This window comes from Glycine max, chromosome 8 (genome assembly GCF_000004515.6).
Source record: "Glycine max cultivar Williams 82 chromosome 8, Glycine_max_v4.0, whole genome shotgun sequence".
NCBI classification, from domain to species: domain Eukaryota; kingdom Viridiplantae; phylum Streptophyta; class Magnoliopsida; order Fabales; family Fabaceae; genus Glycine; species Glycine max.
This window is the reverse complement of record NC_038244.2, coordinates 43,917,771-43,978,718: the sequence shown is the minus strand read 5'-3', so window position 1 is coordinate 43,978,718 and position 60,948 is coordinate 43,917,771. Positions and strand designations below refer to the sequence as shown.

Below are 60,948 nucleotides of genomic sequence, written 5' to 3'. Positions count from 1 at the left end.
AAAATCTGTGAATTGTAAATCTAGGGGACTTAATAATTTATGAGTTGTCAACATTTAATCCTTAATCATATATATAACCACTTAAAAAATATCATGTACATTTATATTTTAATTTTAATCGTTAAAATATAACTTAACAGCAGTTTATATATATAATTTAAGTCAATGATTTTTATTTTTCAAGAAAATGGTATTTTAGTTGAATATCGAAGTGGAGATCGAACACATGATCAAGTTCCCCTTCATCCCCTGATCTAGAATCCATGAGCTAGTGTAGCAGCTACCAATCAAATGCTTTATGAGAATTGTCAAAAATACTTAAATGAGACATGTGGATTTAGATAATTATCTCATATTTTTTCTTATTTAAGATTTTATTTATGTTTTTTTTATGTAAATTGTTAATATGTAGTTTGTTTTTTTTAACTTATTATTTTGCTAGATTGTATATGCTTATTGATGGACTATTTGATAGTATATTGAATTGGATTGAATTACATTGCATTTTTTAGAACAAGGTTTAATGAAAGCTTGAAGTGAAAATTTCAACTCAAATGTGCTTAAGTTGGGATTGAAGGGTCCAAATAGAAGTTCTTTTTTTTGGAGAAGATGAAAAACTAAGTTGTAACGGAGAGGAAAATTAGCTTCAACAAAACAAATTTTGACTTAAGTTGAATTTGGATAGAGGTGCAGAACTACATAGCTGCAGTATTTGTTTAAGTTCAAAGTTTTTGGCTTGAGTAGACACTCACTTAAGTGTAGATTTTTTGGGTCTGTATAAATAGATTCTCTGGTTTATTTTAGGAGGCACGCTTCCTCATTGTGTAAAAATACCTTGTTTACTAAAGTTCTTATACTTCAACTCCCTCCTTCCATTGTTCTTGCTTTTGAATGTTATTCATGGAGATGGGTAGCTAAGTCCTTCGTTGTTGGAGTTAGATTAAATCTGAGTTTTATGCTCTCATGTATTTCTTTTGAAATAGAGTTATATATTCATCTTGTTCTTTAATGTTAGCTTTTTACTTCTATGCTTCATGTTTGTTATGGATTGGCCACACATAGCTTGATTCTTAGATGAGATTGTTATTGGAAAATATTTTATTTATCTTGAACTATGGTAACACTTTGCAATTTAATTCCCAATGTATACTATTTTAGACTTTATGCTTTGATTCACACTCCTTTACAAATGAACGTGGCTCTTTTTTTTTAATTTAAAATATTATAAAATATAAATATTATATTATATAATTTTTTTAATTGGATTTAAAATTACTTATTTATTAAATTAAATTTTATAATTTTATTTTTTATTTTTTAAAATCCATAGGATTTAGGGTTTACTTATTTTATAAAAAATTACTTTTAAACTACTTTAGTCATTTTAAAAAGAGAATTAAAATTTTGCTTTTCAGACTTAAATTTAAAAATAAAATTTTGTAGATATGTTGAAGAGTTAAAATGGCCGTAAACCCTAAATCCTATGGATTTTAAATCAATTTTAAAACAACTTTAAACCATTTTTTAAAGCAAATAAAAAAAATCTTAATCCTAGTTTTATTAAATATTTAATACAAAACAATATTGTTATGCTTTTGTATTTTCAATTTAATATATGTTCTATTTCTCAATGGAATTTTATTCTTTTAATAACTTAAAATCAATTTAACACTTAGTCTGAATGAAAAAGAAACAAAGAAAACTAAATAAATAAAAGAAAATAAGGAAGAAAAAAGTAAGGGAAAAATACAATACAAATATATTATTTTAATCAATAGAAAAAAAAATAAAAAAATCTATTTTTATTTGAATAAGTAGAAGAAATAGTGTATATTGATAACGTGTATAAATACAATATTTTTTTAATTATAATATGCTAAAATAAAAAGTAAAGGGGAGTGAGAGATGTATTTAAAATACCATATTTCTTTCCCTCATGGCTTCCGGCCGAGTCAGTAAAGGCTCAAAAGAAGTGATTTATTTTGGCAAGTTGTCTTTCTATTAAAAAATGATTTTGGTAAGTTATGTGTTTTTGTATTCACCCTAATTATAGTAAACTTTGCTATTTTTCTTTTAAATCATTCTTTCTTATCTTGTTACTTACTTTAATTTTTTCTATTGGATGTAACTTACTTTAATAATTCACCCAAATTTATTCCTTGTAATATTTAATTTGTACTAATACGTCTGATATATTTATTGTTATAGGTCGTGGGAACGATGATAATGATGATTAATTTATTAAAAAAATCAAGACAATGACAAAGAAATTAATTATGAATTGGAATATAATTGACTCATTTTAAATCTTGTTCAATCTGATAAAATATTGATTCTAATATTAAAAAGATTGATCACAAAAAAAAATCCTAACATAGATTTTTGGTACTTTCCCAATAAAAATCCAAACAGGCCGTTTTTTTTAAGGCAAACAGGATGTTAATTAATCTTTTTTTATCCGTAAACAGGCTGTTAATCTCTCAAATTATTCTCTGTTTCTATATATTTTTATTTTTATTAAATTTCCCATCGATTAATTATTTCCATATGCCCTTCCACTTACAATCCGTATTTAACGCTAAAGATTGAAACGAAAAGAGCCGTGACAAATCTTGTTTTTTTGCAGTACGGGTCAAATTTTGCAGTACACGCGCTTTTTCCTCCAGTTCAGTTGGAACTAGCAACATCTTCCAGCACGAAAAATTATTGTTAAAGGTTAAGTTGCATGTATATATTTAATGAGAAATAATAAAAAGAATAATTAATGCTACTAACACTTTTTTTAATATATTTTTTATTGATTAAAATTTATTAAAAAAAATTAGTGTAAAATGTGTTGAAAATAACAAAATTTTAATTTATAGGTGTCACATTATTTAATAATTATCTTTTAATTTTATAATTTTAATAAATTTTAACAAATTAAATAAATGAGAGTACATTGGAATAACTGTGCAAATAATATGTTTATACTAATTTTCATAAAAAAATTATATTACCCTCCAATTATTAATTAAGAAACTTAAATATATGATTTTTATAATTAATTATCTTAAAATAGTTGATTGAATCAAATACATGAAATTTTTAAAATATTTAATACACTTTCTTCTATTCTTAGGAATTAAAAATAATAATTTATTATTATTAATATATATATATATATATATATATATATATATTATTTAATCTAATGAATTTCGTTTTCAAAAAGGAAAATTCCAATAATTTTAAAATATATTGCTTGGCACTAGTTTTAAAAGAATTTAAAAAAGAAAGAAAGTAGAATTGAGATGGAAGATAGATGTGAATGTGATATGATCATATGATGATGATGATTACTCCAATAGCAATAGTCCAACGTAGTACAAAGCCTGTCTCTCTCACGTGTGTGTAGTACAAAACAAACTTCCAAACCTTAACTTATCTGGCTTAGTACCAAACACAACAACGGTCCCCTCCCAAACCCTCTCCCCCAAAAGAGTCAAAGACAATACATATTCGCTCTTCCTTCTTAGTTCTCACATTACCATTCGCCATTCCAATGTCACCTTCTTTTTGCACATCCCTCTTCCTCTTCACACTCTCCCTTCTCTTCTTCCTATTCTTCTCCCTCTCCGTCTCCGCCCACAGCGGCCACCACGACGACGGTGACGCCGACTCCGACGCCACCCCCGACCTCCGTGCTCGGCCCTTGATTCTCGCGAAGGTGTGGTGCCTGATCGTGATCTTCATCGCCACCTTCGTCTCGGGCGTTTCCCCCTACATTCTGAAATGGAACGAGGGGTTCTTGGTTCTGGGGACCCAGTTTGCTGGGGGAGTGTTTCTGGGAACTGCCATGATGCATTTTCTCAGCGACGCTAATGAGACCTTCGGGGACTTGACTCAAAAGGAGTACCCTTTCGCCTTCATGCTGGCGTGTGCAGGCTACTTGATGACCCTCCTCGCTGATGCCGTCATTTCCTCGCTTTTCAACAATATGGGGCGTCATGCCCAGGATGTCCAAGGTCAAGGTTGGTTCTTGTATCTTTTTTCACTCATTGCTTGCAATGCATTTCAGTTAGTACTTAGTGCCTTTTCTTTTCTTTTTTTTTTAACAAATCAGTGGCTTGTATATTGGTTAAAGAATTAAAAGAATAAATATTTTTATTGAGATGTGTAAAATTATGCTGTTGATTTTTTTTTTTTTATGTTTTATTATGATTTAAATATTATTTTTTTAATTCCTTAACCTATATATATAAGAACACCGGTAAACAAGCTTTTTTTTTTTTTTTTACGGTGTGAATCATGACTTTTTCAAAGAGTAATGATAAAGCCTTCTAATACTTTATGAAAAAAAAAAAGAAAAGTAAATGCATCTTCGATGGAGAATCCATTCGTGGATTCTTAATTTACTTTTAGCTGATCCTATGTAGGATTCAAGAATTTCAACTAGTTTTTACTCCAAGACTAGAATCCTTAACTAGTTAAAATGAGTCTCTAATTATTTTATGGTTAGTACTAGCAAGCAAAATAGTTTTTTAATGTTAAGAACTCGGTTCTTATACATAAGAACTACCATTGGGGATGAGTTTAAGTAGAAGGATTAGTGCTTTAGTAGGAAGATTTTACGAGAGGATTTGGAATTTTCTTTTTTTTAAGACAAAACTTAGATGCAGTTTGGTGCTTTTGGTGGTAATTTGCGTAATAAAATTTTGTGTTAACGATCAGTATCTATGACCTGGCTGAAATTTCGATCATGATAAAAGAACGAAGTAATAAGGGCCAAAGGGCTTGCATTCAAGTTTTGTCCTAAATTTTCGTCCCCTGTTTTTTGAGCTGTGTTTTTGCATTACAATTTTGGTGGTGAATGAATTATGATTCAGCTGACGGACTTGGAGTTTTATTTAAGACTGTATTTAAATGGTGATTTTTATAGGTTGATTAGTTGCTGGGAGCATTGCCATGTCTTCTGATGATGCAATTCAATTTGATTCTGAAAATCTCTCTCCTTGTCTAGTCCTTTGAACTGTGTTGTTTCGTTTGGCATAAGATAACATGATTTAAATTTTGGTGGTGCATGATTACCATTGCATTACATAGTATTTTCTAGGGAGTGTATCTGAATTTATATCATCATATTAAGTACTTAAGCTAAAAATATTTGATTAACTTTATGGAAGTAGCCTAGGATCCTCCTAGACTCTTTTTAAGTTATTTATCAACCTTTTGCTATGTAAAAGGGTTCTCATTGAGATGGTTGAATACCATGAAGAAATTAAAATTAAAAATTAAGTGTGATTACAGTATTGCAGGCTCACCCCATCTTAAAGAACCATTTTCTATCCTTCCTTTTGGTTTACAGGGGCTGATGTGAACAAATTAAGTAGCAACGGCGTTACTTCTCAATCACAACACCGGGTTAGATATCCATGGTTTTATATCAGTTCAATGGATTCTTAAAAAAGTTTTTTTTTTTGGATAATTTCATTTTAGGCATGCTATTACTTATTTGGTACTAATTCCATGTTATTCTGTGCTAACAGAGCCATGACGCTAATCACCATTTAGCAAGTCCTGCACTTGGATATGTCCATTCAGTTGGAGACACCGTTTTATTGATTGTTGCCCTTTGTGCACATTCTGTGTTTGAGGGCTTAGCAATTGGAGTTGCAGAGACCAAAGCAGATGCATGGAAAGCCTTGTGGACAATATGTCTGCACAAGATATTTGCAGCCATTGCCATGGGAATTGCTCTCCTAAGAATGATTCCTGACCGTCCCCTTGTGTCGTGTGCTGTCTATGCTTTCGCGTTTGCCATCTCCAGTCCAATTGGTGTGGCCATTGGAATCATATTGGATGCCACAACACAGGGTCACGTGGCGGATTGGATCTTTGCTATATCAATGGGTCTGGCTTGTGGAGTGTTTATCTATGTATCAGTAAACCATCTGTTGGCAAAAGGGTACATGCCCCACAGACCGACAAAGGTTGACTCGGCCTATTTCAAGTTTCTTGCTGTGTTCTTGGGTGTGGGAGTGATAGCGGTGGTAATGATTTGGGACACCTAAGTAGTTCCAAAAGTTGGAGGCATAGTGATAGCTTAGTTCCAAGATAACTTCTCTTTGCAGCATATGCAGAATCTTTTTTTACTTTTTTCTTTATCTTTGTGGTAATTCCTGTGGTAGAAAAGATGGCAGAAATTTGCCTCAAATGATAGAAAAGATGGGCATGTATTGAAAACTAAGAGGACGTATAGAAGTCTTGGTAAGAAGGTTACTTCACACAGAGGGTAGCCAAAATCATTAGAGGCAAAGGGGAACGGAGAAGGAATATATACAAAGCTATATAGAAAGGATTTTATAGATCAATAATTTGTTTATAGACATGACTTATAATAGAAGTTATGCTGTTGTTTAATTCATATAGCCTATTGTGGGGAAAAAGGTAGGTTGTTGTTGGTGGTGTATACTTTATTGATTTAATAATTGTTATGAGTTTTCTAAGACAGACAAATGGATTTGTTTATAAAAAAGAAAACAGGACAAAAAAAATAAAAGTGGATATTGTCAACAGAAAAAGAAAACAGGACAAAAATAATAAAAAAACTACAAAGTGTGCTCCATATTGCTGCTTTGTCTCTTCTCAATTTGAGCGATAACCAATTACCTGAATTTGGAAATAGAAATGAAGAGGTAGATGCAGAAGACAAGTTTTAATAATGCTTTTGCTTCTACATTATCATAATCTATGAATAGCAACAAGCTTTTCTATTAAGTTTGGAAGTCCTTGCTCCACATTGTGTGCCATGTATGTTTTCTTCTATGTAACTGCATGATTTGGACTCTCGAAAAGTACATGACTAGCGGTTGGAAGTTTAAACTTGGAAAAGTGGAATTATTGTGAACGGCAGAATCACTATGGTAGCTGTCTCTGTAATTAACAGATTTACACCCTTGAAGTACAGCTATTTTTCTTAGCATTTAAGGAATTTATACCTTTTGTATTATTACGAATGCAACTCATGCATAATGCATTCTTAAAAGTCAATTCGTAGTGTTTGCTCTTATCATGAGCTTGCCACAGCTGTCTGAGCATGTGAATGATCTTAACATGCCCCGAAGGACTTGAAACTTTGTTCTCAAGCAATATACCTAATACAAGCAAGAAAATACCCTTATCTAATAAAGTTAAATGGACTGCTATGTTTTTTTATGAATCTTTTTTCTTTAGTTGTTTGTTTGGCAATCCTGTGTCTATATGTTTTCTATACTAGTTTAGTTTGTTTTGTGGGGGCATCAATATGCTAGACAGGTTGCCATAGCCATCATAACTCCAAAACAGAGCGCACTTCCCTAAACATCAAAATGCATACTTAGATAGTTTTTCTTAAAATTGCGTATTTTTAACTTTTTTGTTTGTTTACATTATATGTAAACATTTATGTGTAGACTTGCTTGTCACAAACTTTTCCATCACTACATGTGAATCCAACAATGTGTAGAAAACATGCTCTATTCGTAATAGGTTGAGTCCTTGAGAAATTTCTTCAATTCATATACGTTGAACTTTTAATTATTGAGGACACTATTAATTAGTTTCATTAAAAAAATTAAAGGAGTGAATTCTTAGGATTTCAAATGATTTTTAAATATTTTTTTATAAAAAAACTTGAGATATTCAATTAAGATTTTTAAATGATAAAAATAAGTTTTGTAATATTTAATCAAGACTATTAGGATTTTTTAACAAATTTAATAAAATTTATTCATATTTAATTAATATTTTTTACAACTATATTTTTGATGAATTCTTTTTTAGGATAAACTTTAATGGATTTTGAGACTTTTTAGAGAAAAAGATTTTTCTTTTTTAGGATAAACTTTAATGAATTCTTTTTGGTTATGGCTTCTCGCATGCTCTCATCATCTGTGCTCCGACCATTCCTCCGACGATCTCCACCGGAATTTCATGCTCTGACCCCTACCCGGCCATTCTCTGTCCCAAACTTTTCCACTCGCGTTTCTCCGATCGTCGAAAGCATTCATTCGCTTCATTCATTTCCTTACACTTTTTGGCACTCGATTTTGGTCTTGTGTTGCTGCTAAATCATGTAACAAATAGAATCGCTGTGCTTATTTTTTCTCTCTTTGATATTTTAGAGGAATTGTAGATTAAGATAGGCTTGGTTAGGGTGAAGATGATGGGAATGTATCTTCACCTTGTTGTGTTTGAATGACAGAGTCTTATCGTTATTGTTTTATAATGACTATATGATGCAGCATGATGTTATAGTATGCCAATTGATATTATATAATCCTGAATTGTGATCGGAAGTTTGTTAATTTCTGTTTTCTTGATGGAGTCTTCGACAAGGGAAAATTGCTATGATGGAGTTTGATTACATATTTGAGACGCGATGGTGGTGACAGCAAATATAAGGATCTGAAGCGTGACAAATCCTGGGTGTTGGTGATGAATTTATATGATTTAAAGTGTATAATTATAGAGAACAGGTAAAGAGGGGGGAGAGGGCAGAAGAATATATGTGTATATAGGGCATTTCTTACCATTGATATCTTAGGCCATCTTTTAATTTAGGCAAAATTGTAAAATTGGTCCCCCAGTTTATCTTCAATTTCGAATTTGGTCTCCCTATAATTTAATTTACAAATTTGGTCCCTCAATTTTATAAATTTTGGAAACCCGATTTAAACGTTGACCGTTAATCTTAGACGTTGACTGTCACGTGTCAATGTCTGAGTGATTTTTGTATCTCTTTTAAGCTTCTGAAACACTTAATCCTGTATGTAGAGTAGAATTATATTCAAGAAAAGACTATCTGGAATGCAAGAATTTATATTCCAAAAAGTCTTTGCCAAATATGATTTTACATTTTGAAACAGGTGAAGGAAGAAAATCTGGAGATGCAGGAACAATTTCCCCTATTTGAATACACTAGGCAAGGAGAAGTGGGCTGGAAGGCTTTCCTTTACTAGGCTGCATGTTTGCACTGAAGGGACCATTGCTTACTGCTTCTCTTAAATTACTACCTGCACCCCATATCATTTTAAAACAATTAAATTTCCAAAAGTACCCCGACGTGTCCTTCTACCTGCACCCATTCCCTGTCCCACGGATGCTGCTTGCCAAGACACTTGACAACAAATGCCAGTAGCATCCCAGCACATAGCAAATAGCACAAGGGATATTGCAAAACACAAAGTAAATACAAAAACAGTAAAAGACGGTAAATACTGCCTGTTCGTTATTTGGAATGATTGTTAAGTTTTTACCTATGAATGAGGCACAATAAATCTTTTGTTTTATAGGTGAATATTGAATCCAACCTTGTCAATTTGGTTTCATACTGTTGCAATTAAATGATATTTGGAATACAAAATGCTTTTTTCTTCATACAGAAAATCCAATCCGTAATAATAAAAAATCAAATATGAAATTCAAATTCCAGAAAAGATAAAACTGTCACCCAAATTTATTGAACAACAAATCTAAAAGTATGAAAATGTAATTCTGAAATAACTTTTGGGAAATGATGTTTTCGTACTTCTGGAATTGTTGTTCCATAATTCTGCAAATACAATTTCAGATTAAGTTTTATGGAAAGCAACATGAATTCTGGAAAACTTAATCCAGAATTATGTTTTCATATTTCTAGAACAGCAAATCTGGATGACCACAAAATTTTTGTTAATTACGAATTGTTCAGTCTTGAAGTCTAGGTAGAGCAAAAAATAAACCAAAAAATAAAAACCAGATATGAAGGTGCAACACATTGAAGGAGTAACTTGACTCGGAAAAAGAAGCCAGATATGGAGTGCAGGTATAAATGTGTAGAATACAGTAAGCAACGGCCCACTACCCACTCATCGACTGAAGAAATGTAATAAAACAAACGAGGTAAGAAGAAAAACAACAAAATCATTGAAGTAGATGAACAATATCTATTACAGGAAAAAAATTAAATGTAATAAATAAAATTTTTTAACCTTTCACTGAAATAAAACATACATTTTCGATAAAAAGAAATATTTGGATGAATTATATAGTTTCAAAAAATTAATAATTTTTCAAAAAAAAGGAATTAATAATTTAGGAATAAACCAAATAGCAATAATTGTATACAAATTTTCACAACAAACATACAACAAATATATAATATATACATAAATATACATGTGTTAATAACACAAACATACATGATCTAAATTCAGGTTGGGATCTAATTTTATACCGTGGTTTTTTTTCAAAAAAATTTGGAAAACCAAGTTAAGAATTCCTGTCCTTCCAACCCGAATTTTTAATTGTTTTTTTAAAAAGATAATAAAATAATTTAAGGAAATGGAATTAATTCAAAATAATAAAATCAGAGAATATAAATAATGACAAATTAATTCTAAGTAGTATTTTAACATGTGTATTTGCACATAATAATAAATAAATGTTTTATTTTTCTTTTATGCCATTTTAAAGATTTTTTATTAAAATGTATAATATAAAAAAAATTATAATTTAATATAAATTAATATTTATATTTGTTTAAGTTATCATACAATTCTTTGATTGTCAAAATGGCACTTAAATGACTTATAAAATTAATGCAAACTTTTATTTGTCCACACTTCCCGTCTCTCTCTCTCTCTCTCTGTTTTTTGTTTTTATTTTTTGTATAACTCAACACCTGCGGCTGCATTGGATGCACAATTCCTCAGCTCTGCAACTTCTTTCTCTCTCTTTCCATGTACATGGCAATTTCAAGGTACCTTTCTTCTTCTTCTACCGTTTCATCATCTCTGACCTCTCTCTCTTCTCTCCCACTTCGTTTCTTCCTCCGCAGTGTTCCCACCGACCCAACCTTTGCCCCAGTTCCTCTTTCTTGAATCACCCAGGATCAACATCAGCGTTTCTACTCATAATATGCTGTAAAGTTTCAATCTTTCTGTTGGAAACATCCTTTTCTTATCTCAACTGGGATACCATTTGACCTTTCGGCAGATTTTCACCTCTGGAGTAGTTAAAAGCCCAGTTTTTCTCTGCCTGTTGGATTTTCCAGCCTCTGGATCAGTTTTCCTGGAGAGTTTCTCTCTGATCTGTTTGGAGGCACAGATATTAGTTTGAGGTTTTTGTGGCTGTGGTCAACTTTGGAGGTTTTTCAGTTTCAGGAGATGATCATGCCTCTTTGGAGGCTTATGAGATTGAGAAAAAAGGGTCAATTTAGTGATCCTTAGATGATGTTTTTCCTCTGATTTCAAAGCCGTTCTTAATTTTGAAGGGATTTTGTCTGTTTTTGTTTGATGTAATTTTGAAGGGCATGGATGTTTAATTAGGGTTTCTGACTTTTTCCCCACATGAAAAAGTACTTGGCTTTTGAGGATTCTGGTTAGTTTTATGCAGTAGACATTTTTGTGTTAACCTGAGTAGGGTTCTTCTCAGGAGTGAGGAAACTGAGGTTGTTCAAAAGGGTTTTTGTTTGTTAGGATGATGATATGCTAGAAGGTTCTTGCTTTTATGACTATGGATTTGTCTGATTGTTCTTTTGGACTAGTGAATCCAAAGGGTCTGCACCCGTTGCCATTGCTTTGAAATCAAGTGCATATCTGCCGGTGTTCTGTTAACTCCTGTTGGTATTCTCTTTATGGCTGTAAACAATTGCTGTTTCGTGGAATGGAAAGAGCAGTTTGTTTCTCAGGAGCGCGGTAATCGTGTGGTTCACTATTACCTGAAGGATTCTGCTGGGGAATCCGTCCTTGCAGTTGTTGGCACTGAGAGGAGTGTTAGGCACATGTGCTATGTTGTTGCTGAGGAGTTTCTTGAAATTTGTGGGATGGAGGGTTCCATTCCAACCGGTTTCAAATGGAGATCTAGAAGAGAGGTGGTGGATTGGCTGACATCGACGCTATCAAAGCAGAACCTGCAGGGAGATAGAAGTGGTAAGTTGATACTTCTTCGTTCTAACTTGTTGTGCGGTCATTTATAATGTCTATGATTGTTTGTATGTTGAACAATAATGTGCAAAATAACTGTTATGAGGAAGGCAACTCAGCCACAAGACCACGACACCTGATGGATTTTGTGCAAATCCATTCTGTTACAAGAATGCTGAGCTGGCAGGGAGGGATTGGCTCATGAAGAATATTCCCCATCATGCAGGACCATGTGCAACACTGCATTGCACATTTCTTTCTTGTTTTATTTCATATCATTTTCTGTTATTATTGCATTCTAGCACCTTCTATTCTGTATTAGCATGGCTGGTCATGGCCCAATATAAAGGGATGCTTAGTTTGTAATAGAGAGCAGAGAAAAATATTAGAGTTTCCTTCTTCTCTTTCTTTCTTCTTGGGAGGGTCCTAGACCTCGAATGCTAGGAAACATTGAGCTGATTTTCAGTTCATAACAATAACATAGGAAGCTATGGCTTTGTGAGCAACAAAGTGATGTAGAGTAATGAACAATGGTATGTGTGTTTGTGTAAGGCAATCATATGGATGTAGTTCAATCAATATTTTGTGCCATTATCTGTTACAGGAGTGCATGATACATACGTATATGTAAATGGTTCTTTTCGAAAACTTTTATTTTCCTTAATATCTGCAATTCTGTCCTATCATGATTCATAATGAGTCTTTATGCTATATGCATTTAGGGTTGGAGACTACTGCCTCCAGTCTCAAATATAAGGAAAAAAACGATTCATGCTAACTACGAAAGTTAGTTAACCACATTTAATTTCACCCATCTCAATTAAAAAATAAAATTTTCCCCAACTTACCCTTCGTTGGAACTTGGTATAAGGAATAAAAATGAGTCATTGGAACTAAAATCTCAATTAAATGAAGGGTATTTTAGAGATAGTAGCATTAAATGAGGTGAAGTTAGTTGAAATTTTCTTATATTTGAGACAAAAAAAGTGTTTTTTTCTTCTTATATTTAAGACCGGAGTAGTATTATACACTGACAATTTTCTTTAATGTTGTCTTATTCTTTCTTATTTTTGTTCTATAGAAATAATTTTTCTACCTCTCTTCTTGTATTTTCTGTTCTTTCTAATAAAATTCCTTCTTTTATCCTACCAATAGAATAACAGCAGATGTTTCCGAATAAAAAAAATAATGGATTCATTAAAATTTGATTATCATAAGTAATGATAGAAGTTTGGTGAAGATTTGGTGCTTTGAGATTCAGCACCTAGGTCCTGTTTTGGCTGAAAACAAGGATTTGTCAGGATGCCAAGCACCTAGTTGCTAACTGGTGGGAGAGCCTTTTCAAACATGCAAATTTTCACGCTGAAACCAGTTCCAATCACATTCAAAACACACAATACCATGGATCAACGACAAAAAAGACCAAATCACCATTTTTCAATTTTCGCTTACAAGCAAGCTAAGAATCAAACTTTTCCATGAATGAGTGTGAGAACCTAAAAACACTATTCATCATCCCTATCATTAACATGTTCATTTTCCTTACTAGTGTCTTTCAAGAACTGCCAATCTAGAGTAGTATAAACTCATTTTGATGATGAATATCTCCCAAACACATCAAACCATGCAATCCCTATATGCGATTTTTCAACTAGAAAAAGAAATAGATCAACAAAGCAAAAAGGATGGGTTTTAGATGCTTCATTTACTTAAAAATCCAAATATTTGAAGGTTTCTTTTCCCTTCTTCTCCCTCCCACCCTCCCTTTCATATCTTTTCTTCAGCTGAAAATACACTTTCTAAGACATAGACTAGCCTTTAATGTAGGGATAAGGATTAGGATTATATTAATTAATATTGTAGTAAAATAAATAAAACATGCACCGACAGACTGTGTAAAGATATTTTACACTATCATTTAATCACAAATCTTCTTGTATGGTAAGTTTGTGTTCTTTTATAGAAATGATACTTTTTTATTGGTTGACTGTGTAAAATCTTTTACACTGACATTGCATGCCTATTAAACTTTGTAACTTGTTACTTAATTCTTCATACTTTGAACTACACTTTTCTATTAATATGTATGATTAATGTAGATTAAATAAACTTTAAGTTCTGCCCCTGGTTCCATGCAAAGCAGTGCTAACAGTGGAATTAAGGATAAAGAAAGTGTAAGTTTATGATTACAGGAAAGTTGAAGGACTAACCTGCAATTAGTCAGCATTTTATCTCTAATGCAGCATATTCTTGGAAAACAACTTTAAGCTCCTCTTATCACCCTTTATCCATTTCTGCATTCCAAATAATATTGAAAATATTTAGCTTAGAAAATTAGGGGTATTACAGGAAGGAAGTCCGTCTATGATCTGGTTAATCTTTTTATCCCTTGTATTATTTATTTATTTATTTGTATTTTAAATCACAGTATCAGCTGGTCATAACTTGGTACCATCTCATGAGGCCACAAATGACAGTGTCAATGAAATTATTGGTCTGTCTGCTCAAATAACAGATGACAAGGTATATCCCTTTTTGTCCCCTGCCCTCCCTTCCAGTTTCTCTATTTTCCTTTATATTGTTTCTAGTTAATGTTTTTGACATCCACATGCTCCTCTTTCTCAGGACTTTCCAACGAGTAACTCCAAATTGTCCAATTCAGACATTGTTTGGTCAGGAGTTGCGTGGAGATGTGGCAAACAACTTAAGCATTATCCTGCTTTTTTCAGGAATGGCATCAAAATAGCGGTAAGAAGCCCTTGAACTAAATTTCTCTATCATCTTACTTCAAATTTACTTGTTGACTCCTCAGGTTAGGGCATCAACTTCTAATTAACTTCCTAACTTCCCATCATTAGTAATTAACTTCTAATTAATCGCTTTCAGTATTGACAAGTAAATTCCTTAATGATGTCTATATTTAGGTGTGCATTGCAGGCAAATTCCTTAATGATGAAATGCATATTTAGTTTTGTACATTACATTTTTTGTATTTGCTTAGTGCCATGCATTGTGACATGCATGAATATTCCCCCCCTTCCCCCTAAATTCAATTAGTTGAAAAGTCTGTTTTGTTTTTCATGAATATAATATCTAGATGATTTTACATCTAACATTTACATTCTTTCTGATTTCCAGATTCAATCCTTTGTTTTTGTTATGGGCAAGGGAGAGAACCATTATATTGCTTATGTAGAGGATATGTATGAAGACAGGAGGGGACAGAAAAAGATCAAAGTGAGGTGGTTTCACCATAATCAGGAAGTCAAGGGTGTAGTTCCTGTACGAAATCCTCACCCTCGGGAAGTTTTTATCACACCTTATTCCCAAGTCATTAGTTCAGAGTGCGTAGATGGTTCTGCCACAGTCTTAACTCGTGAAGACTTTGAAAAATGCATGCCTTTTTTTTCCCCCACTTCAAGGGACAGAATACATTTGTGCTTTAGGCAGTTTAGAAGCAACAAAATCAAGCCCTTTGACTTGAGTAAATTGCGTGGTTACTATGCTCAACCAATTCTTTCTTGCTTACACCTTGATTCAATCCAGCACCCTGAGTTCCTAGCAAGAGAAGATGAAGAGTTGAGTGCAGGTGATGATGTGAAAGTAGGAGTCAAGAGGAGGAGGGGTGATAAGGGGTCTCCTCAGTCTTGGATAAGTCGCCAGGGGGTTAGGAAGTTAAGTAGAAATAAGCAAATGATGGTATACAAAACCTTCCAGGTTGCAAATTATGCAAGATCAGAAAGGATATTGCTTTCTCGGAAGCAGGTTGGGAGTCAACCTTGGTCTAACCACAAATACAAGGTTGATGACAAGATAGAGTTGCTTTGTCAAGATAGTGGCATCAGAGGCTGCTGGTTCAGGTGTACAGTTGTTCAGGTAGCCCGGAAGCAGTTGAAAGTCCAATATGATGATGTCCAGGATGAAGATGGAAGTGGAAATCTTGAGGTATAATCAAGCTTAAGATATTCTTAATTCAATTTTCTGGTTAGTACTTAGTACTATTGTAAAATATGTGGATAAATAAAGGGGTTTCCTATATAAGGTTATGTAGTTTTAGGCTTTTAGCAACTAGTAAAATGAATAATGTTCTTTAATCCTTGCAGTTGAAGTTTAAGCAAAATCTTACCAAGTAATGAAATAATGGGTTTCTGTATAGAATTAGAAATCATTCTAGCTTAAGTTTAAAGTGAATTAATTAGTTATACTTATACTGAATTAATCAAGGATCCGGTATTCTACTGGAATAAACTATTCCCTGTTTCTAATAATCTGCTAAATTATAAGGATCTACTGTGTAAAAAAATTTCATTTAAAATTGAATCCCATGGGAATAACTAATTGTGCTTGAGATATTCTTTAACAATTTGTTTGATATCTCTGCTAAGTAATGGCTTTGTAAGAATGGCAGGAGATTATTTAGGCAGGTTTTATACATGGATGAGTTTTCTAGCGGAGTACTAGAAATTCATTTTTCTTGTTATATATTTAAAAATGTAGAGGGTAATGGGATGGCTAACAATGACTGGATTGGAATGACAGTCAAATATGATACAATTTGAGACTTCTGATGAGTTATCTACATAAATAAAGTTATAACACCAAATGGAAAGCAGAATGTTCCAAAGAAAAGATTTGTTGATTCACTTATCGCATACTTTTTCACCACTCACTTCTTGGTTCATAACTTTTATCTCAATATTTTCCATATTGTAGGAATGGATCCCTTCTTTCAAGTTAGCCAGGCCTGATAAACTTGGGATGAGGCATTCTGGCCGCCCCACCATCAGGCCAGCTCCAACTTATGAGGAACAAGAACTAGCTGTTGAGGTTGGAAGTGCAGTTGATGCATGGTGGAGTGATGGCTGGTGGGAGGGGGTTGTAACTAGAATTGACAACTGTGGGGATGATAGTGTTGAAGTCCACTTTCCTGGTATGCTGTGTTTTTTTTTCCCCCAAGTCCTTTCTGTAAATCATTTCATCCTTCATTTTTTAATGGAACTGATTTTGGTGGTGTTAGGTGAATGCTTGCTGATGAATGTGTGCAAGAAGGATTTAAGAATATCTAGAGATTGGTTAGGGGACAGTTGGATTAACATTAAGGCAAAACCTGAAATAACTAAATCTATATTCACAGCTAATAATAGCTTTAACACAAAGCTTTCTGTGTCCCCATCTATTGCTAAAGATGTGGACTCTGTTGGTTTTGCTAATTCATGTCATGGTGATCCTGTTAGTAAGAAGTCAAATGAACCAGTTGTTATCAAAGAAGAGAATTTTGTGTCTTGTGATGGCTCTGATAAAGAAGAGAATTTTGTGTCATGTGATGGCTCTGCTGAAGATGGGGACTGTGTCCAGGATAATAAACCCTCTTCAGAAAAAAGTACTCAAGCTGATAATATTGATACACATATCAATTGTGATAATGAAGAGAATTGTGGTGATAATGATAATGATAACAATAGCAATGATGGTGGTGGTAACAAGAATGATGATGATAATGGCAATAAAGATATGGGGGTATTTGGAACTTCTGGACCGGACCAAGAAACTGTAGAGCTCATGGAAGTGGCTGTATAAATAATTTTTTAGAACTCATGCATAAAGTTATGGTAGTTCTGATTGTAGAGCTTTGCCATCATCTCTTATTGTGTTGTAATCTTTGTCCTATGTTAGTCTGAGAATGTAAATAGTAGTTGCACGGTTATGTGAGAATCTAATTGATTGTTAACTTAGTTGTCTTTATAGATGTACAGTGTTGAGTGTAATGTGCTAGCATGTGTTGTCTTCCTTTCCATTGGTTGTATTAGAGAGTAGGTTTCTTTCATACTGAGACAAATATTGTTGAGTAATTTCTATTGTTATCTGATTAGTTTCATTTATTTGGGCCAGTAGTGTATTTTAAGATCTTGTCTACAGAATCTTTTTCCATGTCTTTGTTCCTTCATACTAGCTAAATGGTACTATGATAAATTTTAAGTTTCTTTTCTAAGTGTTGTGTCATGAACTGGTACAAGACTACTGTCAAGGAACTGAGAGTATTATAAAATGGGTTAGTGACTTTGATTGGTAAACCGTTGAGCAATTTGGGCACCCTAACCTAGTGATTCATGGGGGGTGATTCATTTTGCAAGGTAGTAGTAGTGATTTAACCTAGTCTCTTTATTGGCAAATGAGGGCAACCAAAATTTTCTTTTGATGTGTCCGATATGTAGATGTACAATAAAGAATCATGTATCATTTATCTAAAAAAGAAAAAGAATGATGTATTATTTGGTTCGGTTTAATGCTTATAGAGATGACCATAGGGTTAATACGTAACAGATGAGCACAAAAAATATTTTCAAAAAGGTAGGATTTTATTTATCAAAGTTTTAGACTTAGGTAATTAACTACTATAAGTAGGTATGAGTAGGAGTCTAACATTATTGTACCAAACCTTTACATATATAATCGTGTATTATTTTGTAGGCATGAGTACATTGCAGTTTTAATAATAGTTGAATAAATGAAAAGGTAGACCTGAGATGTGATGAATAAATGATCTGATTATGAAGGCCACATTCTAACATTATAATAACTAATTTTTAAAATTTTCGTTTACTAAAAAACTTAATTGTTGTTGCGTGTGAATTACAAACTAAAATAAGTTTGATTTCCAAATATGGCAATAGTACCTATAGGAATCAACGGTACTAGTTCTAAATACTTATCCCTTCCAAACAGTTAAACAAAAAAAACAACTGTAAACAGAATTTAAACAAGCAAAGCGAGGGGTAAGAAATCAGAATCGTGAACACACGAAGTTCAAATATGCGGAACCTAACATTTTGGCTTTACTTCTATTCTATTAAGAGATTCTTAATTTTTCTATAATTACAAAATATCAATAATTAGAGATAAAGTAAATAACATTGGCAATATCTGATGTTTATGAGATTGCACAATTTTTTTTTAAAACTTTTCAAGCAATCTTCCTTGTAGAAAAAGAAGGTACAATATTTTTCAAATAATTAAGAGGGTTAATGTAATGTATAAAAATATTTATTTAATGATTTTCAAATAATTAAGGAGGTTAATGAAAAGATAGTGAAAATAGAGAAGATTTCGTGCAATCTTACAAATCTTCAATTGAATTTCAATGTAAAAAGATATATTATATATCTAATACACAACACAATTTTATCACAATATAATTATTTAATTCCACTTAAAATTTTGATGAGTTATTTGAAATTTGAAATGTATGTGATAAAATCCTATATTTCGGGATTCCCTAATCAAATTTATTTTAACAGTTAGATTTAGATTTATATATGATAAAAACTCATTAAGATAAGTTAAAATTCATCCAACGGTTAGATTTAGATAAGAGATATTTATCAAGAAAAGATTTAGATAAGAGATAAAATTCACCCTATAAAAGTATGCAAGGCCGTTCAGTATCGGCATAAGATTTCTTATGAAATTTTAAATATGTTCCTAAGTTTTTTTTTTTTAATTAAGCCCCTGATTTCTTTTAATTAAGTTCCTAGAATTTCCAATACCGTCACAAATTGTCATTTTTGTGAAGATTTTTTAAGCTGTCAAAAAGTAATATAAAGATGTACTTTTTTGTTTAGAGACCAATTAAAAAGAAAAATAATTTAGGAATCTATTTAAAAATTCGAAATAAATAAATTCGATGACCTATTGAGGAATGCAACCTAATGATATGTATATATTAATTTATCAAATTGATAAGTAAGAAATTAATATTGGATAAAAGTCAATATAAAAGATACAATCACTAAAATTCACTTAATCTTTTCCGATACACATAAAGGATGAGGGTTTGTTATATATTATCAGTATTGATATAGTATCTATTTATTTTTATTTTTATTTTTTAATATTTGGTAAAACAAATATTAAAAAAATGATATTGTCATTTAAAACAGTGAACCACATATATTTAGGTAGCAATAGAATAGATCGAAAGAAAATATCAAATTTTGTATAAAAAAATTCATAACTTTCTATAAATGATCAGTTTATCATGTCAAGCCATGTCATATAATTTGGAGACTAATAGATAATATAGGTCGCACAATTTGAACACAGATTGATAATAATATCATATTGTTCGAAAATATTAACGATCAACATAGTATAATTTGATAGCGCTAATAGATAAGATATGGTTTCCTAATTTTTAGACCATTCATAGATACAAAAGATAAATTTACTTTCTTAAATCAACGGTGAGATACTAATAAATCGATCGTTAATTTCCACAATAATCTTTAAGAAATTTTTGGGAATTTATACTTCATGTCTCTTTTGTATAAATACACTACTCCTTTTTATTAGGGAATGAAACCTAAGTTTCTTTTTCTTTCTCTTTCTCTCATTTTAATTTCAAATACACGCCTTCCATCATGAGAAACTTTGACAATGAAGATGATGGAAGAATGAGAACTCGTGTGATGAGAGAGAGTGAAGAAGAAGGCAATCATTGGGGCTACTCAACAAAGTTGATGCTTTATGATGACCCATGGAAGATCAAGAAATTGCTCACAAAGAGTGACCTTGGCAACTTGAGTAGACTCTTGCTCCCCAAGGAATTGATAGAGGACTTGGTGCTGCCTGTGTTGAGTGTTGAATCCCAAAGAGAAGCTAAGACTCAAAAGGGAACCAAAATTACTATTTGGGATGTGGACACCCAATCCATGCATTATCTTGTCTTCAAGTTTTGGGCTTCTTCAAGAAGTTATGTTTTCATTGACAACTGGAACAAAGATTTTGTTAATAGAAGGAACTTGCATATTAAAGATGAAATTGGACTTCACTGGGATCTGTACAAAAATCGGTTTAATTTTTCCGTTCTTGTCCGTGCCCCTCTAAATTAAAATCAAAACCCCACCACTTGCTTTAGAGATTTGAGTTTAATGTCATTAGGATCAACCACTTCAAATAGATTCTTGATCAACTTGTAATTCGTTTCATTTAAATAAAATCCTCCTTTTTCCACTTACATGTGTTTATTTCTCGTTTAAACTTTTAACACGCTTTAATACGTTTTATTATCCACACGCATAACACGAAGGTTTGTTGAAATCATTTAAAATGTGACTCGCAAATTCTCAAATTTGTATTGCTGTATGTGTGAGGCCTACACGTCATTGCTGAATTAGTATATTCTAGATCCTAAATGTTAAATTTTAAACCCTAAAAAAACTATGGTTTTTGTGCGTTGAATTCATATAACAAATTCGGACAATGAAGCATTTCCCGGTAGAATATGGTCATGCAACGCATTCGTGTACCGTTAACAAAATTTAGCACTTAAATTCAAAAGAAATAATAAGGCATTCATATAAGTTTCAAATTATAGCATAGTTTGTTCAAATTTATCTTTTAAATAAAATAAATAATTTTTTTATCTCTTAATGCGTGTTGAAATTACTTTTAATTAAAATAAATATTTTTTAAGAAAGAAATCTTATTTAAAAAAATATTTATATAATTTTTTAAAAGTTTATTATAAGATGTTATGTATTATTTTTCAATTTTTCTTTCTGTCACAATGGTGATGTCAAAGTTGTCTTGAATAGTTGTAACTTTGAACTTTCTTTTTCTTTTAATAATGAAGACACGTCTTTTGACTTAGATAGTTATAACTTTGAACTTTGAATTATCATCTTCTTCATTTGTCTTTTTTCTTAAATGAGTTTGTGAGATTTCATAAACTTCTTCATCATATTATAAAAATGTACTTTTTGACTTGTTGGAAGAGACAAAGTTGTGTTATTACATTTGGACCTATTATTATTAGAATTTATGAAATTAAGGAGATGAAATGAAATTTCATGAAGCAACATATATAATAAGCATGCATATACATTAACAAATATAAAGATAAATAAATTAACAAAAATATATAACGATTTTATTTATTAAAATTAGCGTATTTTAAGTTTTTAAATGACACCGAATCGAGACTATTATCCTCTAACAGAAATATGAAATTATAGGTTTATTATTACATTAGCTAAGATTTCGTGCAATCTTACAAATCTTCAATTGAATGTCAATGTAAAAAGATATATTATATAACTAATACACAACACAATTTTATCACAATATTAATTATTTAATCCCACTTAAAATTTTGATGAGTTATTTGAAATTTGAAATGTATGTGATAAAATCCTATATTTCGGGATTCCCTAATCAAATTTATTCTAACAGTTAGATTCAGATATATATATGATAAAAACTCATTAAGATAAGTTAAAATTCATCCAACAGTTAAATTTAGATAAGAGATATTTATCAAGAAAAGTTTAGATAAGAGATAAAATTCACCCTATAAAAGTATGCAAGGCCGTTCAGTATCGGCATAAGTTTTCAACAGCATTAACATTATTGATTCTCTGATTTTTCTTCTCCTTTGATTGATTATGGCGGTTTCTTCCATTAGAAATCCATTCCTATTGTTGCTCTTGTTACTAACATTTTTCACAGCGATCATTGTTCCTGCCACCCCACAACCATGCAACTCATACAAATTTCCCAATAAAGTTAACTATGCGGCATGCAAGGACTTGCCGGTGCTTGAATCCTCACTGCACTGGAACTATCACCCATCTTCGGGTGCAATCGATGTTGCATTCAATAAGGCCAACGTGAATGATTCTAGTTGGGTTGCATGGGCCATAAATCCCACCTCAAAGGGCATGCTTGGTTCACAAGCATTCGTGGCTGTTTATAGATCTGATGGAAGTATCAAAGCCTATACGTCACCAATAACAAGTTATGCGACAATGTTGCAAGAGGGTAATCTCAGTTTTCCGGTTTATGGTGTTTCTGCATCCTACACAAACCGGCATGTCATCATCTTCGCCAGTTTTCAACTTCCCGGGAATACGACTTTGGTGAATCATGCTTGGCAAGAAGGCTTGGTTTCCGATGATGGCACTCTCAGACCACACTCTTTTTCACGCGCTAATCTTCAGTCTTTTGGAACCTTAGATTTCTTATCCGGGAAGGTTTCCCAAACAGGTGGGAATGTGGACTCAAGAATCACGTTGAGAAAGGTAAGAATCATGAACTTCATAATATTTCTTATCTCGTGTCATTATTTGATTGATCGATCGAATGATAAATAAAAATTAAATTAAAATATAAGAGGATTGATTTAGTGGGTTGGGATGAATAACAGAATTATTTTTATAATTAGGCATATTTTTTTTAGAAGTTATTATTATTATATTTTGAAAGTTTTGTTTTAGAATGCATGTCTAATCGACACCTTGTAATTTTTTCAGGTTCATGGAATTTTGAATACCATAAGTTGGGGAATTCTAATGCCGATTGGGGTAATATTGGCTCGCTACTTGAAGGTATTTGATGGTTTAGGACCCACTTGGTTTCACTTGCATCGAGCATGTCAATCACTGGCATTTTTTATTGGCATTGCTGGCTTTGGTACTGGTTTGTATATTGGAAATCATTATGGCGTTCATAACGCTCCTCACAGATGTGTTGGAATCACTCTGTTGTGTCTCGCAATTATACAAGTCTGTGTTGCTGTGTTTTTGAGGCCTAAGAAGGATCACAAGTATAGAATGTTTTGGAACATTTTTCATTATTTAGTTGGTTATTCAATTATTGCCTTGGCCATATGGAACGTCTGGAAAGGTTTTGAGATTCTCAACGCTCAGAATATCTGGAAAAAGACCTATGTGGGCTCAATCATTTCCTTGGCTATAATTGCTATGGTATTGGAGGTGATAACTTGGACCTGGGTGTGCATCAAGAAGAGGGTCAAGAATCCTGAGAATCATGTTGAAATCGTTATTAGTTAGTTAGTTATTGTGTATTATAGAGTTTTTGTTTGTTTCTTTTGCAAAGGCTTCAATTGTACTCTAAAACCTTCTGAACTTAGTTTATAAAATATTTATTTTTCTATACTAGTGCTTTACGTCTTAGACTAATTAAAGTTTAATTAAAATATATTGATACCCAAGCATTGATTATTATATACAATAAGATTGTTGATTTAGATAATAATTATATTTTTAAGTTTATATTTATATGGCGATTTTTAATTAGCTAAAAATGTAAAATCAAAATTTCTATGTACGTAATAAAAAGGGATAGGATTTGACTAGTTTAAAGAAAAAGGTGTATTTGATTTTTATAATTATTAATTAAAATTAGTTATCTTTTCAAATTTTATAATTAATAAATCACCCCAAAAAACCCCATAAAAAAAAAAACTCGCCTCAGATATCAAAGAAGAAACGAAGGATCACAGGGTGTGGAGATTAGGTCAAAACCCATAAACAAATTATCCAAATCTACACTAAGGAAGAGACATTTTATTCTTAAGAAAGTTATGTCTAACAAATTAAAAAGGGGATCGAATCCCACTAAATTAAGGAATCACATTATAAAGTTCCGAAATTAATCAATTTGTTCGCATAAAAGTTTCTTTCACTCTAGACAAATGCAAGAAAACCAAAATCACGAGTTCTGGACAAAGTCACAAAGCAGATTGAATTTGCTTTTTAAAAAACATATCTTTCACATCTTCTTTTTGTTTAATCCGGATATACTGGAATAAAAGTGATAAATGAACTGAAGCAAATTAAACACCCAAACGCATCTCATGTGACTCCTCACGTGACATCTAACTAACCTAACGATATTATTAAAATAAAATTAAGGCTAAATTTCTAAGTTGGATCCTATACTTATTTAATTGATTAAATTTAGTCTCTTCATTATTAAAAAAATTTCATTTGGTCCCTTATATAAAGATAGCTAAAATTTATTTATTATATATTGTAATTGTAATTACCTTTATATAAATAAATGTTTTGAATATATAAATTAGATTATAATTAAAAATTATGATATAATGTTATTTTCACTATTGACAATTTCTTAAGAAATATTAAAATTTAAATTTAAAGATAAAAGAGTTGATTAAAAGTGTGGTACTCAATTAAAGTGATTATGTGTGTGTCTGTGTTTAGCTAGTTGTAGGAATAGTGCGTGAAATGCATATTCAAAAAAGATAAGAGAAAATGAGAGTATTTGAAAATGAGAGCATTTGAAAATGGAGTAGATTTATAAAGAATAATATTTATCGAGTTTGGTTCATTTTTTCAGGAAGAAAACTATATATTGGAGTAGGAAGATAATGGAATGTTTATTAAAAAGCTAAATTTAATAAAATATACTGTAAAAAATTTTCACGAATTATGCGAATATTATGAAATTTTGAAACAAAATAAAGATTGAAATTGATAGTATTATCAAACAATGAAAAAGCTTACGTTTTATGGAAAATAAAATATAATATATGTGTGTTGGTCTCGGGAATGAAGATTTTACATATATTTTTTGAAGGAAAAGATTCTACATATATAAGAAATTTAAATAAATATTGAAATTATTTTATTAGAATTAGAATTAAAGGCTTTCGAGTCTAGCATAAATCGTTAGCAAAATTGAACCAGTGTCTAAGAATGCCCAAGAAAAAAAAATGTTCAAGATAAGGATAAATTAGTTAAGACTACAATATTTAAAAAAAGCCATATTAAATCATTTATTTGATATTAGAAATATAAGATGATATATCATATGAATGTTAGGAATGTATTTGAGTTTTGAATAAAAAATATATATTCGAAATTGGTTTATGATATTTAGATAAATTTTGTTAAAAAAAATTAATTGTTATTAAAAGTGTAAAAGGATATTTTTTTTAAAAAAAGCATAAGAGGATAAATTAGATGAGAGTGAAGTTCAACATTCAAGAGAAAAATATATTAAAATGAGAGTGAATGCCTATAAAAGCAGATAAATTTACACGTTTATATAATAAGGGGATATCTTCACCAAACTTTTCTAGCATCTTTATCGTATTCTTTTTAAAATATATAGGTTAAATTACTTAGTATTTCCTTGAACTATTTATGAAATTTTAAATATGTTCCTAAGTTTTTTTTTTTTTAATTAAGTTCCTAGAATTTCTAATACCATCACAAATTGTCATTTTGTGAAGATTTTTTAAGCTGTCAAAAAGTAATATAAAGATATACTTTTTTGTTTAGAGACCAATTAAAAAGAAAAATAATTTAGAAATCTATTTGAAAATTCGAAATAAATAAATTCAATGACCTATTGAGGAATGCAACCTAATGATATGTATATCTTAATTTATCAAATTGATAAGTAAGAAATTAATATTGGATAAAAGTCAATATAAAAGATACAATCACTAAAATTCACTTAATCTTTCCCGATACACATAAAGGATGAGGGTTTGTCATGTATTATTAGTATTGATATAATATCTATTTATTTTTATTTTTATTTTTTAATATTTGGCAAAACAAATATTAAAAAAATGATATTGTCATTTAAAACGGCGAAGCACGTATATTTAGTTAACAATAAAATAGATCGAAAGAAAATGTCAGATTTTGTATAAAAAAAATCCATAACTTCCTATCTATAAATGATTGACAGTTTATTATGTCAAGCCATATAATATAATTTGGAGATATAATTTGGAGACTAACAGATAATATAGGTCGCACAATTTGAACACAGATTGATAATAATATTATATTGTTCGAAAAAATTAACGATCAAAATAGTATAATTTGACCGTGCTAATAGATAAGATATGGTTTCCTAATTCTTAGACCATACATAGATACAAAATATAAATTTACTTTCTTAAATCAACCGTGAGATACTAATAAATCGATCGTTAAATTCCAAAATAATCTTTAAGAAATTTATGGGAATTTATGTTTCATGTCTCCTTTGTATAAATACACTACTCCTTTCTATTAGGGAATGGAACTAAAGATAAATTTACAAAAGATAAATTTACTTTCTTAAATCGATGGTGAGATACTAATAAATCGATCGTTAATTTCCTAAATAATCTTTAAGAAATTTTTGAAAATTTATGCTTCATGTCTCTTTTATATAAATACACTACTCCTTTCTATTAGGGAATGAAACCTAAGTTTCTTTTTCTTTTTCTTTCTCTCATTCCAATTTCAAATACACGTCTTCCATCATGAGAAACTCTGTCAATAAAGATGATGGAAGAATGAGAACTAATGTGATGAGAGAGAGGGAAGAAGAAGACAATCATTGGGACTACTCAACAAAGTTGATGCTTTATGATGACCCATGGAAGATAAAGAAATTGCTCACAAAGAGTGACCTTGGCAACTTGAGTAGACTCTTGCTCCCCAAGGAATTGATAGAGGACTTGGTGCTGCCTGTGTTGAGTGTTGAATCCCAAAGAGAAGCTAAGACTCAAAAGGGAACCAAAATTACTATTTGGGATGTGGACACCCAATCCATGCATTATCTTGTCTTCAAGTTTTGGGCTTCTTCAAGAAGTTATGTTTTCATTGACAACTGGAACAAAGATTTTGTTAATAGAAGGAGCTTGCATATTAAAGATGAAATTGGACTTCACTGGGATCTGTACAAAAATCGGTTTAATTTTTCCGTTCTTGTTCGTGCCCCTCTAAATTAAAATCAAAACCTCGATCACCACTTGCTTTAGAGATTTGAGTTTAATGTCATTAGGATCAACCACTTCAAATAGATTCTTGATCAACTTGTAATTCGTTTCATTTAAATAAAATCCTCCTTTTTCCACTTACATGTGTTTATTTCTCGTTTAAACTTTTAACACGCTTTAATATGTTTTATTATCCACACGCATAACACGAAGGTTTCTTGAAATCATTTAAAATGTGACTCGCAAATTCTCAAATTTGTATTGCTGTATGTGTGAGGCCTACACGTCATTGCTGAATTAGTATATTCTAGATCCTAAATGTTAAATTTTAAACCCTAAAAAAACTATGGTTTTTGTGCGTTGAATTCATATAACAAATTCGGACAATGAAGCATTTCCCGGTAGAATATGGTCATGCAACGCATTCGTGTACCGTTAACAAAATTTAGCACTTAAATTCAAAAGAAATAATAAGGCATTCATATAAGTTTCAAATTATGGTATAGTTTGTTCAAATCTATCTTTTAAATAAAACAAATAATTGTTTATCTCTTAATGCGTTTGTTTACATTACTTTTAATTAAAATAAATATTTTTTTAAGAAAGAAATCTTATTTTAAAAAATATTTATATAATTTTTTTAAATTTTATTATAAGATGTTATGTCATAAGAAGGTTTATTATTTTTCACTTTTTCTTTCTGCCACAATGGTGATGCCAATTTCTTCCATTAAATGTTAATTTAAATATTTTGAAAGTTCAAAAATATAATTGGGTCAGGTTCGGAAAATAGTGATTTTGAAAGCCCATTTTCTAACGGGCTTTTGGGTTGTGATCAATAAAGAAAAAATCAGAAAAGAAAATAAAATTATGGATAATTCTCTGCAAAGTGTATCATATCATAGCACACCATTCTATCGCTTCACACAGAGTGAGATATAGAATCACTGAAGAGCTTCCTTCAATGGCGGTTTCTTCTCTCTCTGTTACTCCTCTTTCGCTCTCAAATTCTTCCCCCTCTCTATCTTCCAAGCCAAAGTTTCCATCTTTGTGTTTTCTCTCTGGCAACAACACCACATTGAGGGTAACATGCCCAAAACCTCTGCACTCATCCACTGTTGTTCATGTTGCTACCGAAGCGTTGGATTCATCCCCTGATCCCTTGGACCCACCTCCAGAAACCCTTGATGATGACTCTGACGCCACCACCTTTGAGGTTCGTGTGTTGGTGTGTGTGTTTTAATATTTCTTCATTGGATGGTTAATTGTGCTTGTAGAATGTACTAATTCAGCATGTGTGTCTTATTATGTGTGAAATAATGTCTTTGGGTTTGTACATAATGTGGAGATTTGTGGAGATAAGGTAAAGTGAATAATGGGAATTATGACAATGGTATTTTTTTCTACCTTTTGCTATGTCATATCTTGTTAGTTAGGAGGTTTAGGAAGTATAATGGCACTGGATTCAATGTGGTTAAGGTTTTAGCTTGACTTGTGTTTTCGGTTTTCCTAACTTTTTGTTATGTAGAGTGGAGAGAAAACGAGGGAGGAGAGAAAAGTTTGAAATTTTAAATTGAAGAGAAAAATAAAAGGAGATAAAATTTTGAATTTTTGTTTCTAGAAGTCATTTTTATTTTCCACTTTCCCTGTAAGTGTTACCGAACAAAAGAAACTACATTGTTATCTGTGTTTTCTTTCCTCTGTATTGTCTTTTTTCCTCTCCTCCAACATACCATTAATGTTTTGAACTCAATAACGACAGGGTTTAGATGTCAGGTGGCATGATGCAACTACCAATTAATATCCTTGTTAATGCAATATTTTGGTGTTTTAGGTTGGTGACTTGGGGACTCCTAGCACTTCAGCAATTAGCATTGGTGGCGATGCAGATACAGTATGTTGATTAGTTCCCTATTTCCAGTTGCAGTTTGATATTTGTTTTGTTTTAGGGTTTTACATTAAGCATAAATTTTGAATGTGCATTATATTTGATAAAAATTGTTTTAAGAATTATAATAGGAATTGATTGAATGTTTCAATCTGTGAATTGTGTTGAGTAAATCAGGTAGGAGGTTAAATAAGTTGTACTGCTGCTATTGCTAACCAGTTAGTCAGCATTGGAACGTATGACTCCTTGTCAAAAGTATGACATAGTTCCTTGACAAGGTGACATTGGACCTCAATAATGACCCATTATGTGTGTAATTGACAATTTTGTTGTGATAATTTTTGTGAAATCTATTTCAGGACTAAGTTTGAAAGGTTATTGAAATTGCATTGCATGGTTCACAAGTTGAATAGCATAATTTGATATAGTTCAGCAAACCAGTGATTTGTATTGTGTGATGAATCACACATGGCTTTGGGTCATGTGATATGCATGAATTGGTGTGGTTCTGTATCATGTGATATGAATCATGATTTAGCAATTTGTTGATATTTTTTTATTTGTTGGTCTGTTTTTTTGCCAATTCTCATCAGATAAACTGATGAGAATCTTAAATTGTTAAACACCTATTTGATTATTCCATTGTTCTGTTGTCATTCTTCTGAAACAGTGGTTTGGCTTCATAAAATCACTCACTTGCTCTAAATCCCTATTTGGCTATTCAGCCTATTTCACTGCTCCATGTTCTTCTTTTAGAAACAGAGGCTTCGTACAGTCTCTCTCTCTCTCTATACATATGCAACTTATTTGGCTACTTTATTGCTCTCTTTTCATTCTTTTGAAGCATAACACTTTATGTGGTTCCTAAGGCTAAGAAAATGGGAAAGAAGGATATTTCCTGAATCCTGAGAACATTTTACTATTCTTGACAATGAATTACACATTAAATATAATTATCATTCAATATCCACAAGCAATGTGAGGTAGTTCACTACTTCACTTGGAATGAACTATCAGAAACTTGTAAAGTGTTATTATGAGGCTTATGATTGATTGTGTTATAGTATTATTGGAGTTTACTATTCTGTAGTGGTATGTGAAATTTAAATATTATGTCTTTTTTGTCATTTTGCTCAGTGATATATGTGATTTTTGAGCATTTTATTAATCTTTAAAGTGTTGGTGAATCATGTATATGTGTTCTGAATTGAGCAATACATGACAATTCACATTCTAAAAGCCAAACCATTCTCAATATAGTTCATGATTTGACAGCCATGGTGAATACATGTATTGTTTCATGTTGCTTGAAGGGCTATTAGTGTTGGATCCTCCCCCTCCTTACACTCATAAAAAAAATGGCCTGACTAGGATAGAGTAACACTGCAGGGTATAGAGGACCCGACAATATCAGTTTGTAAAAAGGTAATCGAGTTCAAAGAATGGCCTGGTAACATCCGTAAAGCCATAGTCCTAGGATGTGCTCCAATTGATGCAAATCAGGAAATTTTTTCTTCCTGAAGAGTGTGGCTAAACTCGACCTCCCATACCTTTTTCGTCAGATACGTGATGCACTCCACCAATTTGTTGTAGTTGACTAGTTTCTTTTGCTGGATATTTAGTTGTTGAAAAAGTAAAGGCAACATTAGAATCTGTTAGGCACTTCTATATAAAGGCAACAGAGGGATTTACTTAGGCTATAGCAAACTTGCACATGTGGCAACAAGTGAGGGATGACTTGTGGTAAAGTTAAAAGCTGTATGGGATATAGGGAAAGAGGGAGGGAAGGACTGAAAGAGGTAGGCTATCATTTGGGTAGTTTTGGGATTGCTGTCAGCCTGGGCAGAGAACTTTTCCTTCTCTGATTGGTTTTCTTCCATTCTTAATTTCTATACTTAATGTGTATTCCCTTGTAATCCAAGTACTGTTTTTCTGAGTATTTTGTCTATTTGTACACAGTAAATTTAGTTCCTATCAAAATCACTCTGAACACTATACGCTTTGGACTGCTTTAGTGGTCAAAATTAGGTATTATTATTTATTATTTCATGAGATTGTAATCATTAGATATATTAATAAAAAAAAATTAAGCTCTTACTCAAAATGTTTGATTGCGTCAGTGCTTCTGTGACAGTAAGGTGAGCATTTTAACATTGTAAAATATTCATGTGATTCTTATTTTGTCATGCTTCACTTTGATAATATTAGTAGTTGAGCTTTATGGAATCAGATGGTTGGTGCTGTTCATTAGAGAATAATACTCTTGTAATCACTATTCTCAAGGATGTGCTTAGCAATCTTCCATAGTTTATAAATATATTTTTTTCTGGATTATACATTTTATGGAGTAAAATTTACTATTTTGACCAAAATTGTTTCTACTTCTCATGGTAGGTAGTGTAGCTTAGGTTTCTCATAACTGTTGGATTAGTGTTATTTCCCATGATATTTCTAGTTATTCATCGATGAGCAGGGGATGTATACATGGCAGTTCTATTATTTTGTGCATTCAATTAATGTGGACTCACTGATTCAGTATGCTGTTAGCTTATTTTTCATGAGTTTCTTTGTGATATTATCTGTAAGTACAGTTGAAAGGTCCAAAAGCAACTTAATGGTCTTTAAATATTAATTTTAAGCATTGATTTGACCAGAAATTAGAATAACAATTTTTGACATTCCTTTATTTTTTTTTTTTTGTGTATTCCCATAAATTAAATCATCTGATGATATTGCTTGTTCCTATTCTCAGATGGCACCAAAGCAGAAGATTAGAATCAAGCTTAGGTCTTACTGGGTGCCCTTGATAGAGGATTCCTGCAAGCAGATATTAGATGCTGCAAGGACTACCAACGCGAAAACAATGGGACCCGTGCCATTACCAACCAAGAAGCGAATCTACTGTGTTCTTAAATCCCCGCACGTACATAAGGATGCCCGGTTCCATTTCGAGATCAGAACTCACCAGCGTCTCATTGATATTCTATATCCTACAGCTCAAACAATAGATTCTCTGATGCAACTTGATCTTCCTGCTGGTGTTGATGTGGAGGTCAAGCTGTAGAGATATTTGCTTTTCAGGTTGCTAACTGTCTTGAATTTGAGTGAGGTTCAACTTGTTATCAATAGCCAAAATATATTGGCAGATATCATGTGTTTCACTGCCTAAACTTGATTTCTAAGAACAATGCTAAAAGTCCTTTTGTTTGCTTTCCCTTTCTGTCTTCATTAAATTAGTTTATCCCTGATTTCCTGTTATTGCTTAGATATTTGTATATCATATACAATGTTATGTAATTCAGGTATGCCACAAAATTTTATTTTATTTTCCTGGTAAATTATGCTTATGAATTTCTTTTGATTGATTTCAAAGTTACGAACAATGTCATTCTTGTAGCTTTTAATTAAGGGACTGAATAATGGAGGGTCTGTTTGAGTTGAGAGTATTGCTTTCTATTTTAATTCACTATTTTGATAATTATAAAAATGTTTTCATTTTATTTCATGTTTACTAACTGTCATCATTTCCTTTACAAATCATTGAAAAGGGTAAATAAAGTGAAGTTAACTGCAGGCTTTTTATTTCTTGGGTCTATTTGACTTCACTTCGGGGACAATTATTTAATGCATTTCATTTTTCCTGGGTACACTCCATGTTTTCTAATATTTCTTTTTTACCCTTGTTCTATCAAGCAATTCCTCTTTCCCAACCCTCCATGACCACCGCTGCCTAACCTACATCCAGCACGACCACACAGTGACCAACGCCTCACCTTCACTTCACAGCACGATGACTCACCAAACTTTCACCATTGATGTGACCATACCACAAATATGTTACAGATTGTTCAATATGTAATATATTTTTTGTATTGCAGATTGTTTAACTGTCATGTAAAAGTTAATTTACATTACGGATTGAGTCATCCATAACATATTTGTGTTATGGATTGTTCAATCCGTAACACCCAACCCCTTCGATATCACACTCTTCTCCCTCTTTCCTCTCGGAATCGTGCAGGACACCAAATTAGAATCTTTTGCACACCACACACCCATATACAATCGCGCAAGCTCCTTTCCCATACTATTCATCGCCAATCAGGCTCCTCCAACATTGCAGCAACAACAGACACGCGTGCAAGGGCAGCATCTGCTGGCACGATGTGGCGGTGCGATCGTTGATGTCAGGTTTGCTCCCAATCACTTACACTCTGTGAATTTGATCCCAAATACCAGATCCACCTTCTCTCTCCGAGTGTGGCAAAGGTGCTTCGGTGTTTGGTAGGGAAGATGAGGTGCTGGAGTTCAGGGGTATTATTGGTTGTTTGATGTTATTTGTAGGTGCACCAAGCAAAACATGAGATGTGTTAAATAATTGTCCACTTTGCTCTCCTGTTTTACACATGCCAAAATATAAAATTAATAAGATTATTCTATCATCTTAAATTGAACAACTAAGAATTTCTTACAATACTTTAGTGAAGTTGCATCTTTTACTTTTAAGTTGGATTCTCTTAAAAAAATTAAGTTGGATTTATAATATATTTTGGTTCCAAAACCTTTTTGGATTTTTTCTTTAGTATTAGCAATGTCGACAGTTTAGTAACTTATTATAAGTGTTTGGGAAGTTAATTAGTATCTAACGTCAACGAAGTTTCATATGAAAGTTACAACATAGTTGTTTTGACATTTTTGCTTTAGAAAAGTGTAATCTTCCCGTTCAACGTGGTTCCATCGGGTATTCTAACAAATCCTACGTCATTAAGGAATTTGATGAAGAAAAAAATTAGAAACTATCACCAATTTGAATTTAGACTAGAGAATAAAAACAAAATTCCGAATATGTTTAGGGAAAGAGCATAGTAAACCCTTTAAGTTGATATTTATCGCAACATTCGGAAGTGTTTTAACCTTTACGCAGCTCCGGAATAGATGTGTACTGGTGTATGTTTCTTTAATTTTGATAAAAAAGTTAAGCTAGTGACAATTTATTCATACCCTTAATACCAACTTATCGACGCGTTCGCTTTGGGGCATTATAAATGGTCGTTTCCATTTTTACTATTTTAAAAATGACTTTTTCATTTTTTGGGAGCATTTGTCTCATGGAGGAAACTTGCAAATTGTTGTTATGAAAGCCTTCTAATGAGAAAATTGGCTTATATGTCACCATCTATATTCATGTTGAGTCCTTCCTTGGTGGACCATTCATTGTTAAATAATGGGGAACTGGTCCACATCCACGTGAAATGGAGTAGCTAACGAAAGTGCTTTGGGGTATTTGTTCGTAATATAATATTGATTGTTGTTACGTGCTTCCAGCATAATTGTGCATATATTTAGTAATTATATTATAAAATAATTAATATCGATATATATAATATTAAAATTTTTAATGTATATTTAATACATATGTAAATTTAGATAATAAATTTTGTGATAATTAATTTTGATATAATAATTAATATGTTTATATATATAAATTTTTATGAAATCTATAATTTTATTTAAAATTTATATATGTAAAAAAATATATTATTAGATCAAAATTAATTATAATAAGATAAAAAATACATTAATAGATTTATGTTAATAAACATATAATTTTTATTTATAATTTATATATACAAATAAATTAATTATTAGATCAAAATTAATTGTCATAAAATTTATTATTTAAATTTAAATGCATATTAAATATAAAACAGAAATTTTAGTGTCGACATTAATTATTTTATAATGTAATTGATTTATTAATTTAGTTGATTAGAGTATTATATTAATAACACAAAAGTCTCAAGTTTGATTTTTTACTTGAGCCAATAACTTTAAATTAATTCACAAAATATTTTTAAAAAAATTTAAAAAAAATATTTGGGTCACTTAGGGATTGGGAAAACCGTAAGTTCAATTAGTATGAGGCTTAGGGATGTCCAATTCGTATCAAGCTTATGGATATTTATTTATTTATTTAAATTGTTTTTATCCTCTAGGTTTTTTTTTTCTTATATTTTCATTTATTTTACGTTGCTTGTGGAAGTGTGGAACTAATGTCAACCGTATCAATCATATCTCTTTTTACGTCTCTTATTTTGTCTTTTTGATACACGCGCACTGGAACATGGATCTTGATTAAGAACATCATTTTTAAAGGAAATTGGTGATTGACAAAGTCAACTAGTCAAGCATCGAGTTCATAAATCATATTATATATATATATATATATATATATATATATATATAATTTATTTCTTAACTTTTTACCAACATTCATAACAAAATTCAGTATTTCCTTTTATACTTTTATATGTCGGCTTACTAATTGTATTTTTTTTTACAATAGGCATAATTGGTGAGAAATCACCATAATTGACTTAATTGTGGTTGTAATTTAAATTTAAATTATAAAGGGTGTGTTGTGCGTGGTTCATATTTATGGTTCACACAAATGTTGAAATAGAGCGTAAAGATCATTTGTTGTTGGGTTTTGAAGTGGTTTGGGATGTAGGTAAAATCTGCAGTAATATTATATATTGTGGTGTAACTTATTATTTATGAATAAAAAATAGAAACAATCGCTCTACTTTCGAGGTTGTAGGCACACTTGTTGAGCCTAGTTAAATATCTTGTATTCATGTATGTGCGTGTGATTTTTCTCATTCCCTTTAGAATTTTGGTTTCGATTGTTATTGTTAACAATTGATATTAGATGACACTTAACTCTGTGGCCAAATAAGTAGGGAAGTTCGATGAAACTAGGAATTTGGGATTGTAACAGAGGTGAGTTAAGGATTTGTTGGCACAACAAGGTCTTCTGAAGGCGTTGTGTGAATCAAAGCCTAATAATATGGAGGCTTTGGATTGGGAGGAGTTGCAATAAAGGGTTGCGGCAATCACACGCTTGTGTTTGGCAGACAAGATTCTCTATCACATGATGAAGTTGAAGTCTCTAGGGAGGTATGGAAGAAATTGGAAAGTCAATACATGTCAAAATCTTTGATGAACAAATTGTATCTAAAGCAGAAATTGTATGGGTTGAAGATGCAAGAGGGTTCAAATCTCAAACAACACGTGAATGCCTTCGATTAGATTATCAACGATCGGACAAGGATGGATGTAAAGATTGAGGACGAGGATAACATATGTATTATGTTGTGTTCTTTGCCTTCTTCTTATGAACATTTGGTGACAACCTTAACGTACGGGAAAGACTCAATCAGTTTGAAGGCAATACAGGCTGCTCTTATTCTCACTCTCAACAGAGATAGAATGTAGTGGGAGTTCACAAGGCAATGATCTATATCTGAGGGGAAAACAAGAATGTGGAAGGACACAAGGCAAGGATTCTAGTGGTTGGCAGAGAAAGAAGTCCAAGTCTAGAGAACACGAGAAAAAAATGGAGTGCTACAAATGCACCCATAAGGGGCATTTCAAGAGGGATTGCCCAGAGTTAAAGAAATATGGTGAAAGGACATGTTGCTTAGCAAATGTGGTATAGACTAACGATTCAAACTAATACACTGAGGGAGATGTCTACTATAGTGAGCAAGACGTCAAACAATTTTGGTAGTGTCTATATGGGTAACGACAAAGCGTGTGTTGTTATTGGAATGAGACATGTGCAGATTGCTATGGATAATGGTGGAGTAGGAACGTTGTGTGATGTCTAACATATCCCTGAGTTAAGGAAGAATTTGATCTCACTTGGTACCTTACAGGCCAATGGTTTTAGTTATAGGACTGATGAAGATTGGGATACCCTCAAGCGTTGATTGTGATGAAGGAACAATGAATTGTAGGAAACATTTATAGGCTGTTGAGGAGCACAGAGTTAGGCCGAGTTACATCTGTTGAGTTTGACAATGATGCTATCAAATTGTGAGACCTGCGTTTAGGTAATATCGGTTAGCATAGGATGGAGAAGCTTCATAAGCGAGGACTCTTAAACAAAGTTCAAAGTTGTAAGTTGTTAACTCATTGACAAGTGCACTAAATTGTCCTAAGTAGTAAAGTAAAATGGAAGTCCGAGTGTCAAGTCCACAAGGACTTTGTTTGTACTTCGATTGGTGTATATCCAATTTTCAAGCAATTAATGAATTGATTTAAAGATTTATGAAAAGAACAATAAAATAAATTAACATAAATTAAACTAATTATTTAAAGTATGCAAGGAAAGAAAAACAAACTCTTGAAGCGTAGGTTGATTCAGAATGTGGATATGTTGGGACCTAGCCTACCAAAACTACTTTATGTAATGTTAATGATTTTTCTCTATTTAATATTATTCTAACTGTCACCTACATCTATTCATATACTCTAACAATGATCCTTCAAGTGAAAGAGCCTAATTTACCTAATCCATTTCTTAATCCCTTAATAGAATGAACTAGTTAAATTGCATTATGAACATAGATGCATAAAATAGGCTAAACAATATCATTTTATCCCTAGATATGAATCATTTAGATGTCATTTCCCAGTTCTTAGAAGATAAACATTTCTCAATGCCTAAATCCTAAAACACATACATGAATATAGGTGATCAAACCATAACCAGTGAAATTAAGCACATTAAAGAGACAATAAAAATTAAAATAACATTAAATAGATAGTAGGAAAGAAATTACATCGCGAGCATTTGGTTGCTAGGCTCCCAACAATGGAGGGTTTAGCCTCTCATCGTTATGAGATGCTTTACAATTGTAAGGGGTTCATGGGGAGAGAAGAAGAATGAAAATAGGGGGAGGAATGACTCCTAATGGTTGATTCCCCCTATTCCTACAAATTCTAACCTTTGCTCTCTATGGGAAGCTCCAATTTCGTGGATATTCAGTGTGTAGTTGTGTGTCTTTTTCCTTTGCTTACTCTTCTTTTTATAGGTGAAGAATGCTTAAAATTTACGCAACCTTACACTAAGCGCAACCGCCATGCTTAGCGAGTGAGTCAGTGGTCACGCGCTTAATGCGCGACGCGCGTTAAGCGCGCCTTCACGTGATATCTGACTTCTCCATGTGATTTCTTTGCGCTAAGCGAGTACTACGTGCTAAACAAGAGTCTTTAGATCTTCAACTTCTCTTCCAAGCTTTACTTTGTGTTTCTGCAGCAAATATAACATCAAAGTACTAAAAATTTACCAATTTAAACACCTACTGGACAAGAATTTGAATGATGTTAAAATTCTAATTATTCACCTAAAAATAAGCAATAAATGAGAGAAAATCTAACATTTTTTATATGACTTAATCATAAAATATACCTATGCACAACAATTATCATAAGTTAGACTTGTATGAGTACTGTGTGCTTGGTAAATAGACCAGAATGGGGTTTAAAGCTACAAAACATACCACTAAGAGGATTCTAAATTATGTGCATACTGATGTGTGGGGTTCTACTAGAGATTCATCCTTGGGTGATTCTCACTATTTTGTGACATTCATTGATGATTTTTCTCGTAAGGTTTGGGTGCACTTCATAAAATAGAAATCTAAAGTTTTTGAAAAGTTCAAGTTGTAGAAGACTTCAAGTACTTGAGATTTGGTAATGGTACAAAATACACAGACTCACGGTTCTAGAAATTCTATGAGGAACACGACATTTAGAGATATTTCTCGGTGCAAAAAACACCACAATAGAATGGTGTTGCAAAGAATCCTTATTGAAAGGGTTAGATGTATAAGGTTGGAATTTGACCTTTCTAAAAGCTTTTGGATAGAAGCAATGAATATGGCATGTTACCTACTCAACTGATCACCATAAGCACCATTGGATGAGAAAGTTGCAAAGAAATTTTGGACAAGTAACCCTGTTGATTTTAATATTTTGAGAATATTTGGGTGTCCTGCTTTTGTACATATACCCAGTGATGAGAGATCTAAACTTGATCCAAAGTCAAAAAAGTGTGTTTTTATAGGTTATTCCAAAGGCGTGAAAGGGTTTTTGGGATCCAATTTATAAGAAGATGGTGATTAGAAGGGATGCAGTGTTTGATGAGCACTTGCCAGAGATAGTTAATACAACTATGACAATGTCTGATAGAGCTTCCCCTGGCTCCATGGAGGTTCAAGTGGACCTAGAGTAGTTGTTGGTGATTCCTAAAAGGGAAGAACCATGCAATCCAAGACTTAAGGCGACACCCATACCTGAGTCTAGATCTGTGAGTCTAGGTCGATTGCATCAGGAGTACTCTTGTCAAAGATAGAGATCGTCGCACCATTAAACCCATTGTTTGATATGGGTTTGAAGAACTGGCTAAATTGACTACTTTTACGTTTCTCACTAGTGTTGGAGATCCTTCTACCTTTCAAGAGGCTATGAACAACCAAGAGAAAGATAGATGGATGGGTGTTATGGTGGAGGAGATTAAGTCTTTACAAAAGAATTAATCATGGGAGCTAGTTGAGCTTCTTGTGGGTAAGAGTAATAAGGTGGAAATGGGTATAGAAGAAGAAACCTTCAATATCAGAAAAAAAAGGGAAAAGTTCAAAGCTCGCCTAGTAGCAAAAGGATATGCAAATAGAAAGGAGGTTGATTATGATGAGATTTTCTCTCCAGTCATAAGACACACTTCTATCAGGGTGATGTTAGCCTTGGTAGCTAGTCATGACATGCACTTGGAACAAATGGATGTGAAGACAATCTTTCTTCATAGTGATCTTTAGAGCAAATTTACATGGAGCAGCCAAAGGGGTTTAGTAAAGGTGGACCGGATCAATTTGTTTGTAAGTTGAAGAGGTTTCTATATGGATTGAAGCAGTCTCCAAGGAAATGATACAAACGGTTTGATTCCTACAAGTTTCGGATTGGTTACAAGTGATGTAAGTATGACTATTGTGTTTATGTGAGAAGCCTTGATGATGACTCTTTTATTTTTCTGCTACTATATGTTAATGATATGCTGATTACTAGTAACCATTTGTGTGATGTGAATGAGTTGAAATCACTATTGAGCAAGGAGTTTGACATGAAGGACTTGGGTCCTACCAAAATGATTCTTGGGATGGAGATTCACAGGAATAGGAAATCCAGATGATTATGGCTCTCACAACAGGGTTATGTTGAGAAGGTGCTAGACAAGTTCAACATGAGCAATGCGAAGCTTGTGAGTACTCCATTGGAAAAACACTTTAAGCTTTCTGTAAATCAATGTCTGAAGACAAATGCTGAGGTGGAGTGCATGTCAAATGTTCCCTATGCCAATGCAGTTGGGTATTTGATGTATGTTATGGTGTGCACTATATCAAATTTGGCACATGCTATAAGCACAGTCTGCAAGTTTATGTCTAACTCAGGCAAGCGACATTGGGAAGCAGTGAAGTGAATCTTGAGGTACCTAAAGGTTACAATAGGTCATGGTATTATGTTTGGTGATCATCAAGGTGATCCTTCTTCAGTTGCGAGATATGTGAATTTTGGCTATGCAGGTGATTTTGATGACAAAAGGTCTACAACAGGGCATGCCTTTACTCTTGTAAGTGGGCTTGTTTGTTGGAATTCCATTATTCAATCTCTTGTGACAATGTGAACAATTGAAACAGAGTATATGGCGGTAGCAGGGGTTAACAAGGAAGCTGTGTGGTTAGTAGGGCTAGTGAAGTAGCTAGGCATTGAGCAAGGTGGAGTTCAGTTGCATTGTGATAGTCAGAGTGCTACTGACTTGGCAAAGAATCAGGTGTGTCATGCTAAAACCAAACATATTAATGTGAGGTTCCACGAGATTAGGGAGTTGATGACATCTGGTTAGATTTTGCTCAGGAAGATTCACACTTCAAAGAATGCAACTAATATGTTAACCAAGGCGGTCACAACTAACAAGTTTAAGCATTGCTTGAACTTGTTGAATGTTTTTTAGTGTTAGATGTGACATGACCCCCAACCCAGGAAACCAAGGTGGATTTATTATTTATCTTCCACGGGTCTAAATATTCGTCAAGGTGGAGATTGTTGTGCATGAATCATATTTTATAGGCCAGGCAAATGTTGGAACAAAGTGTAAAGGCTACCTATTGTTGGGTTATGAAGCGGGTAAAGCCCGCGGTACACGTAATATTATATATTGTGATGTAATTCTATTGTTTATGAATAGGAAATAGAAATAGTCGCTCTGCTCCCGAGGACGTAGACACACTTGTCGAACCTAATTAAATGTCTCGTGTTTGCGTATGTACGTGTAATTTCTCTCATCCCGTTTAGAATTTCGGTTGCTATTACTAATAGGGTGTGTTTGGTTTAGAGGAAAAAAATAAAATATTTTTTTGAATTAAAGTAGAGTGTAAGAAATGAGTTCCATGGAATAAAGTATAAAATTTCTTTGGTATATTATTTCTCTCATTCAAACAAAACATAACCTAAATTATGATGTGTGGAAATCAAGTGATTGAGTATTAGTGCTAATATATTGAAGTTAAAATTGAATCATTAAGATACTACTCGAATTCAATCCCTAACAAAAATAATTAATGGTCAGACTTATCTACCAACCGAACTTCAAATTAATTAAGCATCTTTTCTCTCATGAACCAAAGTTTCATGAAAAAAAAAAAAAAACTCTGATGTAATGCATTGAATACTTTGTCAAACTGTACAAGTAAATGAATTGTTTAGTTATTAAATAGCCAAGCCACTAATAAGAGATTCCATAGAATGTAAGGAACCATAATGGAGCTAGTATGAAGCATTTTATCAGTCAATACACGTATAAATTTGCATATGTATGTTACGTCTGGTTCTAAGGTATTGCCTCATAAATTAGAACAAAAATTAAGATACTATGTACTTTTTTAGAGAAATTCAAGTAGATCAAGCTAATGAAGTGATATCTCAAATCACAATTAAATGAATTTTGGAAGAGATTGCTGAATTGGGATATATAGTATCTCATATTAGCAAGACTTCGAAGGCTAGCTAGCTAGAGTTTTATTCCAGAATAGCTAAGGAGTTGCCAAATCCTAAAAATTCAATTGTCTGGCAACCAAATTGCTATGCTTTGTTGAGTATGCAACTTGCTGGATTAGCATCTTCAATAATGCAGAGAGGATTTCATGGTGAGAGATATGGTCATAAAGAAGTGTCAATTTGTCCTATCTTTTGCTAGGCCTGTCTCATAAAGCCCTCTGTCCTTTTGCCTAACCTTACCGAAACAGCCAAATTGAGTCTAAAATAATAACCAAGACCCAAGAAGTTGACCAAAGAAAAGAAAGAGAGAAAGAATACTTGGATAATCTGAAAGCTTCTAGGGATTAATAAGCTCATTGACTAATAAGAAACATATAAATATAAATTGGATTAAAGTAGAAGACTCTGATTTGGCTATTTCTCTTAGAGCACCCACATGGCTAGCTTGGGAAGCAATTGAAACCTTGGAAGCAATGTGCTTGAAAGGCAATTGGCGTCGCAAGCAACGTACGGATTTATCAGTATGCATGGGTTGATTGAAGAAGCAACGCTAGTTCTGCTAATTGAAAAAAAAAAGGCAAATTAATATTATTGTTTTAACAAATAGCCATTGGATGAGAAAGAAAGAATAGTCGTTGCTGCCTATGTTGGATGAGAAAGAAAAAAAAAATCGTTGGCTGAAAGCATTTAAAAAAATTTAACCATTAAAATTTTTAATAATTGTATTTTTTTTTACCATTGTATATAAATAAGGGTACACTTCATTTTTTTTTACACGACTGAAACTTCTCAAATTTTTCTCATGCTCACTCTCAAAATTTCTCAACTTCTTCCATTTTTTATTGTGCAGAAAAATATTTTAAATAATAATAGACTAAAAATTGTAATTAAAAAATAAATAAGATAATTATAAATTAATAAATAAGTTAATAATAAAATATAATGGATGTAAAAAAAAAATTGGACCTTGGAAGCACACAAAAAGAGTTGTTTCATTGTAAAAATTTAGTGCTTAGAGATATTGGTATTGGGAAAAATAAAAAAAAATGACTGACGTATAGAAATAAATATCTTTGGAAGCACCTTAATTTGGAGAGTTTATCCATTATTGATGCTCTAGATAAAAAAAATGTAAAGGTGAAATGGGAGACACCCAGAAAGGACTGGAATTGAAGTATATTAAAATAAAGATGTTTTTGTCTTCACTTGCAGTTTCAAAGTTTCATGGTAAAATGGTATAATATACAAAAGTAAAAATTTGCTTGGTATAGTGCAAGTACAATGCTCCTCAATAATATTTCACATTTTTTAAACAAGCAAGCTTAGTAAGAAATATTTATCGTTTTAAATTGTTTACTTTTCCTCCTTTGTTTCTTCGTGCAAAAATATTCTTACACTACCCATGGTTGAAATGTGACCATAACATTGAATTCATATTTTTTTGTTCTTGAGAAATTTAATCTAATTATTGGAGATATATAAAATTTTGTTCTAAAATATTATAATACTTTTCCTTTAATATGATTTGATTAGAAATGTTATTGTAAATTAATTATTTATTTTGGTTCTCAATCTTAAAGTATATAATGTGAGAAGTCTAACTCAATTTCAAAGGCTAACAAAAGTAGACTTGATGAGGACTAACGGAAGCGTGATCCCATGATTAGAACGGGCTTTGATATCATTTTAAAGTGTATAATGTAAGAGACCTAATTCAATCCCAAAAGCTCGCTTGATTATATTAAAAAAAAGTTGATACATCTCTATCCTTTAATAATGCGTTTTAAAGAGCTCTTCATTGTCGTCCACTTTTAATTTTTGTTGAGAACTTGAGATGTTCAACACTTAGCATACTTCACGAGAATATACCATTGCACTGGCCCATTATAAGCAAAAAACAAAAGACATAGAATCTAAAAAATTATTTCATTTCTCTGTTGTAAGGCAATCCCAAAGGCTTTAGAAGAAAGGATCGATGATGATTAGATGGGGGCATATAAACATATAGATATTGTTTACAATTCCAAACAATACGCAGCTATTCGTTTTAAATTTTTATGCATAGTTTGCCCCATAAACAAGACAAAGATGCTCCCTGGCAAAGCTTAAACCAAAATAAACTTTTTAATGGAAGGTACTTTTTCTTACTTACTATTGCAATTTTCTCGAGAAGCATCAAATAAGCACTTTACTAAAATTGAAGACCAGGAGATAACACCCATCAAAATCAAATATATAAAAGATTCTCCGCTTTAATTAACTACTACTAATAATCTATAGCATGCGATGCAATGATGGTAAACTATTTTGGAATGAGTCTTGAGAGACTCGATTATGACTTGTGAGTTTTCAAGTGTTCAATTAGTACTTATTAATTTTTTGGTCCGAATTTAACAATATTTGTGATAAATAAAATAATGATAATGAAGAAAATTGTCTTATAAACATATTTTATTATTATAAAATAAATTTATATACATATTTGTTGACAAATTAAATTGTCTTCTATTTAATGCCCGTCAATTAAAACATTAAATTTCACTCAAAGTGAAATAAAAAACTTAAAACTTTTTCCTCCTCAACTTAATCTCACATCTTATAAGATTCATCAAATTATAACTTTTTTTAATAAATTTATTATTTCTAAACTTTTAAAATTATTTAAAATTACAATTGCATCATAAATTATATAAATAAAAAACAATAACTTAAGTTTTCAATAGAAGAAAATATCAGAACATAATATTACTATACTTAAAAATAAAAAAAGTCTGATTAATTTTAAAAAAAAAATTGCGCATAACTTAAACTAGAGAGATAAAAATATAATTAAGAAAAGAACGTAGTCGACAAGATGAGGGGAGTGAGTCAGATCAGTTGGAATCTTTTGGGTGACGTAATGGATTACATAATGAAGTCAAAGAGTCATTGAATTTGAACGGCGGCTATTATTTACTCTTTACCTTATAATAGTCCACTTTTTATTTTATTTGTTAATTATTATATTATTTTATTTTATATCAAGCATCATTGCAAATATAAAGTCTTAGCAAGATTAAAGAGTTTTTAAATTTCAGTTCTCAATAAATATATATATATATATATATATATATTAAATATTTAAATGAAGAGTTTTATCGTTTATATTAATTTTATTCGACTCAAATATTTTCCTAATATATAATACACGTTATTTAGGAAAAATATAAAATGTTAGTTGTAATATTCGTGTTTGTCAACTTTTCGACGATTCATATACTATGACATTTCACACGGTGACATTTCATTCAACATTCTTATTGGTCATAATCTTTCATCGATTAGAATTCTTTGTAGTTAGCTTTTTTCAAGATCTTGACAATTAGCTATATTTGCTTCCAAAAAAAATCATTGTCTCCACAAATCAACAGGAGACTTTTTAGCGTGTTTTGTTCTTACTCACACGTTTTACGAAAAACTTTTTAGAAAGACATTCATCTCATAATTATTCTAAGTCAAATACGCTTAATTGTAGAATTCTTAAGTGATAAGCTATCGAAAAATATGTATTTTGTTAGTATAGGCAATATCAATTAATTCTTTTATATTATCATCAATTGTATAATTTCATATCTGCACAACCTCTTGATCCCTTTCGTTTTGATGTGATTCGTCAGGGTGTTACATGTCAACCAACTTCCACTTAATTTGTCCTTAGACCACACCGCACTTGGATAGAGATTTTGAATGAGTTCTAAATAGACACTTGGGTTAGATACTTAAAGGATGAGTTTTACCGCTTATAATAATTTTACCCGACTCAGAATATTTTTTTAATGAAAGAAATATGTAATTTAGGAAAAAATGTAAAATCTTAGTGGATGTCAATTATGTTTTTTTTTTTTGTTAATAAAAAAGTTATGTTAGATTAGAGTTAGAATCAAACTTTTTAAGTAAGATGTTATGTTGAAGTTTTATAGGTAAACAAATATAATTAGAAGAAAAAATCTTATTAAAAATGTTTAAACGTGTTTTTAGTAGGTATAAAAAATAGATTTTTTCTTTAGTAAAAATGAATTATTAAAAGTTAGTGAATATTTGATAACAATAACATAATTATAAAAATAATGTTAGTGAGTGTTCGATCACACCGACCCGATCAAATTAAAAAGACTTTTAATGGGTTTAAGTTTAACAAATTAAACCTAATATATATTTTAAAGACAAGTGAAAATTATATATAGATCATCTCAACATAGTTTAATGTTGTATATTTTCTTAAAAAATATTATTTCTAAAAAAATTATACGTTAATCATAAAATTTCTTAACTTAATAAATAATGTTTGTGTAAATATAATTATATTTATATTAGTATCATTTATCTTAACATATATTATAAAATATATTTAATTGTAGTTATCCTTCTTCAATTCTACTACATTAATTATATATAATGTAAAGGTTATTACCAAAACATCTTTTTGACAGATTATCAAACCATATATATAATGTTAATGTTAATATGTTGTACAATAAGTTGACTTGATCCATTTTTTTATATTGCTAATCAATTATTAAAGCTAAAGTATATAGAAGCTCTTTTAATTTAGCTTTTCCAAAAGTTGTAGAGTATTGATTGATTTTAGACTTTTGGTTTTTGGAGAAACTCTACGTATTATCTTTTTATTTATTCTTTATAAGTATTTATGGACAAATTTATTCAAACATGTCCATCATTTATACAATAAATTTATTAAATTTTATAATAAATATTTTAAATGTCAGTTAGAATAATTTTTTATATTTTTGTAACATAAAATTAAAGCACTTCAGTAAAAATTACTTAAAATGTATTTATAGTATATTATATTGACATTCAATTGAATTCATAAACAAATAAAAAGGGAAAATTTAAATATTAAAAAATTTAAGATGTAAAGTTCATTTTATAAAAATTCCCCAAGCATACAATACCATGATATTGATATCCTTTTATTATCAAGTGTGAAGCTGCACATCGAACACGTAACCGCAATCCTTCACGCGTGACATTGCTAAGGAGTAAGGACCCTATCCTATCACTTTTTTATCATTACGATATTGGTATAAATTATAAAGTACCTATTAATTCTAATTATATTTTTTAATTCACCAGATTTAAAACAGATACCTTGGATCTGTCCACTCGAGGGAAAAAAGAGTAAAAAAGAATAAAAAAATTAAATGAAACGATATTCATATTTTTATACTTTATTTTAATTTAAATTTTTTATTTCAATTCATTTTATTTTCATCCTATCTAATCTAATGAACTTTAAGACTATGTTTTTTTTTTCATTTGGAGAATCTTCAATACAAAAACAAACAAACACTTATTAGTTGCCCTACCTTTATATATTTTTCAATTACATTGATTTTTTGTTGACTTATACATTCATTATGTTTCTAAAATAATAATTTAGGAGTGGGTAAGCGGGCTGATCCATCTTGCATAAGATTCATCCATATACGTTTGCATTGGCAACGGAATGGATTCGTCTTTCCTGCATTCTTACACGGATTAAATAAATTGGTTCGCTCCAACAACAAAAGAAAATTTAAACAATAAATTTAAAATATGAAATTTAAACATGTCTAACAACAAATAATTTTACATTTAAAGCAATAAAATCGTAATTGGACAACCCACATACCCCATAATCATTTGACCTTTTAAAAAAATTAATCTATTTAATGTGTTTACTCACCCCGATAATAATCCTACTGTTGTCTTCCGTATCGGAGACTAAAATTTGTGGCGCAGACAGAAATACATCACTTTTGTTTATAACAACATATTCAAAAATGAATTAAGTTTAACTTAGGTGGGTCCAGATCATCAAAATTTCTATTTTATTCATACTAAACAACTTTATAGTATTTTTTCTCACACATTTATCTTAAAACAAACAAAATAACATATCATTTTATTTCTATTCTATTTTTTTCTTTCAAATTATATCTCTTTATTTTTTATTTATTCTATTTTGCTCTTCTAAACAAAACCCAATCTAAGAAGTTGTAATGTCTTCAATAAAATAAAGTTGCACTCTCTTCTCTTCTTACGGTTTCAGATGTGGCCTAAACCTCCTTAAGACCAGGACCAGGACCAGCCCTTCCTTTCCGAACACGAATCCCATTCATTCACTAACTCATCAATCAAATTCAATCATCCATCAACACATATAAAAATCATTTTTCCCTTTCTCCAATTTCTAATCTATTACTATTATTTTTCCCGGAAAATTTTCCTATTTTCCATGAATGTTCTGGCTCTAGGGCGCTTCCTCACTTCCCCCTTATATAAGTCTTCCCCTCTCACTCCCTCCCCAATCCAATTCACACCCATTTTTCTTCATCCCCCAAAGTTTCAATCTTTGTATTCAATTCACCCTTTCTCTCTCTCCATGGCCACTTGTGTTGATGCCTCAACCCCTCTTTCTCGGAAACCTAACGGGTCCCAATCCGATGATCATTCCTTTAATTACATGAAATTCTGCCGACCCTCTTTCTCTGATCGCGTTCCCTGCATGCCCATTTGCAAGAATCGCGACACCGCCTTCACACGTGTGGAGGAGTTTGACACACGTGTGGAGAATCATGTTGAGGTTGACGTTGTAGAGGGTGTTGATCTTTGGTTGAAGATTCAAGAGGAAGCAAGGTTAGATGTTGATCAAGAACCAATCTTATCCAGCTACTATTTCAGTTCCATTTTGTCTCACAAATCCTTGGAGAGTGCCTTGGCCAACCACCTCTCCACAAATTTGAGCAGCTTGAGCCTTCCAAGCAGCACCCTTTATGACCTTTTCATGGGTGTTTTTGCCGATGATAATGACATCATAGGTGCTGTCAAAGATGATTTGATAGCTGTTAAGGAGAGGGACCCTGCTTGCATAAGTTATGTGCATTGCTTGTTGAATTTCAAGGGTTTCTTGGCATGCCAGGCTCATAGGATTGCTCACAAATTGTGGCTCCAAGGGAGGAAGGTCTTGGCACTGTTGATTCAGAATAGGGTTTCTGATGTTTTTGCTGTGGATATTCACCCTGGTGCGAAAATTGGACGTGGGATTTTGCTGGATCATGCAACAGGACTTGTTGTGGGGGAGACTGCAGTTATTGGGAATAATGTGTCAATTTTGCATAATGTGACATTGGGAGGGACTGGTAAGGCTAGTGGGGATAGACACCCTAAGATTGGTGATGGGGTGTTGATAGGTGCAGGGACTTGTATTTTGGGGAACATTAAGATTGGTGATGGAGCTAAGATTGGTGCATGTTCTGTTGTGTTGAAGGAAGTGCCACCAAGAACTACTGCTGTTGGGAACCCTGCTAGGTTGGTTGGAGGGAAGGATAACCCTATTAAATTGGATAAGATGCCTAGTTTTACCATGGACCATACTTCATGGTCTGATTATGTTATCTAGAGGCTAATTAATTTGTCTAACATGTTTTTAGAGTTTTTGTGTTTAAGTGGAATTGTTTTGGTTGAGGGGGGGCTTGGTGGTTGTTGTGTAAGAGAGAATCTAAGTTCTCCTGCTGACAACAGGGTGTCCTTCGAATCATGGTGTTAGATTTTTAAAAGAATAGTTACATGTAGTAGTTCTTTGTTGTTGTAAGGTGCCATGCCATGATGACAACCCTTTGTGTAAAATTTATGATATGGATATTTCAGCTTGCTTAGGTTACATTCCTGGTCTCATTGTCTATCGCTTATCCTTGCTGAGGATTCAATTTAGTACTAATCTAAAATTGTTGTAGACTTGTAGTGATATGGATGGCTTGCTTCTCTGATTCTTCCTTTGAAAAGTGTGAATGTCTGTTTTGAGTGTTTAAAATGATAATTTCTTCTACTTTGAAAATTTGTTAGGATGGTACCTTAAGTCTCTGTTCAGCAATAATATGATGGATTTGTGGGTAGTCTAAAGTTCAGCAAGTGATATATTGAATTATTTATAACTAAATTAGGATGTATTTTGGAAGAGAATCTAGATCAGAGACCACGAGTATTCTAACTTACTGGAACATAGATTAATCGTAGTTGGTGATAATTGTTGTCTCAAGGAAATTTTGCACATGAAAGAAATTGAATGCGAATTATCCGATTAAATCAATAGTTTTTTCACATGTGAACGTAACGAGATCTTATATCATTACGTCAATCCTTGAGTTTTGTTAGAAGAGTGTCTTAAGCAACTTATGAAGATAGTTTATTATATATTGACATAATTAAGTTTTTTTATATCTAAAATATAAGTCGTTTTCAGATTACGGTCTAACATTAATTTTTTTTAAAACAAAGTGCTTGAAAATTTTTTTAATTTTATTTTATTACCTGTCGTTATTCGACTTCTGGTAAGTGATGATGTGTCAGACAAATGAAAAGTAAAGATAGTACAATGAAATTGAAAAAGTTTTAGATTGGTATTTGACAAAATGAATTTTTAGGTAGTAATATGAAAATGACCTATTTTTTTTAGGTATAAAATTTTTATTTAAGTTAATTTAAAAAATAATTTTTTAGTTAACAAATGATAAAGAAGAGTTTTATCAAAATAAATAATTTAATTTTAGATAAAATGATAAATGATAGATTTTATTAGTTTATTGAAAATAAAAATAAAATGGTAATTGTAAATTTAAGTTATGATTAAAAGCAAATATTATATGTTAATAAGAAAAAATTATTTCTCAAACACTTTTACTTGATCAAATATTTGTAAACTTGTCAAAAAACTAAAAATTAATTAAAATAACTTGATGGACATATATATAATTTACTTTTATATAGACTTAAGAAACTTTATCCTATTTATTTTTTTAAGATAATTCTTCATTCAAAATAAAAAATATATTAAATTATAAGATTTTTTTATTGGTAGGAATAAAAAAATACTATTTAAAATTTACAATAACTCACGTATCAATTTATTATGTTTAATAAACTGAACTAGATTAATAAGATAATATTAAAGGTGAAATTAAAGAATTAAGATGCTTACACTTAATATTTGGACAAAGCTAAAAGAGAATTCAATAACATAAATGATGAGATATATATTTTGGATCCGGAGAATAGTGGGGAGGAAGAGTGACAGAAGACATAACATATTGATTACATGTGTACATTGATCATAGACCGTAAAATACCAATTATATGTGGTTTAAATAAGATTTTCATGTTATGTATTAAATAAGTTTTTCATACATAAGGAATCATCGTTTTCTCATTATTACCTAAAAATTCATTTTTCGTCAAATACGTATATGAATAAATTTTTCGTTTTATTTTACTACCTGCCTTTAATTGTCTTTTATTAAGCGATGACGTAACAAATGAAGTGTCACATCATCACGTTCAATCAATGACACATATGTGCCACCTCATTAAAGATAATGACGTGACAATGAGATATTAGTAATAAGTTATGTAACATTTGTCATGTCATCACTTAACAGAAAGTTACTAATGATAGTTAGTACAATAAAATTGATTTTTTTTTCAAATACTTGATTGAAAAAAAAATATTAAGTAATAATATGAAAATGCCCTACATTACATATATGAAAAAATTAATTAAGTTTTATATATTTATAAATTATTTTTCAACTTATTTTAATAATTTCTTCTACGTGTTTATATGAAAAACACACTTATTCAATGAGTTGCATAATTAAGTTGTTTTACCTAAACCTGTCCTAAGTGGCTCTATGTCTATTTTCTGGTTATACTGTTTATGTTGAGCTGATAACAAATTAGCACTATTAAAGAAGAAAATATTGAAGATCTAAAAGTGGCTTTATTTTTGGTTTGTAACATCAAAATCATAATTTATTATAAGAGTCAAGATTTTGTTCAATTTATGATTTGCACTTTGCATACAGAAAATCAATCACTACCGGAATCGGGAATAAAGAAAGTCTACTTAGTTGCCATCTTTTAAAGTTATGTGAAACCAATAGCCAACAAAATCAATAACGGAAAGGAGAATAAAATCATAATTAATTTATTAGCATAAGTTGCGTTGCACCTTTAACCTTGTAACTCTTTAAGGCTAATTATGACCTTTCCTTTTCTTAGTGGTTAATAAATTTTGTAAAGATTCCACGATGCACTGATTTTTATCGAACTTTAGTGAGTAGTGGCTGCGCTTAACAGCGTGACGAACAAGTTGGCCCAGAGCATAAGTACCTTCTCCATTTCATTTTATAGGACGTTTCAATTAATTTATACCCCTTAAAAAAATCGTTAGTTAAAATAAAAATATATTTTTCATCTTTATAAAATTAAATGTTTAAATTTTTTTTATATTTTTCGTCTTATAAAATTAAAATATGAAATTTTTTAATTTGGAACTACATTCATGTAAATATAATATTTTTTAAAGGAAAATAGTTATTTTCATTCTTAAATGTGTAAACAATTGATAAATTTATCTCCAAAAGATGAAAATTCAAAAAAAAATACGACAACCGTTCGTTATCATTAATGAAAAGAGCGTATGTGACACATACACAGAAATGGATTTGTCAACGTTTTACACATTCAAGGACAAAAATAACTATTTAACCAAAATATAATTTAATCTTCATCTTTCTCCCCTTTTTTAATTGTTGTAAGCATAACATCACAATAAACACTTAAAAAAATAGGAAAACAAACATAAGTTAGAACAAACATAATAATAAGCATAATATTGATTAATAAGTATAATTTATTTATTGCTCATTCAAAATCAAGTTGAGTCTCATTTTTTTTAAGGATTAATTTAATAGTTATGCATTTTTATTATTAATCAATATTATGCTTATTATTATGTTTGTTCTAATTTATATTTGTTGTTCTATTTTTTAAATGTTGATTGTAATATTATGTTTGTAACTATTAAAGAAGAGAGAAAGATGAAGATTAAATTATATTTTGGATAAATAGTCATTTTTATTCCCGAATGTGTAAAACGTTAACAAATTAGTTCATAAATATGTCATGTGGACTCTTTCATTAATAATAACAGACATAAGTTAACAGATGAATCGTATATTTTTTCATTTTTGAAAATTAAAATTAAAATTTTCATATTTTAAGGACAAATTTATCAGTGTTTTATACATCCAAGGACAAAAATATATATTTATTCCTTTTTTTTTTTTACTTTAAATATGCATATAACCAATGTAAAACATTATACGCGTAAATTTGAGTATCTAATACATTGAGTATATTTTTAATACATATGTATATTTAGAGTTGAAACTCAAGATTTTCAATTAAACTTTAACCATCTCATGCTAATTAATTGATGTTTTTGGCCGTGATTATTAACCGAAATTGATATGACACTCTGATGTTTATAGTTATACACTGCAATTATTTCTTAAGCGAGAGAGAGAAAAAAGGATAAAGTAATTAATGTATTATAATGAATATTTTTATTATTCTGGTATTTTGAAAAAAAATACAAATTATGCATAAGTATTTTATTTTTAAAGGACGACATGGTTGATGACTTGAAGTACAAAACGTGTATAGAAAGTCCAAAGATGATGCCACTTGCTCCCAAGTGACCATGTTGAGTTGCACACACTTAAGAAAAATTATCTCACGCTAATAAATTCCGTGTGTGAAGGTGAAAACCAAAATCAAAACATGCAGCAAAACAGATTATTGGCTCTCAGTTGTATGATTTGAAGTAAAAAAATTGCTGTTGTGGTGTCCAAAATTGTTAACATTATTGGTCAGCCAATGACATATATATCCACATGTTGGATGAGATTAAGTTATGAATCAGAGCCAGGTGCTGAAGCTAGGGCTTCTTAGAAATAGTTAGAGTCAGAATGTCAAGCTATGGAATTGGTATGATCAGTTGTAACTTGGAAGACCCCAATGGTAACACATCTTTATATCTGAGAAGTAAATAAAGGCTTCTAAAGTAATTAATTAGCAAGATATAATTTCTGTTTGCGACTCTCCTAATTTTATTTTATTTTACAAACTATGGATATCTTTCATTAAAAATGATCTTGATCAAGAATCTTCTTAGGAACAAATATCTATCCGAATCCATTCCAATTTTGATAAAAATATCCATTTTGACCTAGTGCATGTACCAATATTATCCAAAATTTTAAAACAGGAACATGGATGAGTATGTAACTACCCAGCCCATCCACGTCCTTGAAAGATATATTAATTATCCTGTTGAAGATAGAGAACAAATACGGAAAACAATATACTTGTCCCCACCCCACCCTAGTCTGTTGCATGCCTATTACATACTGTCATTTTCCAACACTTAATCACTTTTTTTCAGTGGTCCATATTTTGCACGTTTGTTTTTGCCAAAGAATCAGGTTTGTGGTTAAAATTAGGTAATGTGTTTAGTTACTGGGATGTTTCTTTTAGATTTTGACTTTTGAGTATTGGGACCTCGTTACCTCTCCTAAGTTTTTATATACCAAAAAAAATTAAAAATAATATATATATATATATATATATATATATATATATATATATATATATATATATATATATATATATATATATATATATATATATATTTCTCTTTCAAACATATATGGCTTTCCTGCATGTCCCTTTAGCAAGTTGTTCTGAGTATCTCATGGGTGGCTATCCTGCCACTAAAAGAAAATGTGTGTACAGATGCATCCAAGGGATAAAACCACGAGGATGAAAATATGAAAGTGCAATCCTGCAATCGGTGTGCCTAAATCCTATGATGGCTTCATTATATATACAAGGAATGAAAATTATCAAGATGCTATGGAGTGGAAAATCACATGAACGGTATTGGATAAAACTCTCAATTTTATTACCATCTAAAATCCTGAAGTGCTTCCAAAATTGATGCTATTTACCTTGTAACAAGATTGTTTCTAATATATATCTATACAAAAATGGTTTGGAAGGAAAGGTTAATACATTGGTCTAGTGGCCAATATCAACTCCCCCTTGTAGCTTTTACCCTCAACAAGTCCACATGTCCAAGAGACCCAAGTCTCAACCAGTTGTAAGCCCAATATTGAGGCATAGGCCCCAACAACATTTGAGTCCAATCTTCCCATATTTTGATACTGTAATGTGAAGGTACATTTTAATATGGATCATTTTTCTTGGGCAGCAGGGTCTTCTACTTTATTTGAGGCAGACCTACATTTCTTTTGAAAATAACTAAAAACACATTATTGATATTCAAATTTTCATATGATATCATTGTAGTACATGGAATGGAATGGATTGTTCTTGTCCGGTGACTTTTACAGAACTCTGATATTTGAATTTTTTCTAAACAGAGTGATAATATCCATGGTTGGTTTGGTGGTTGAAGGGAGAAAGAGAAGGAATAGATTATGAGTTGGAATCCTTTCTATTAATAAATTAATAATTAATATTTGCCTTTTAAAAAAAAATCCATTTTCTCTTGATATATCTTTCATGAGTGCAAGGGAGAAATGGCAAATTGCGATATTCTAACATGAGTTTAAAATAGGTTGAGTGACAATTTTTGTTGTACTGTCTTGAAATATTGTAACCGTGAAACCCTTTTTCAAATTTATGATGAGGAACACTTGTACCTTATTTTGTTGGTTAAAGGATTTTTTCCCAATTGGTTGTTAATCATGCATCATATTTAGTTTCTCTCTGCAATCTGCAAACAATTTAATAATAACTTTATGCTTGACTGCATGCTCTTACACTAGTCATCCTTAACAATCAAAGATTTTTTCCCCTAACTTTCTTAAGGGACAAGATTCTTTTTAGGGAAATACTTGTCTTCAATTATTCACTGTATAGGGTGCGTGCTAGATCAGGGTGTCAATGGAGCATAAAAAATAGGTGTATCACTATATCCTAATTAATACTTGTTCATATTCATTCTTTCATTTTCTTAGTTCTTGTTCACTCCAACCAAACACTAAAAATTAATAACGCATTATAAGTAAGTTTTGAGATTTTCAAGGAAAAGCAAAGTTGTTCACTTGTTTGTATGTTCACAGCATTCATCTGTTTCTTTGATTGTTACTATGGTAAAAATTACATAACTTCAACGACAGGCTCTTGGGAGTCATAAACACACGCACACATATATAAATAATGTAATATCATAGACGTCAGAAACTCGGCAAAAAAATAAAGAGAATTTATTGGTTTTAGGGCAGAAATTATACTGAAGAGCCAAATTTACTTACTTTTATAAATAACTAGTTTGAAAAAAAACTGGAGATCAAATTAACATGTAGATCAAACTTAAGGGAAAAAAAATTCAATTAAATTAGTAAAATAAAATGCTTCCAACGTTGTTGCTCTCATTTTCGTTTGCCTTCATGAAAAGGTACTTGTTGTCATCTTCTTTGGAAATAAAGATAACTACTTCATTGAACTAAACGGAACCAATAGGTCAGGCTAAATCCTTTAATGTTAAACTATAATATAGCAAACACTTCCAGAGAGAAATCAAACATGGAAATAAGCTTTCTAAATATATGAGAGAAATTGATGATGATGATGATAATGACCATAGGCCTAAAACAAAAGGAAAAGATAACAACATAGCCTGCAATTGTTTGTACATCAATTAAATATGCAAAAACATGATATTTTCACATTAATAATGTAAAAAAATATCACAAAAGCTACGATTTGTAGTTTCTACTTGACACAGATCAAAACATTGATAGATAAATGCTTAACCAAACACGCAGATAGTTAAGGACAATGCTTAATTATATTAGTAATGTGTATATAAACATGTTAAAAAAATTTCTTCATAATTAATAGGGAATCACGATCAAGCAATTATATATTAAGGTGGTTCTCTCTCAAGTCTGAAGAAAATTTTACTAATTCAATAGCTGTCTGACTATAACCTAAAAAGATGTAGGCACAATTGCACAAGATTTTGATATTTGCAAATCAGTCATTACCTTCTATAAATAGAAGAATTTGAGTAAGAAATAAGCCTCTTAAAAAAGAAAGACTGACGTTGTAATCTTTTTCTCAAGAGTGAAGAAAAAGAAAAAGAAAAAGATACCTAGGTAATGTTAAAGAGATATCTCATACGACAAATACCATCTGTTTTTAAATATTGATGTTATTTCTATATGTATTCACATTTTCACTTAATGCCTATTTTGAGTTCTCACGTGAAGGGATTTATTCTGTTAACTCCCAACAATATTTCGTGTCTATAGAGGGATAAAAACCAATATAAAATAGTTGCACTCATGTTATAGCCTTATTCATGTAAAAGGATTTTTCTCCTAATTTGAAATAATTAAAGATAATGACTTCATTGAACTAAACGGAACCACTACAATTGTACCAACAAGTCAGGCTAAATCCTTTCCTTTTAAAATTTAAAACGACAGACACTTCCATAGAGAAGAAATCAAACACAAACATTCCAAATATAGGGGAAACCGAAGATGATAAAGGGTCTAAAACAAAAGGAAAAGTTAACTACAACATAGTCCATAATGTCTATATAAACAGACACTAGTAGGATCTGACTAATATTACAAATCTGTTTCTTTTCCATGGCTCTACTATTCCTCTACTTTTCAGCACTTATCTCCTTTATCTTCTTAACCCTTATAGTACAAAAAATAGGAAGGAAACCCAAGAAAACTGATGACACAACTTTTAAAATACCCGATGGTCCTAGAAAGCTACCTATTATAGGAAATATATACAATCTGTTATCCTCTCAACCCCATAGAAAATTAAGAGACATGGCCTTAAAATATGGACCCTTGATGTATCTTCAACTTGGAGAGGTTTCTACTATTGTGATTTCATCCCCTGAGTGTGCTAAGGAAGTAATGAAAACCCATGACATTAACTTTGCCACAAGGCCTAAAGTCCTAGCTATTGATATAATGTCTTACAATTCAACAAATATAGCTTTTGCTCCTTATGGCAATTATTGGAGGCAGCTAAGAAAAATTTGCACATTGGAGCTTTTAAGCCTAAAACGTGTCAACTCATACCAGCCAATCAGAGAAGAAGAGCTGTCCAATCTTGTCAAATGGATTGATTCACATAAAGGATCCTCCATCAACCTCACTCAAGCAGTACTTTCATCAATTTATACAATTGCTTCAAGGGCTGCCTTTGGCAAGAAATGCAAAGACCAAGAAAAATTTATATCAGTGGTTAAAAAAACATCAAAACTTGCTGCAGGTTTTGGCATTGAAGATTTGTTTCCTTCTGTTACTTGGCTTCAACATGTCACTGGTGTGAGGCCTAAGATTGAGAGGTTGCATCAACAAGCTGATCAGATAATGGAAAACATCATTAATGAGCATAAAGAGGCAAAGTCAAAAGCCAAAGGTAACCAAAGTGAAGCAGAAGATCTTGTGGATGTTCTCATACAATATGAGGATGGTAGCAAGCCGGATTTTTCCTTAACTCGAAACAACATCAAGGCCATAATTCTGGTATGGATCATAACCTCCTGCAAATACATTTTATGAACATAATCTTGCTCACACTAGCTATATATGAAAGTGGAATTAATAAGATAAGGGTGTGTTTGATTTTTATTTTGAAAAACGAATTCTAGTTTAAAAGAAATAGAAAATAGACATTTACACCAAGTGCATGCCTCACCACATGCATGCAGTACCACTCTAGATGCATGACTCAATTTTGAGCTACGATCACCAAACAAAAGAAGTTAATGAGAAAACATTTCCTAGCTGTTTCTGTTTTTTCAATTTTTAAAACACTTGTTTTGGGAACAGTTTTCAAAACTTAATCGACATTGGATGAGAAATTGATTGCTGAATAACATGAAATTATTTTAAAAAAGAGTTTTCAAAACAAAAAATGAGAAGGAAATCAAACAGGCCCTAAATGTTTAACACTTTCCCCTTTATATCTTGTTTTCTGTTTATGAGATCTATCATGAAGAGAAAGATTTCCCACATAATTCTAGCAGCATGCAGGCTGTCTTTTTCTTTTAACTATCTCTTTGGATATCATTGCACTATCTTAATCTTATTGATAAACTATTTTTCAGGACATTTTTGGTGCTGGAGGTGAGACATCAGCAACAACCATAGATTGGGCAATGGCTGAAATGGTGAAGAATTCAGGAGTAATGAAGAAAGCACAAGCTGAGGTGAGAGAGGTATTCAATATGAAGGGAAGGGTTGATGAAAATTGCATCAATGAACTCAAATATTTGAAACAAGTTGTCAAAGAGACCTTGAGGTTACACCCTCCAATTCCTCTTTTGCTTCCAAGAGAATGTGGTCATACATGTGAGATACAAGGGTACAAAATACCAGCCAAAAGCAAGGTCGTAATCAATGCTTGGGCAATTGGAAGAGATCCAAACTATTGGACTGAACCAGAGAGGTTTTATCCTGAGAGATTCATTGATAGCACTATTGAATACAAAGGGAATGATTTTGAGTACATTCCTTTTGGTGCTGGAAGAAGAATATGCCCGGGCAGCACGTTTGCTTCGAGAATTATTGAACTGGCTCTTGCAATGTTGTTGTATCACTTTGATTGGAAGCTTCCAAGTGGAATTATATGTGAAGAATTGGACATGAGTGAAGAGTTTGGAGTCGCAGTTAGAAGAAAAGATGATCTATTCTTGGTTCCTTTTCCTTATCATCCTTTGCCTTTCATATTAACTTCACAATGAGAAACTAAAACATATGGTGATGCCTATAATATTTACTGCAGAATAAAGATCTACTGTCAGTTGAAATAAGATTTTATTCGGCGATGTTTGGCTGTAATAGAAAATGAAATTGTGTAACTAATAATGCATAGTTAAAAAAACCTTTATCCTCTTGTTAATTAACTTTGATTCCACATCAGTTGCTCACATTTTCTCAAGAAGGATTAGAAACTCTAATCTTGTACATGGAGATAAGGAGAGTGAGAGAATACATTTTTACTCAGTTCCACAAACAAAAGAGAGAATCAGAGAATATAGTAGAGTAATTGAGAGAGTGGACAAAGTGAGAGTCTCATTTTTTAAGTATTGTACACTAATTATATAGTGAATCAGTAAAGTGAGTTTGATTCAAAACGAGGAAGATAGAAAACAATGATTGATACATTTTATAGAGCTTATTAGTAACAAACAACTAAAATTAATTAATCAAGCTAACTAACCGATTAACTTCTCTTGACTAACTAATAACCTCTAACACCCCGCAAGTTAATTAGGAGGTGCATATTGGTATTTCCAGCTTGGGATGGAAAATATTAAATATTGAATGAATTTCATATCATATGTAAGAGAGATAATGGAGAAGCAGTAATCGGAAAAATACAAATCCCAAATACGAGAGTAATCAACGGAGTAACATAGGCAAAATACAAAGACCAATTCCACACTGTAAAATTTGATGGTATCATCGGAGAATCTAAAGATGTATTTTAATCTATATTTTATTGCAAATGTAGTTTTGAAAGACTTGTATTGATTGTCTAAAAATGCAGCTAAATAGGAAATTAATGATAAGCCTTTCTATTATATACATATAAGTCATATCAACACTAAATATAATGATAAGGATTAAACGGAACTGGCAGGATTTAAAAGTAACAAATAATTTTATAATGACTATAACTAGATAGAAGTATAGAATTATATTTGCAGAGACTTAAAACATATTGAAGTC

At 31.4% G+C, this 60,948-nt stretch overlaps 8 protein-coding genes across 8 annotated transcripts; all 8 read left to right on the top strand.

Annotated features, from left to right (window-relative positions):
- Nucleotides 1-3,332: 3,332 nt before the first annotated feature.
- On the top strand, nucleotides 3,333-6,428 carry LOC100809940 (zinc transporter 11). The gene is made up of 3 exons (XM_003532122.5): nucleotides 3,333-4,013; nucleotides 5,348-5,403; nucleotides 5,529-6,428. The coding sequence occupies exons 1-3, from the start codon at nucleotides 3,545-3,547 to the stop codon at nucleotides 6,051-6,053; spliced, it is 1,050 nt and encodes a 349-aa protein (XP_003532170.1). The 5' UTR covers nucleotides 3,333-3,544; the 3' UTR covers nucleotides 6,054-6,428.
- Nucleotides 6,429-10,609: 4,181 nt separating this feature from the next.
- On the top strand, nucleotides 10,610-17,806 carry LOC100809407 (uncharacterized). Its single transcript, XM_003532121.5, has 7 exons — nucleotides 10,610-10,762; nucleotides 11,549-11,933; nucleotides 14,356-14,450; nucleotides 14,553-14,675; nucleotides 15,066-15,872; nucleotides 16,641-16,857; nucleotides 16,945-17,806. Exons 2-7 carry the CDS (start codon nucleotides 11,639-11,641, stop codon nucleotides 17,502-17,504), a joined length of 2,097 nt encoding a protein of 698 aa, XP_003532169.1. The 5' UTR covers nucleotides 10,610-10,762; nucleotides 11,549-11,638; the 3' UTR covers nucleotides 17,505-17,806.
- Nucleotides 17,807-20,305: 2,499 nt separating this feature from the next.
- Nucleotides 20,306-20,838, top strand: LOC102668312 (B3 domain-containing protein At2g33720). Its single transcript, XM_006586517.2, has one exon. It carries the CDS (start codon nucleotides 20,345-20,347, stop codon nucleotides 20,813-20,815), a length of 471 nt encoding a protein of 156 aa, XP_006586580.1. The 5' UTR covers nucleotides 20,306-20,344; the 3' UTR covers nucleotides 20,816-20,838.
- A 1,531-nt stretch (nucleotides 20,839-22,369) lies between these two features.
- Nucleotides 22,370-23,776, top strand: LOC100780702 (cytochrome b561 and DOMON domain-containing protein At5g47530). Its single transcript, XM_014778527.2, has 2 exons — nucleotides 22,370-23,005; nucleotides 23,237-23,776. The coding sequence occupies exons 1-2, from the start codon at nucleotides 22,370-22,372 to the stop codon at nucleotides 23,774-23,776; spliced, it is 1,176 nt and encodes a 391-aa protein (XP_014634013.1).
- A 3,242-nt stretch (nucleotides 23,777-27,018) lies between these two features.
- On the top strand, nucleotides 27,019-27,489 carry LOC102668051 (B3 domain-containing protein At2g33720). Its single transcript, XM_006586515.1, has one exon. It carries the CDS (start codon nucleotides 27,019-27,021, stop codon nucleotides 27,487-27,489), a length of 471 nt encoding a protein of 156 aa, XP_006586578.1.
- Nucleotides 27,490-28,362: 873 nt separating this feature from the next.
- Nucleotides 28,363-32,740, top strand: LOC100306286 (putative 30S ribosomal protein S10, chloroplastic). Its single transcript, NM_001249563.2, has 3 exons — nucleotides 28,363-28,693; nucleotides 29,312-29,371; nucleotides 32,118-32,740. Exons 1-3 carry the CDS (start codon nucleotides 28,442-28,444, stop codon nucleotides 32,427-32,429), a joined length of 624 nt encoding a protein of 207 aa, NP_001236492.1. The 5' UTR covers nucleotides 28,363-28,441; the 3' UTR covers nucleotides 32,430-32,740.
- A 15,555-nt stretch (nucleotides 32,741-48,295) lies between these two features.
- LOC100779106 (serine acetyltransferase 1, chloroplastic) lies at nucleotides 48,296-49,967 on the top strand. Its single transcript, XM_003530745.5, has one exon. It carries the CDS (start codon nucleotides 48,543-48,545, stop codon nucleotides 49,704-49,706), a length of 1,164 nt encoding a protein of 387 aa, XP_003530793.1. The 5' UTR covers nucleotides 48,296-48,542; the 3' UTR covers nucleotides 49,707-49,967.
- Nucleotides 49,968-57,834: 7,867 nt separating this feature from the next.
- LOC100778572 (cytochrome P450 71D9) lies at nucleotides 57,835-59,957 on the top strand. The gene is made up of 2 exons (XM_003530744.5): nucleotides 57,835-58,737; nucleotides 59,322-59,957. Exons 1-2 carry the CDS (start codon nucleotides 57,835-57,837, stop codon nucleotides 59,955-59,957), a joined length of 1,539 nt encoding a protein of 512 aa, XP_003530792.1.
- Nucleotides 59,958-60,948: the final 991 nt, after the last annotated feature.

Bases quoted from the DNA above. Each gene is read 5' to 3' on its own strand.
- LOC100778572 (XM_003530744.5), top strand. From the start codon at position 57,835: ATGGCTCTACTATTCCTCTACTTTTCAGCACTTATCTCCTTTATCTTC. The intron at 58,738-59,321 runs GTATGGATCATA...ACTATTTTTCAG, and splicing joins ACATCAAGGCCATAATTCTG to GACATTTTTGGTGCTGGAGG.
- LOC102668051 (XM_006586515.1), top strand. From the start codon at position 27,019: ATGAGAAACTCTGTCAATAAAGATGATGGAAGAATGAGAACTAATGTG.
- LOC100809407 (XM_003532121.5), top strand. From the start codon at position 11,639: ATGGCTGTAAACAATTGCTGTTTCGTGGAATGGAAAGAGCAGTTTGTT. The intron at 14,451-14,552 runs GTATATCCCTTT...CCTCTTTCTCAG, and splicing joins CTCAAATAACAGATGACAAG to GACTTTCCAACGAGTAACTC. The intron at 14,676-15,065 runs GTAAGAAGCCCT...TCTGATTTCCAG, and splicing joins GGAATGGCATCAAAATAGCG to ATTCAATCCTTTGTTTTTGT.
- LOC102668312 (XM_006586517.2), top strand. From the start codon at position 20,345: ATGAGAAACTTTGACAATGAAGATGATGGAAGAATGAGAACTCGTGTG.
- LOC100780702 (XM_014778527.2), top strand. From the start codon at position 22,370: ATGGCGGTTTCTTCCATTAGAAATCCATTCCTATTGTTGCTCTTGTTA. The intron at 23,006-23,236 runs GTAAGAATCATG...TAATTTTTTCAG, and splicing joins CAAGAATCACGTTGAGAAAG to GTTCATGGAATTTTGAATAC.
- LOC100306286 (NM_001249563.2), top strand. From the start codon at position 28,442: ATGGCGGTTTCTTCTCTCTCTGTTACTCCTCTTTCGCTCTCAAATTCT. The intron at 28,694-29,311 runs GTTCGTGTGTTG...TTGGTGTTTTAG, and splicing joins CTGACGCCACCACCTTTGAG to GTTGGTGACTTGGGGACTCC. The intron at 29,372-32,117 runs GTATGTTGATTA...TCCTATTCTCAG, and splicing joins TTGGTGGCGATGCAGATACA to ATGGCACCAAAGCAGAAGAT.
- LOC100779106 (XM_003530745.5), top strand. From the start codon at position 48,543: ATGAATGTTCTGGCTCTAGGGCGCTTCCTCACTTCCCCCTTATATAAG.
- LOC100809940 (XM_003532122.5), top strand. From the start codon at position 3,545: ATGTCACCTTCTTTTTGCACATCCCTCTTCCTCTTCACACTCTCCCTT. The intron at 4,014-5,347 runs GTTGGTTCTTGT...TTTGGTTTACAG, and splicing joins CCAGGATGTCCAAGGTCAAG to GGGCTGATGTGAACAAATTA. The intron at 5,404-5,528 runs GTTAGATATCCA...CTGTGCTAACAG, and splicing joins CTTCTCAATCACAACACCGG to AGCCATGACGCTAATCACCA.